A 65619-nucleotide genomic window follows, 5' to 3' on the forward strand; every position below is an offset into this window, starting at 1 on the left:
CATTTTGGTGTCCTGGACGCTTCACTTGAGCTAAAATGCTTCTGCGGGATCCTTTTTAGAAACAAAAAAACACTCAAATTTTAGTGGTTTTTATAGCAGAGCGCTGAGCGGATGCATCTATCGTGTCAAAGAAAGTGACACTCAGAGGCAGATCACTTCGCGCCGTGAAGCCTGTCCTCCGTGACAGATGGCGGTTTTTACAGGCTCATAAAAACAGCCGCTGCAGCGGGAGAGCCTTCCAGATTTTTTACCGTGGACTAACCATCACAATTCGTTGTGTGTTGTTGAGTCTATCATCTTGTGGATCGAGGCGGTTATATGTGGATTGGCTGTGCTTTTCCAAGCCGCGATATTTGCTATTTTTGTGACAGACAGTTCTGAGCTGGCTGTAATCAATATATCACGCGTCACAGCTGCCGAAAATGCTCATAAAAAGCAGCTTTTCAAGCATGAAAAAGGGGTCCAGTGCTCCCTCTGACAGCCAGACACTCTGAGCACAATTCAGACTTTTCTTTGCCATGAAGTCCTTCTTCTTCAAACTCGCCGTTTATAAGATGTGTATTATTATGATGAGAAAAGTTACAAAAGAATGCACAAAGCCACTGTCTTTTCTACTAAATGAGAAAGTGCATGTGGCTTTTCCTGTCAGGGGAAAGTAAAAAGCCCACCTTTATCTCAGCGGAAACATTCAGAGGCAGTACTATTACCATAAATCACTGAGGGAGAGAACTCTAATGCTCCAATCACAACTAATTAGGGCTGAACTCTTCAACATCTGACCACTTTACAAAAAAAATAAGTCAAATAAAACCACTTTAAAATAAGCCTTCTTCTTTAAACTAAGGGTTCGAGCTGTCCAGTGGACTAAGGTGTTACCACTATGATCTGTTAATCGCTGGTTCGAATCCTGGTCATGCAGCTTGCCATCAGCAGCCAGAGCCCTGGGAGAGCAATTGGCTTTGCTCTCTCTGGGTTGGGTACAGTAGGTGGCGCTGTTTCCCTTCATCACTCCTAGAGTGATGTTGATCAGCACAAGGTGTTTATCAATATTTTATAAAGGAATTGATATAATAATGGCTGTTAATTAGACTGTAACTACTACTTAATAAGCAGTTACAACACAATAAATGCAATAAACAAATAAGTAGGGCAACAGTGGTGATCCCACATTCATTTATATGGTCAAATCTTTCTAGATCTTTCCAGATACTTAGTGTTTTCATAACATGGTGTATACTAACATACTAAATGACTAAACTGACATTCTATATAATTTTTTTAGAGAAATGCTATTTGTTAAATGCTGTGTTTAGTTTTTACAATCTAGTTAATGACCGTCAATAAACTCCTTCATAAACTATTTATGTGAAGTCAGCCACCGCCTCTTTTTGAACTGCTGCTGATGTAGCATTGCTGAGTAGCATCACAGCGCTTGGTGTCTTTGGGTGGGTAGGTGGCACTCTTTCCTCTCATCACTCCTAAGCTAGCCAGCGTGCTCGTGAGGAAAGTGCGTTCTGAAACATTAGTTCACAGATGCAGCCTTGTGCTGATCGACATCACCCTAGGTGTGATGAGGGGAAAGAACGCCATCTACTGTAGCCACCCAGAAAGAGAGCAAGACCAATTGTGCTTTCTCTCGGGGCCCTGGGAGCTGATGGCAAGCTGCATGACTGGGATTCTAAAAACGTGTTTCTATAAAGTTCTATGAAGTTCATCAGTATGAGAACAATCTGCATACAGTTTTCTACCAAATGGTTAAAGATTTCAAAGTGTTTGCTTTGTTGTCGTTGGTCTATTTAGAAATAAAGAACTTTTGATCTTTTTTGATACCCTTTGTTTTTAAAGTATGGTGTATCTGTTTTGGAGTGTCTGATAATGAAACTGAGATATAAACTTTGATAAGGTGTTTATTTTCCCGCCGCCTCGCTCCAATAATCAATAGTCAGTTGGTCCTTTGAAAGACAATGTGGGCCACAAAGTCATGTCACATCCCCCTGAGGGTTTATCTTTTTCCAATGGCCATTATTCCAGAAACGTGTGGCCTATAAAGCAGAAATGGCTTTTCTAATGGTCCTGTTCTATTATAAATCTAAAATGGGGATGGAGGTGTACAGTATTGCGGTTGGGTTACTGTAAGCTTTCCTCACCGAGTGTATTCCCCAAGGAAGCGTTGCCTTCGATATGACAGAAATTGAATCTCCTCGCTGCACCGGTAACACAGAGTCCGTGACAGATGAAGGGCGTGAGGGTGGAATGGCCTAGTTGAAATGTTGCTGTGACTGATGGGTGCATCAATCACAGAAGTGTCGCTCTTCAGTGGACGCAAAAGATCCTCTGGAGAAGTAGGTCAAGGCTTTGTGGCTCGGCCTGCGGCGCCCAAACCCTGAGGGTCCTTTTAACTTAAAAACTTGAATTCTAGCAATAAAAGTATGCTAACAAGTTCCATGTGACAGTTCAGGTGCATCTCAAAACATATCATAGAATAGAAAATTAGAATATTGGTACATTTGTACCAATGGGCAGTGTGGCCAGTGTGCCAACTCCTGCTGGAAAATGAAATCCGCAGCTTCATAAAAGTTGTCAGTAGCAGAGGAAAGCATGAAGCGCTGTAAAACTGATTTTGTGGGAAAACAAAACTGCACTGACTTTGGACTTGATAATAAAACACAGTGGATCAACACCAGCAGATGACATGTCTCTCCAAACCATCACTGATCATCAGTAAATTTTACATTTCATTTGGAAATCAAGAGAAGTTTGTTAGTGGGAGGGGCTCATTATTTTTGGTTTTATCTCCATTCAAACCATGGATCAACTGTACCATTCCATGTGTCACTTTTCTGCCTGTAGGTTCACAAAATGTTGGGAATATGCTTTGGCCATATTGCTTGAATTCTAAAACTTGTGTACTGGCGCACCACAAAGCTGATCTTATTACAGTCCTCTTACTCCACAGTTTTATAATAGTACTTGGGAAGGGGAGGTATTGTGATAAGTTGAAGCATCACATTACAAAATGAACCAGTCACGCAACCCCACATGCAGCAATGGGAGTGGTAAAGTGCCAATACTTTGCAAAACAAAAGTTTTTGCATGCGTTTTGTACTGTATTTCCACTTGGGTCTCAAACTGCCCCTATAAATACTATGAATCAGCTGAAAGATTAAGGTCTAAGGAATCGTATGTTTCTATGAGCCATTTTGATGGTTTCCTTGTTAGAGAACTCTTCATAGAACCATCGTTACATGAAGTTATGAAGTATTAGGATACTACCTCATCCCTAACTCATCCCCACAGCTTATACCAAAAGTATGATGGAGCTCTTTCATTATGAGAGTGCTGCTGTGGTTTGATGTCAAGCTTTAAGCTTGAGTTTTAACCCTCTTGAGTTTGGCTGTCAGCATTGAGACTAACCTACTTCAACCTTCCAAGCCTGGCTGATGTGTTTCTGTGTTTCTTTAGCATTGTGGCTCCCAACCTGCCGAGCAACCTGACTGTTAGCATCATGGATAACCTGCTCATACACTGCTGAGCCTGTTTGCACATTAACTTTATGCTTTAAATATATATGTATATATATATATATATATGTAGATGACACTGACAGATACAGTACTGTGACCAAGGATGTTCAAACCATTTTTGCAAACTTCTGTAACTTTTCTTTTGTTTGAGTTCTTTCCAGACTTGGAGAAAAAAAAAGAAAGAAAAAAGACAGAGCAGGCAGACACTCAAAGCTCCTGTAAAGTATATTAATATGGGAACATCTGGGCCCCTTCAGATTGCTTCTACACCTAGCATGCTTTATCCTCGCTTTAGGCACGAACTGAAGTTTGCATCCAAGTTTTGGATGTTCATTTGTTTTATTAAAGCTTGTGTGGAGCTGGGAGAACGTCGGTATAATTATCATGTGTTTGCATCTGCAGATGAAATCAGCGAGTGCCAGAACTCGGCCCTCCATCGGTTCCCTGCTAGGCTGAGGGCCAAGCCTACAGAGCCAGGCTTCATTGTATTCACATCAGGTCTCTCTCAGGAAATAACTCAACATTATGTTTAGGAGGCTGAGGGGAACTGCAATTTCTGCCATGTTGACACAGACGAGCAGATGGCAGTAAAAATGCATAAGTCTCGTCCGTGTGCGCCGGACGAGGTTGCCAACCTTGGAGTTTGTGTGTTTTTTTTAACTGAAATGATTGTCTGAGTCGGACTGTTTTTACAGAGGCCTGTTTATTTAAAATAGTAGTGAGTAGCAAGTGCTGCAGAAAGGCATGATGAGACTCTTGAAAATGTTGCGGTGGTGAAGCCAGGAGGGCTCAATGAGGGCAGCTCTGTGGGGAGCGAGATGGTTAGATTGGTAAGTAGAACAGTAAAAGCAATCTCACGTATTCAGTCGGCCCACTCCTGTTTGTTGAGCTGGCCTATGGCAGATTTCATGTGGGTGGGCAGTTATTTGGGTGTGGGGGAGTTAGGATGTAATTTAGCATTCACACAGTGACTTGGATAAAGTCGCAGCTTCAGTTTCTGAGCCAAACTTTCAGGTTTTGTGGTGTCCAGAGGAAATTCTTCCAAAGGTAAGTTTTGTGGTATCTGGCTGGAATTGTCCTTTAGCTTTAGCTTCTCATGAAACCTACTGATTACTAAAAGCAATTTTGTTCAGGTTCACGTACAGTATCTGTTCACACAGACAGCTGATTTTGAAATGAGTTGAAAAGCAATAATATATATAACAATATATAATAATAATATATATTATAAATATATCAAATAATATATATATATATAGTTCCAGTCAAAAGTTTAAACACACCATACATTTAATGTTGTAGATTGCAAACTATAAAGATAATAGAAACATATTGAATTATGTAGTAACCAAAAATTACAAAATTATGGTGTTAAACAACCATAATATGTTTTAAATTTTAGATTCTTCAAAGTAACTCCTCTTGTTTAGATGCTAGAGCTTTGTACATCTTGGCTGCATTTTTTCAGTCAGCTTCATGAGGTAGACTCACCTAGAATTCAGGCTTATCAAGAGTTAATTACTTGAGTTTCTTGTCTTCTTGAGAAGGGCCCTCCTTTTGAACACTGGTTGAGTGAATTGACAGACACTCTATACTTTGAGGTAATTAGATTCATCATGAAAGACAAGCTGAGGGAAAATCTGGCACCAATCAAGCAACCATGTAGCAATGCTGCACTCCAGGGAATGAAGGGTAGACATGGTTACTGGGGAACAAGGGGTGGGTTAAGGGGATGATTGTTTTTCCCCTCTTTCTCTTGTCTTGTGGATGTTTAATTTGTCTGTGGCATTCTTCTTAAAGAAATATGTAAATGCCACAAAAAAAGTGCCATGTTGAATGTAAAGTTTCACAATAAACATGTTTGACAGAATTGTATGCCCTCTTAATGTGTTTGATAGCATCCGTTGTGTTGTGAAGAGATTTAGTTGAATTCAATTTCCTAAATAAAAAGCTCTATTTAATAATGTTTTAATCCATATTACGAGAAGCAAGAACTTCTCAACTAAGTAAAAAAAATGACTTTAAGGAATGAAGGTCAGTCAATCCGAAAAAAAAAATAAAAAAAAATCAAGAACTTTGAAAGTATCCTCAAGTGCAGTCACTGCAGAAAGCATCAAAAAACCTTATGATGAAACTGGCTTTCATCAGGACCGCCCCAGGAAAGGAAGAGCAAAAGTTTCATCAGAGTTACCAGCTTCAGAAAGTGCAGTTTCTGAGAGAAGTGGAGTATTTTAGTTTGTTTAACACTTTTAAGTTACAACATGATTCCTTATGTGTTTCTTCATACACTGAAAAAAATTTACTTAAATTTACTGCATTTGCTTTTTTTTAAGTAAATTTAATTTCAGATCAATTTAAGTAACTTCAACTCAAAAGTTTCAAGACTTAAATGTTACACAGAGTAAATAAGTGAACTGAACTTCAGTCAATCCTTTCTTTTAATTAGTAAATTTTACTTAATTTCTGCATACAATATTACCTAATTACAATTACTTAATTTAAACAATATTACTCAAATAATTTATGATGCATAATATATTATAATTCCTGAAAATTAAATATTTTAGTTAAAACACACATTCAAATATTTACATAATCTCAAAGATTTTTTATTTTTTTTGTAAACAGACCAAGTCTCACTGTCTCAACACATGGATGACATGTAATACATTATTTTTAGTATATTAGTATAAAGAATGTATTAGATGTCATACATATGTTGAGACAGTGTAATATGTGTGTTTTAACAAAAATATTACATTTCAGGAATCATAATATATTATATAATAATAATTATTTGAGTAATATTGTATAAATTAAGTAATTGTAATTAGGTAATATTGTATGCAGAAATTAAGTGAAGTTTACTACAAGAAATGACTGATTCAGTAAAAATAAATGAATTAAAGTTTACTAAAATAAAGGATTGACTGAAGTTCAGTTCACTTATTTACTCTGTGTAACATTTACTGTAAGTCTTGAAAGGAGTTGTTACTTTACTTTAATTTAATATAAAAATAAAATTTACTTAAAAAAAAACAATGCAGAAACTTTTTTTTTAAAGTGTAGTGAAGTGGATGACTTCAGTATTTATTTACAATGTAGAATAAATGAGAAGGTGTGTCCAAACTTTGGACTTGTACTATTACAAAATATGATGTTTTGGCTTATGTTTTTTTTTCGCCTGTTTAGCTGTGTGACGCTAACATGCTAACATGCTAACATGCATGCATTGAGTCACACACACCCTGTGCGCTCTACTGTGTGCAATATGTAAATCTGTCAGTGTGCCAGTCATGTGAAAATAACAGGCAATATGCCGCGGCGCCTCTGAGGCCTCGCGTTTCTAGACACTGTAACAGTTGGGTCTGAGCGGACGCTCTCCTTTGAGGAATCTTTGGCAGGAAGCTGAGGTCAGGCTGGGGTTTCTGGCAGGGAGCTCGGAAGGCGAGCAGATCTAGGGCCAGCTCCTGCACTCAATTAACCGCAATCCATTATTGGAAAGCGGCACAACCTGTCTGGAATGAAGGTCCGCGGAGACGCTTCCCCCTGCGCTCGATAGGGATCTGTACTGAGCGGCAGGTGTGATGCGTTCTGAGCGCCGATGAAACGGCGGCGAAGGGCGAATGGATTTAATGCAGAGAGAATATTAAAGCCGTGTACAGAGTTTTATTCGTTTATAGAAATGCGCCGCGGATAAACAAAGGCCTTCGCTTCCCGTTCGGAGGGAAGATAATGACGGGCGAGGAACGTGTCAAAGAGACAATTCAATCTAATGTTATCTGAAAGAATTTTCTCTTGCTAAGAGGCTTTCACCTCTGGGACTGTCAGATCCGGATCTACTTTACCAACACTGTCCTCATAATAGCTATTTACTAAAAGCTGTTTACTCCCCAGCAGTCGATAATGGATCTCGGGAATGTTATTATTTCAACTATTATTATTATATTTTCAGCCTCTTTTGACAGAATATCTTAAAACAAAAACAAAACCCCCCAAAAAAATCAGATTATGCATCTCTGAAGAAGCGTAGTAGTCTTTTAGACAAGGCGGCTGAATTATTGACCCTAAAGCTGCAATATTAATACGCACTTTGCATATTAAACTGCACACAAATCCTTCGCGTCTTAGTTTCTGCTTCTACCGGTCAAACCGTTATTATCGCGTTTTAATACTGAGCAATGCAGCACACTTATCAATATTAATACACCAGGATCAACCTCACTGCTTTAAGAATTTGAAGGAATTTCAAAATGCAATCTGGTCTTGTTTTAATGACTTTTTGAGAGGAGTTGTTGTAGAATCGTAGTTTTGTTAGAGCTGCTCCAAACAGTGTTTGGTAACTAAATATTCCAAATGCTCCAAACAGTGTTTGGTAAGTAAATATTCTTTAAACAAGAAAAAAAAAATCTGCGAATTAATTAGCATCAAAGAAAAATAAATAAATAAATAAAAACCTGATTGTGAATTCTTGGTGATAAGCTCAGCTACAGGGGGAACTCCTTCATAGCCCTTTGAGATTCTGACAAGGATTAAAGTGAAACTTAACGTGAAGCACTGGTTTGTTGCGCATGCATTCCATCAAATAGCAGTTTGTAAATAAATAACATCTCTATCTAATATCTATTTAACTGTTTCTTTAATAACTATCTCTGTCTATCTATCTATCTATCTATCTATCTATCTATCTATCTATCTATCTATCTATCTATCTATTTTACTGTCTGTCTCTCTATCTATTTAACTGTATGTCTGTCTATCTGTCTGTCTGTCTCTCTATTTAACTGTCTGTCTATCTATCTATCTATCTATCTATCTATCTATCTATCTATCTATCTATCTATCTATCTATCTATCTATCTATCTATTTTACTGTCTGTCTCTATCTATTGAACTGTATGTATGTCTATCTGTCTATCTGTCTATCTATCTATCTATCTATCTATCTATCTATCTATCTATCTATCTATCTATCTATCTATCTATCTATTTATCTACTATTTTACTGTCTGTCTCTATCTTTTTAACTGTCTATCTATCTATCTATCTATCTATCTATCTATCTATCTATCTATCTATTTTACTGTCTGTCTCTCTATCTATTTAACTGTATGTCTGTCTATCTGTCTGTCTGTGTCTTTCTCTCTATTTAACTGTCTATCTATCTATCTATCTATCTATCTATTTATCTATCTATCTACATAATAACTGTGTAATATCTATGTAATAACTATGTAATCTATCAGGGTGGCTAGTCCAAGAAAGGTAGCAGTAGCTGGACTTTCAGGACAGCTGGACAGTCATTATCTTACAGATTAAATTATTACTGATTGGATTACTATTGATTATTGATTGTTTCAGTGTGGGAATGAATGTTGCAGATCTGTCTATAACAGCAAAAAAAGAGGAAACAGGAAAAGAGCCAGAGGGTAACATAGACACAAAAGTACCCTGAAAAACTTGCATTCATTCACTCCACCGTCCACAACAAAACTCCACTCCACTCTTCCTCCTTCTGATGCCTCCAGAAAATTATGGAAACTCATAAGAGACCAGCACTCAGATCTAAGTAATGGCTGTGATGGCTGATAATAGGAAATGAGGTCTTGCAGGTACTCAGGACACACTGTATATCATTAGACCATATCCACAGCTCATAGGCTAAAAGGCTACTTCAGTAAAAGCTTCCAAACAGGCTCCTTTAAAGCACAACTCACACAAAAGTGCACATAGAATATACATTATATTACTTGTATGCCTGATATTACCTTCACAGTTACCTTGATTAAGCTTGAATTAGCCGGCGCAATTATACTTTGCTAGCTCGTTGCTAAAAGCACTTCAGATTTCCATTGTAGCACTAATGGAAATTTGCATTATGCCAGTGGCCATTCAGACTGTAAATAGAATAATTCAATTTTTTTTTTATTTTTCTGAGAAACGGATTGTTGGATTCTCATTGGCTGTGTGCCATAATTATCAAGAATAAAATAAATTAATACATGTTTAAAATAGAAATGCTATATAATATACAAGTTTCACATTTTTAATTGAATTTCTGACATAAAGTAACATTTCAATGATAATCTTTTTTTTTTTTTGATGGTGTGAGTAGGTGAACTTGATGAGCACTTGATAAACAGTAAACTGCCTGGGAATTTAAGGGATAAAAAAGGTAAAAATCTGAAAAAAACTGTAAAATACAAAAAAAAAAAAAATCTTTGGTTAACAACTTGAAATTTAAAGGTCATTTACTGAGTCTTTGTCTATATTAAAGAAGTTCTGGAGCAGTGTTACTGTACTCTTGACTTATGAAATATATCTTTGATAGAAATTACAGATGAAGCCAGAGAGCGATAAGTAATGTTTCCTACAGCTTTAAGAGACTCTTGGAAACTTGAGAAAAAAACTGCTACAGGAAGACGTCTGGCTGACCCACATGGAAACACTTAGGTCTTAGTTTGAGAATATTTCTGAGGTACAGTATTGAAGAGAAATTGAAAAAAAAAAGAGGTCTGGCAGGTGAAATGCAGTAATAAATCATTGCTAAGATAAGAAAATCAAAAAAAACTTAGCAGCACTGGGACTGGAATATTTAAAAAATAGGGGTTTGTAGTCTATAGTAGTTGATTTAACCGTGAATAAACATTGCGATTCCACATGGGCAAACAAAAGACAAAGCATTTAACTGCTAAATACAGCCTTGAATACCTGAATACAAAAAGAATTAATTCTTAAGTATTGTAATTATTTGATCCAGCCCAATCAATTGAATGCTGTGTGACCACACAGCTGGCTTTGCAGTCAGTTATCAAACAATTCCCCCTCTTTAACTCTTTAACCTTGGAAATTACAGACGCTGACAGATTTTATTATTGCAAACTGTTCTCTGTACTGTATTGGTTCCTCATTATATGTTCTAGTCACGTATGCCGGAAGCCGAAAGAGACAGGGATACAAGATACTCAAAATACTTGTTTTTCCAATTTCAGATGGGTTTATTTTAGAAGGAAGCATGGTTGTAAAAAAAAAAAAAGTGCGAGTGTGAAAACAGCTCATTCACACTTTCTGGCTGGAGATCAAAACTCATATCTGTGTGTCTCAGCCAGTGCCTCCTTATAAACAGCTGATAATGAAGAATCTCCCATGGTGCTTTGTGTGGTGGCGTCCTGGCGATGGTGTGAGCTGCTATTTTGTGCTGAACTCAGATCAGTGTAGCAGTTTCCTTCATTAAAAGCTTGAGACCAGCATTCGGTGGAAGTCGATTCTGGATTGGTGCAAATCGTCGCTGTCCAATGAAAAACACTTATCTCCATTTTTGTCAATTTTTAGTTTACTACATAATTTGAACCATAGACTGTGTATAGCTGGACAGAGCATCGTCTCTCTTAAGTGAAGCCACCACAGGTCGGGCGCCCCCTGCTGTTCGGTTTCAGAAAGCTGTGTAACCCCACCCACCCCCACACTGTAGGTTTCAATGACTAAAACAGACAACTTTCAAGCAATTGTTTTTATTTACTGTAAATGCAACAGCTAGTGTAATATAACCCTCTGCTTATATTGTAAATTTTTATATCCCCACAGGATTCTTTTTTTAAAACATTATTCAGCTCTATTCAAAAAGGTGTGGTTATTGGTGTGTAAATGGCTGGGTTACACCTAGCCAGGGTGGGACCAATGACTGTATGGGCGGGACCATAGACTGTGTATAGCTCTGTGGAGGCAGCCCTCAGGGGCGGGCTTATTTAAATGAGTGGGCTGTCTCTCCACCACAGTCTTTCTCCCTCCTCTGGTCTCTACTGCGCTCTACAGACTCTACAGGCTCTACAAACTTTTGGCTTTGTTTTCATTGAATGAAATGGAACTGCTACATGGCGTCCATCTTTTCTCAAATCTCTGATTTGAACAGACACACTGTCCCTTAAACTGTGCCAACATTTTTTGATGAAGGGACCAATAGAAACTCTTCAAAATGAACTGGAATAAACTCTTTTTACTTTGACTTCCGTTGAAAGTTTACAAGGTTTTTTCTCTTTCCTGTAAAGTTGCTGTTTTGGAGATAAGTGTTTTGTGTTTTTCATTGGACAGCGATGAAATACAGTACTTCAAAGTCTACCTGGACCGAAGAGCTGACCTTCAAGAGGTCTTGGTTTTTGGTCTTGGCTGAAACTTTACAGTGGCGTCAAGAAATTAACCCAGACCGTCCCCAAGCAGTCCGTAAGGTGCATGGTGCAAAAAGAGTGGGAGGAAAAAAATCCTTTCATTGAACTTAACGGGGCACAGTATGTACAAATTCAATAGGCCCAGAGCACTCACCCAATTGCTCAAATGAAAGGAAAGAAGCTTCAAAAGGAAAGACTTGACTCAGCATCTGACGGACAAAGAGAAGGGATGGAGGGGTGGACAGAAAAGCTAATAGACTACATTGTACTGATCGTCTGAAATGTGCCGGGAGTGTCCGCCCGCAAAGGTCTAACTAGAGACTCGGCCTAAATGGTTTGTCTGTGTGAACAAAGGACTCGCTAAACCATGGAAATTATCAACGGCCTACATTTTAATGGAGATTTTTCATTTTATGAAATGGCATCTACAGTACATTGGTTTCTGAGTGTTTGTGTAAAAAACAGTGAAAAGGGCAAACTCGTGTTTAAAATGTTTAAAATGCCCTAATAATAATAATAATAAACCAAACCAGGACACTGTCCATTCAGTAATGAATGCAGTATGTATGTACAGTACCCTACAAAACAAACAGTGCAGTAAATCCCTTCAATTCTGCTGTAGACTGAAAACTAAGCGCTGCCACTATGTTTGGGAGATTGCTGGATAACACTTTACTTGGATTGTCAATTTAACGGACATTTAACCCTACACCTAACCCTCACCTTAACCCTTAATCAACCCTACACTTAACCCTAATCTTAACCCTAAATCTAACCCTACAATCTAACCCTACACCTAACCCTAACCTTAACCCTTAATCAACCCTACAATCTAACTCTACACCTAACCCTAATCTTAACCCTTAATCAACCCTACAATCTAACTCTACACCTAACCCTAATCTTAACCCTTAATCAACCCTACAATCTAACCCTACACCTAACCCTAACCTTAACCCTTAATCAACCCTACAATCTAACTCTACACCTAACCCTAATCTTAACCCTTAATCAACCCTACAATCTAACTCTACACCTAACCCTAATCTTTGGAGTTTGGGTCAGAGTTGGATGTTGGGTTAAACTCAATAGAAAATCATTTACTTTCACCTTTCTGTTCAATTGTAATTTAATTTAATCAGAGGACATAACAAGTCATTGCATGCATGACTATTGTATTCAACTTACAATAAAGAACTAAAATTCAATCAATCAAAAATCAATCATATATTAAAGCATTAAAGATAATTCAGGCATTTCAAGACTACCTCTGCACTAGAAAGGTGCAAAAAGTGTCCAGGGAGTGTAGGTTTCTCAAAAGTAGCATTTGCATGCAAGCAAATTTATATCTAATCTCTTCTGAAGGGTGAAATGGTTTATGATGCCCCTGAGGCTTTTTCAAAAGCAGAGTACGGGATATTTCGCTTCTTGGACTCCGACCGGAGTAAACCGTTTATTCACGCTTCTCTTTTTTCAGGCTAGATTGGAACAATGATCTAATAGCAGTCTGGGCACAGAGATAAGCTTGCGCCAAATTACCAATAACAATGAGATAATGGCTAAAGTGGCTATTACATCCAGAGCCTTTCTTTTGTTTGGGACTGATTATGTTTAAAGATATTCATGCAATAAAGTGCCTCATCTAAATCTGCACCTGGCCTGAAGTTTCGCATCCACTCCATTTTATGTTTGTGCTTTAGTGAGACTTCTTCTTTTGTGCATTAGCGAGCGAGCGAATGATGCAGCAAATTTGAGGAATGCTTACTTGCTAAGCACAAGATGCTACAGGAATCCTTTTCCACTCCTCCATGAGATCAGCATGGAGCTGGTTAGACGTGGATGTTAGACATGTTTGTGTCCTCCTTGAGGATGCCCCACAGGTGCTCAATTGGAGTTAGTTCTGGAGAAATGCTGAGCTTGTCCATTACCTTTACCTTCAGCTTCCTCAGGTGTGTTTGGGGTCATTAATGTGTTGTAAAACTTCCATGTGGCCCAGTTTCCTTGAAAGGAATGGTTCCCACTTCTTCAACCTCTGCAGCAATGCCAGCAGCACACAATATTTATTGTTTAAAACCAACCAGATGGATTTGAAGCTGAACGCGCGGACCAGAAACGTTTAGTTGCTGTATTATTGCTGCAAAGTAAGGGAAAGGGCTTCACCAGATACTGTAAGTAAAGGTTAACATACTTTTGCCACTCACAAATATGTAATATTGGATCTTTTTTTTTCAATCAATAAATAAATAAATGACCAAGCATAATATTTTGTCTCATTTGTTTAACTGGATTCTCATTATCTACTCTCACTGTATACCCACAATTAGTTGGAAAAATTGGATATTTCCAAACATTACTCATCTTATTTTAAATTACATGAAAATCAGTGGTCACATCTACATTCAAACAGAGACCTTTGAGTTAATTCAACTAATAATAATAATAATGAGTTTAGTCTGTTTGGGACAAACAATTTGCATTTTGGGGGTGTCCTCCAGTTTCTGACACTCACCATCAGTGTGTAGTCATTCCCTCTTGTAGATCATATATTATAATTAACTGTCTTGCATTTAAATTCACCTTTTGCAGGCTTACAGTGTGCATATTTACTAAATTAATGATAGGTAAAGTTAACCCTTAAGTTTCACCATTTCTGAGCCCCAGAGACTATAACATAAAATCTGACGTGAATGGCGCCTTGTCAAATCGTGCTTCCCTAGTGTATTTTTTTTAAGGTCTCGGTGTAGCGCAGAATCAACCGGAGATCCGATTTAAACCAATAGTTACTTACGCAGGATACCTAACGCTAACTAGCTCTGTAAATAGAATTGTAAGCTCCTTTTTGGATCAAGGCCACCTGTAATTAAGTTTTCAATCTCCATTATTTAAAAAAATAGAGCAAACCAGTTGCTTTAAAATAGTAATAGAAAGTAAACTCAGCGTATCTGGTCTTACAGTATAACAAAAATAAAAAGGTCATATCAACTTTTTACAACCTTTAGTTGTAATAACTTGATGTTTTAAGTTATATTAACTTATTGATGTACAGTTCCAGAACAATCTATTTCTGTTTAGTGCAGAGGAAATCAAAAAGTATTTGATTGTATTGGACGCTCTCTACAGTAGCCTGGCCATTTATACGTGAGCCTCCATGATCAATGTTAAATGATGAGGTAGAGTAAAAGATGAGATTACAGTGAGAACTCATAGTTATTTTAACTCTCGGCCTTGATGATGATGGTTCTGCATAATAAGAACTCACCTTGTTTTCCAGCTCGCCCTTGTCTGTTCCCGAGTCTGTTAATGATGAGGCCTTCAAAGCCGAAGATATGAGACGTCTTACCTGCTTTGATGGCACCTTGGTAATTACCGGCAAAGGATTTAAATCATTTGTTTCATCTTTTCGACAGAATGACAAGGAAGAAGCGACTGAAGGTTAAGCGCTGAGTTTTGATTAGCCTAAATGAGGCACTTCAAGAGTAGCAGATCATCACTGGAGCAGTTCTGGAGGTAATTGGCAGGGGGACGTAGACTTGAAGACTCTTTTAGTCGTTGGTGCTTTTGATAGATTTCGTCTCAACCACTAGAAAATGGATGTTTAGCACTGATGAATCCTGTCTGAGTAGTAAACAGTGTCAATGTATTATCACATCTTTACAACAGAGAACAAATGTACAGAGTTTAAAGGTTCTTGGTGAAGGTGGTGAACGTGACAAGACATGACAGACTATGGTCAGTAGGTTGTGCTTCTTTAAGCTACTCATGGTGGTGTTGCCAAGTGGTCTAATGCACTGGATTAAAGCTCCAGTTTGTCTTGGGGAGGGGGGGGGGGGTTGAGTCCCACCACTGTTAGTTTGGATTTTTAGATCAATAATTAGTGATTCAGTGGTTAGAGTGTATATCAATAACAATGTTGTGGGTTTGATACTCTGGTCTACTAATCTGCAACTGGTGGACAATGGGCAACCTATTCTGTTCCAGGGTTGGTGACCTTGTTTGGTCTAGAACTCAAACTTTCACAAGTGATAAAGATTCAGTGAAACATGGTCTGGATCAGCTCAACCACAGGTTGTATAGTCAATGAGAAACCTGTGTGAATTACAAATGGTGAATACTATAATACTGTACATTGGGCCTCATTGTTCAGCACAACGAGGGGTTGAATACGAAGGCCACATTCCATTTGGGTGAATATGTCTGTCTATCTTGTCTTTCTGAATAGGCTTGAAAATCACTTTCTTGCACTTTTTGTGGTCACACCAGATGAGTGATTTAAGCCTGAATCAACCCAAAGCTGTACTTTCATTTTCCATTTTTTTTTGGTTACCTTTTACCTTCTACAGCTCGGTGTACAAAGATGTACTATGGAACTTCTGCAAACTATATTTTTTTCTTTGGTTTTCTGCATCCCTTATACAAATATAGTGTTTTTACCTTAAGCTCTTGCTATTTCTGTTCTGTTTCTTCTGTTTGCCCAAGATTGATGCAGTGGACCTCATAGTGCTTGTTGGCGCTTGGATCCCATACGATTGCCACTTGCTCCTGTACAGATTTCATTTTTCACCTTACCTCTTGAGCGCTGGTATGCCAAGAATATATATATATATATATATATATATATATATATATATATATATATATATATATATATATATATATATATATATATATATATACTTCTGACTGCTGTTTCCTTTCCAAAACAGTGAATTCAGATTCCACTTTTCAAACAAGTGCAGTGAGACATTTCACACTAGAAGGCACAAATGAATTTTTATACAGTCTCTGGACAGCGTATTACTATTCAGTAGTGGAGAAATGATGAAGTACTGGAGCAATTCCAGCTTGAGCTGTTAGGAATGCCTGCCAGTTTAATGACTCCGGCTTTGCTTTCTCCATATCTCATGCATGAATCTCCTGACTGCCTTATCCTCCCAGTTTCCTCCCTCCGGCTCTGTCTCAGCCCAGCGGCGGACAGTGGTTACGCTCGCCTTGATCTACATGCGTCAAAATCAACTGTCCTCGGGACAGAATCCACCGCTACAACTGGAAACCAGCCGCCTAATGACTGCAGTCCACCAAAGCCCTCCTGGTGAGAGGAAATCTTTGAGCTTCCATATAAACCTGCTGGATCTTCTAATGATAGCAGGCTGGGTTTCATGTGTTCTTACTGCCTCTGCTCCCTACCATGGGGGGTGGTTTATTATTCAGTCAGGCATGAAGCACTGATTTGGAGCTTGTGAAGAGCCAACTGCAGAAACTTCAAACTCTAAATCACACAGGAATTAATTGGTACATATTTGGTTTTGCAAACACTATGTCACTTAGACAGCCATTAAAACTTGCATTTGCATATCTGTAGCGCAGTTAACTTGGCTCAGAGAAGAAAGTGATATGTAATAAAGTGTTCTTGGTTCTGATATGCTTTGCAGTCAAGTCCAACATGTAGAAAATGTAAACTGATTAAGCAGATATTCACCAGATCGTCTGAATCTGGCTGTATTTGTTCCAGAAGTGTTATGCAGTCTTGGTTCTTCTCATTGTCTCTTATTCATGATTCTTGGTTCCTGTCAGCAGCTTTTCTTTGTAACCTTAAGGAATGTCTTTGAACCATTTTGAGTCTTGGTTCTCATCATTAGTTCTGCTTCATGCTCTTAAGAAATTTCCTCTTTTAAGTATTGGTTCTTTATATTAGCTCCTCATTATGTTCTTAGAATGTTCCTTCTTTTCAGTCTTGGTTCCTCTAAATGGTTCTCCTTCATGCTTTTAAAAGTTCTCATTTTAAGTCTTGGTTTTTGATTCTTTCTTAAAGGATTTCTCCTGTTGAGTATTGTTATTTTCTCAGCAGTTTTTTTCCTAAGCTATTAGGAGGTTTCTCATTTTGAGTCTTGGTTCTTGCCAGTAGTTATTTCTTATGTTTAATTTTGGTTCTTCTCAGTAGTTTCTATTCATGTTCTCAGAAGGTTTTTAGTGTTTCTTCCTTTGTTCTGTTGAGACATGGTTCTTATACGCCTATGTTATATGCTTGTCGATTTCATATTTTAAGTTTAAAGAAGAGTCCTGGTTTCTCTTACTGACTCTTCTTTAAACTTCTTCTTTTGACTCTCGGTTTATCTTAGTGGTCAATCCTCATGCTCCTAGGAATTCCTTTTTTTGAGTCTGTGTTCTTCTCTGTGGTTCGGTTGCATGCTCTTTGGACTTTTTGGAGTCTTGGTTTCTCTTATCTATCCTTCTCTAAGCTCTAAAGGAATTTCTCATTTGAAGGCTTGGTTAGTTTTATTCATGCTCTAAAGAAGTTTCGCCCTTTTGAGTCTTGGTCCTACTTATGGTTTCACATGTATTATAATCTGTTATAATACATTTATAGAAAGGGCAACAATATAGATGGCTGTGAGTTCACTATTTGGCAAACAACAGATCGTTATTGCCCTTTCTACATCTGTGTTATAACTGATTATTAATGATTTTTAAGGCTTTTACAACCTAATTAGTAACCATTAATAAACTAATTGTAAACCATTTATAAACCCTTTATAAAGGTAGTCTTATTATAAAGTGGTACGGATTTTTTTGTATATTTTAGAGTGTATGATTACTACAATCGAATTATCATTTGCTTATCATTACAGGGCACTTCTGCTTAGCATAACTTAGCAGCTTAACAGCCTGTGGAGAACCGGTTGCTTTCTGGAGCTGTGCCACGCTCCTCCGGGTCTGTGTCTCAGGAGCAGCTGCTGCTTCCTCGCTGTATGACTGACATCACCCGCAATTCAAAGGCAGTTCCTTTTTTCGTGCTCCGGCACGTAGAGAATGAGCTCTTCTCCTTCATCTCATGGAAACCTTGCTTCTGAGGTCATTTTGCTCTTGGCATCCCAATGACGGAGCTCTTGCAAGGCCAACGGTGCTGTGAGGAATGTGAAATAACTACATAGTCATCTACCATGATGAAATACGCTGATGGTATATAGGGCAGCGAAAAGGCCAGCATTCCTTTCACAAAAGGACATTTCAGTAGGGCTGATTAGAGTCAGTGTAGGACTTATGTTAATGCCAGCGAGTGCTATAAAGCCTGGGAATGAACTAGCTTGATTTCTGCTGTTGACTGTAACCCTGTATGATCTTATATACCACTCCACCACTCCACCACTTCACAATCAGACAGGAGACATTTCTCCATATGCTCAAGCATCATTCTCCTGAAAGGGCGCTGCATCTGCAATCCTTTGATTTATTTATCATTTTTATAATAGTATAAAAATGTATCTCGCAGCCTCCCCAGGGGCTCATCTGATGGTAGATTCCCAAGGATTCTAGGATTTCTCATTACTAATGCATTTTTAATGATAAGCTGCTTAAAGTGGGAAAGTTGGGGGGGTGGTATTAAGCATAATAGCCTGCAGGCCTGAAACCTCTCAAGCCCCTAGTATTGCAGCCCCACTATGTATCATCAAGGTTAACCCTTAGAACACTATGGACGGATTTTGCGTCCAAAATCGCACCTTGTGTTCTCAGCTTAATTACTCAGAAATATCTTCACACATAAACATAATCCATATATGGTTAAAAAAGGGCGGAACTTATTATTTCTAAAAATAGCGATGACGTCCCAGTGCGGTAAAGCTAAATCTACAAGAAACCCATTGAGAAAAACACCTAAAAAAGTGCGATCTCCTTCCCCAACCAATATTATTTATCTTTAGTGCTTCAAATATATTTATATGATGTTTCAAACCAAACAATATCAGTAAATATCACACTGAAAAGTGTCCACAGACAGAAAAAGTGTGAAACTACCTGCTTTACTCAAACTAAAGCTAGGTATGGTGTGCGCACTACTTTGTATAGTTTTTATTCTACTTTCACATTTTTACTAAGTACTTATTTTGCAATAAACATTTTTATTTTAAAGACAAAAAAAAAAAGTTGACATTTTTGTATATAGTTTTCTTTGTGACATAGGCTGCTCTGAGTGTCAGGTGGTTTTTAGTATCTACATGTATCCTAGAGGTGTGATTATTGATTATCAAGAAAAATGAATCCGCCTGATGCTGTTTCTCCATGTATTTTGTCAAAGTAATAATTAATAAGTCATGTAATTGTCAGGTGCGGGTGCAGGGAGGACGCGGAGGCGGACGCAAATGCAAACAAAAAGGGATTTATTAACGAAAACAGGACTGAGGAAACTTGGGAAAACATGGAGCACTGACAGACGATAAACGTACAAGGATCGACACCGGGGAAATGGAACACGGACCTTAAATAGAGGTGCACACACACAGGGAACAGGAAACACCTGGGACGAAGGGGCAGAGCTACAAATGAACACAGGTGAGTGGAAAAACACTGGGAATGAAACACAGACCTGAGAATAACACAGACATGAGAAGCAGACAGACAAAAGACCTGGCAGTAATGAACTATTATCATCAATATTCTTATGCTTTTAACTCATAAACACTCTAGTCTAACTATTTTTGAAAAGATATCTTAGGTGTGAATATATTTAAAGTCTGTACATAAAAAAATCAGGTAATTGGTAAAATTTAGACCAATACATGATCAGTTCCAGAAAAAATATAACAATTCTGTAAATGCTTCCTTTTACATTTTAAATGATTATATTTTTGAGCAGCCGTATGTCTTCTGGAGTAAAAGAGCTCTTGTCATGCAGCTCTCTGATATAATTACAGGTCTTATAAATGTTATAAGACCTGAAAGAGGAACTGACAACAACAAAGAAAAAACACACCAAACACACCAAAACAGCCTCTGCTTCAAAGGGTTAACTAAAAGAAGCCGGTACGCCCATACAGAAAACGAGTGCTGACCATTTCAACATACAGCTACTGCCTATTTGTCTTCTGCTCACTTGGGTTCCACCTCAACCAGCTCTCATCAAAAGACAGCCATCCTCTACCTAAAAATATTCAATTTGCTTTTCCATTCCACTATATTTGTATCCTGCTGCTCACAGCAGACAGTGTCACAGGGCAGCTCTGCAGAAACGCAGGGTGCAGGCTGGCTCATTGGCAGGAAAAAAACACAGAAAGACGATGAAGAATGAAGAAAAATACTGAGAGGAGCGAAGACTCAAAATTAGAAAGACTAAAATAAACTAAGGCTCAAAAGACGAGAAAGTTTTCAAAAGAGCTTTAGAGGAAGTAAAACTGAGTAAAAAAAGGAAAATGCAGTGGAAGGAACCAATGAGAAAACCCAACACTCAAAAGGAAAAACTTCCTAAGACTTCCTAAGAGCATGAGGAAAAACCACTAAGAGGAACCAGGACTTCCTTAGCCTAATAGCTGCTTTTGCACGATTGCCCTGACAAAAGTGCTCTAACAGCATATTAAAGACATGAAAAGGCAATGGTTCTGTAAGTTAAAAAAAGTCTTAAATGTGTTACACAAGCAATTAATTTTTTTTCTGTTATTTGGATTTCATTTTATATAGAGTTTATTATAAAATATTGCAGTCCTGTTTTGTGTACATCACAGACAAGACACAGCATTCTTATATTCTGATATTTTCCCATCACTGGAACATAAATCAGGTCTGAAAGGGTTAACAAGCTACCTAGGCTATGTTGACAAAGTCATATAGATCAGATTTTTTTTCTTTTCAAATCACAATAAAGCTATTTTCCATGTGATCCAAGATTAGAAACACACATGTGATGGTCCAATGTGACGCTCAGATGAAATCTGATTTGTCTTTTATCCTGTACCCTACAAGTATATTCATACGTCAGCGAGTGACTGGTCTCCTCATTTATCATTGATCATGTCTCTGTGGAGGTGAATGAATGAATTAATGTATGAATGTGAGCATGTGCGCCATCTCAGGGACAGATTAATTCACGTTACAGACAGATGCAGGTCACTTACTGTACGTTGATGAATGTGAAGCGTCTGGATAGCCCAAGCCAAAGCCAATCTGAGCAAAATCTGAACTGATTACTGAGGCGTGTAATTTAAATGTAGGCCTGGTCTTTTTCTCCTTTTTCTGGTCTTCAATCTATCTGCAGATTAGTCTGTTCCATCCTCCTCCAGTCTTATTTTTTATCTTTCATAATATTACTTTATTAATTAATTAGTTTCTTCATCCATTCACTCACTTAATTGTCTAACTGTGACTGTTTCACCATCTTTAAGATGCCTTTTCATGTTGTGGTCCTTGACTGTTTTTGACCTTGGCCTTCTGATTAAAGGCTTTGCAGCACTTGAACCCTCTCTCTCACACTTGTTCTCTCTTTATCTCTTTTTCTCAGTCTCTCTCTCTCTCACTTGTTCTATCTCTGTCACTTGTTCTATCTCTGTCTCTGTCATTCTGTCATTTGTCTCTCTCTCTCTTGTTCTTGTTTTCTCTCTCTCTTTCTCTCGTGTTCTCTCTGTCTCTCTCATTCTCTCTATTGTTCTTTTTTTCTCTATTTTGTTTTATCTCTTTATTTCTCTCTCTCTCTTTTGTTCTCTCTCTATGTCCTGCTCTCTCTCTCTCTCTCCTGTTTTCTCTCTCTCACTTGTTCTCTCACATGATCTCTTTCTGTCTCTCTTGTTCTCTATTGTTACTTCTTTCTCTATTGTGTTTTATCTCTGTTTTATGTCTCTCTCTCTCTTTTTCTCTCTCTCTTATATTTTCTCTCTGTCTCTCTTATTGTCTCTATTGTTCTCTCTTTCTTTATTTTGTTTTCTCTTGTACTCTCTCTGTCTCTCTTATTGTCTCTATTGTTCTCTCTTTCTTTATTTTGTTTTCTCTTGTACTCTCTCTGTCTCTCTTATTGTCTCTATTGTTCTCTCTTTCTTTATTTTGTTTTCTCTTGTACTCTCTGTCTCTCTTATTGTCTCTATTGTTCTCTCTTTCTTTATTTTGTTTTCTCTTGTACTCTCTCTGTCTCTCTAATTGTCTCTGTTGTTCTCTCTTTCTTTATGTTGTTTTCTCCTGTACTATCTCTGTCTCTCTTATTTTGTTTTATCTATTTCTCTCTCTCTCTCTCTCTCTCTCTCTTTATCTTGCCCTATCTCTCTCTCTCTCTCTCTCTCTCTCTCTCTCTTACTCTTTCTCTCTCTCTCTGATCTTGTAACAGTTGTTAAGGTCTGGGCTTTGGGGGACTCAGTGTATTGTTCTGAGAGCAGCAGCAGCTTCAGCAGTTTGATTTGTTCATTAGATTAGTTTTTATCTATTAAAGCTTCTTGTGCAGCTTTTGGATACAATAGAAATATGGTAAAAATCTGATTTAGGGTGACAGTGAGCATCTTAGCCAAAGAGAGGAAACAAAGGGGAACTGACTATACGTCTCCAAATGGCACGGTTTGGCTGAGGTACTGAACACTTTGAGGAGCTCACCCTGGCAAATGGTAGTGAGAGAGGAAAATACTGAAAAAGGATGGAAAACACAAACAATTGCCCGCTTGTATATGGTGTCCAAACAGGGGTGCTGGATAAACTAGTGTTTGAATCAGCACCATGGACAGCTCAGGTTCCTCACGAAGGGACTGGTACTGTGTCTTCAGCAGTTAGCAGATTTTTCTACTACACTATACTTGCATTAACCGTTCTAGCCAGACATTACTGATTACAATCATCTACAGAGAATGCACTCAACCAGGTACTGATACTGTATCATCGCTGTCCAGTTGAAAGACAAGTATCTCTATTTTTGTCGATTTTTAAAACATACAAACTGTATCTTACACTGTGTCAAAATTTCTTAATGAACGGACCAACAGAAATACTTCAAAATGACCTGAAATAAACTCTTCTTCCATTGACTTCCATTGAAAGTTTTTTTCTCTCTACTGTAAAGTTTTGCTGCAGTTTTGTAGCTACTTTATTTTCAATGGATATACACAATTGTGTGTTTGGTCATTTGTAGGGGTACCTTACATCAATACAATGAGAAAATAAGCAAACCTCTGGGTCACTTAAATCAAAAGTGGTGGTAAAAGTAAAGTAAAGTCTTGTTTTACTGGATAGACACTGAAATCTTTCAACCAAATGTAAACTTTTTCCTCCCCCCTCTACTAAAAACATGCATGTGCATGTACTCTATTTTTCTGTCAATGCTTCACTCAGATGCCTGTGCACTAGTGAGCAAAAGAGCCATAAGCATAACCATAACCATAAGCATAAGCATAAGGAGGAATAAAGTAGTTCTGCATCACTGCTTACATACAGCAGCACAAATCTTATCAATCTGGCTGGAAATGAAATGGCGGTGTTTACCGTGGCGTTCGCCTTCCGCTGTCTGAGCTCTGCATGAGGTAGATCAGTGGCTTTTACAGGTCATCATATCTGAAAACCTCTTGTAGCTGCTATTGCAAAAAAATAAATAAATAAATAAATAAATAACTGCTGTGTGCTTGTGCCTGACTGCATGCGGTGCAGAAGTTGATGGAATATTTTCTCCCGTTGCATACATTTTCACATATTAACTTCATTTTACGAGCCAGGCTGAGACACGTTTGTAGCAGGGGAAGGTTTTTACCAGAGGCCAAATCTGGCTGGCCTGCAATCACAAACGCTTCCAATGGGGTGCGATTTACATATTATACAGATCGCGGGCCACGTGAGAAAACACAGCGCTGATCTCTGCAGGCGACGGCAGCAAGTCCTGCGGTAATTACAGGAAAACGCTCTCTGGAGGGGAGCGGGTGGAGGGGAGGTGGAGGGGAGGTGGAGGGAGCGTTGTGCTGCATTTCACACTGACTCATTTAACTGAAAAGTCCCCGTGGCTGTTTTTATAATCACCGGAGTGGACAGTGTCTCCTCCAGGCCTCCCGCTCAAAGTTCTCACCCTGTTTCTCCTGCAGGTCTCACACTTTCTCGTTTCACACATTCAGGTTGGTGAACGCACCGAACCAGATAACTGTACCACAGCCTTTAACACCACTGTAGACTTTGAGAGTAAAGTCGCCATATTTTGAGGTTGAAGTTTAGAGGAGTTTGAGAGGAAGAATCGTAAGGTATGGCATTTTGTGAATTAAGTCATAATATTTTAAGAATAAACTTATATTCTTAATATATTGAGGAAAAAAGTAATACAGTATGGCCTTTTGTGAATACATTTGTAATATTTTAAGAATAAAGTTCTAATATTTTGGAAGAAAAGTCTTATAATATGGTATTTTAAGAATAAAGTCCTAATATTTTGAGAATACAGTTGTAATATTTAGAAAAACAGTTTTACATTATGGCATTTTGTAAATAAAGTCGTAATATTGAGAGAAAAAAGTTTTACAGTATGGCATTTTTTGAAAAAAAAAATGTAATATTTTTGTAAGGAAAGTCGTACAGTATGGCATTTTGAGACTAAAGTTGTAATATTTTGAGAATAATGTTGTAATATTTTAAGAAGTGGTCCAGTATGGTGTTTCTGTGAATATATTTGTAATATTTTAAGAACAAAGTTGTAAAATTTTGAGAAGAAAAGTCTTACAGTATGGCCTTTTTTGAATAAATCTGTAATATTTTAAGAAGAAAAGTTGTAATATTTAGAAAATAAAGTTGTAACATTTTGAAAATAAAGTTTTCATATTTTAAGAATAAAAAAGTTGTAATATTTTGAGAAGAAAAGTTTTAATATTTTGAGAATAAAGTTTTAATATTTTGAGAAGAAAATGTATAATATTTAGAGAATAAAGTTGTAATATTTTGAAAATAAAGTTGTAATATTTTAGGAATAAGGTCGTAATATTTTGAGAAGAAAAGTCGTACAGTTTGGCATTTTGAGAATAAATTTGCTATGTTATGAGAATAAAGTCGTATAATATGGTAATATCTAATATGATAATTTTATCTCATAATACTGTGGATTTAACGTATAGCAGTGCCACTTTAACATCATATATTTATCACCTTTTTCTTAAAATCTAATAACTTTATTATCAATGTGAGCTGCCTTTATCTTTTAACCAGTAGATCTAAAAACTCACCAGCTCTATTCCTCTCAGTTTTAGTCTCTTTCAGAATGAGCCCTATAAAGGAGAGCTCCACATGTTCGTGTGTGGTAATCTCACCTAATGATACATGCTGCACAGGATATGCTTCCAGATGGTCCACAAGATAATACCACTTAATGATAACCAAATGGCAATCTGTATAAGTCTTAAATCTTCAAAATACTCAGACTATCACCATGTGTAAAAAGCCAGAATTTATTTTTTTATACATAAATGGCTGTTGTTTTTCTAGAGCCTGTTGGTTCATTTTGTTGGGATATTTCCTCAGAGTAGATTGGTTCATGCTGGGTTTAATGTGTAATGTTGTTGTTTTTTTCCCTCAGTGTAGAGTAGTTGGTGTAACACTGTAAAACTGTATGTTAGCAAATGGATAATCGGACCTGAAAGGAAGAACAGTTGGCTAGCCTAGTTAACATAGAACTGCACACATGCGTTTTGTGTGATCACAGAGGAGTTAAGAGGAAAAAGAGCTGAACAAGCAGCATGCAGAGTTATACTGTATTTTAAAAGCATACTTAATTATTCAAAAATAGCCACAGGAGATCTGTAGGTTTTACGTCAAATGAATAAAGGAGGTTGTCTCTGTAGAGGAAAGAGCTATTAGAGCTAAACTCTACAGTGTTTAACTGCTGTCTTCTATATTTTATTTATCATTTTTAATGTTTAACACATTTGTTTTTTTTAGAGGTATATATTTTCATTTTTATTAACTAAATTAACATCAGGTAAACTGCTGTACATCTACCTAATGTCAGCTACAGTAAACATCTACCTCATGCCAGTTAAAGTAAACATATGAGAGTAAAGCAAGAGTAAATATCTACCTAATGTCAACTAAAGCACATATCTACCTAATGTCAGCCTGACTAACATTCACCTCAAGTTAGCTAAACGTTAAACATCTGCTTAATGTCAGCAAGAGTAAACAGCTTCCTAATGTCTGCTAGAGTAACATTTACCTTATGTCAGCTAGAGTAAACACCTACCGAATGTCAGTTAGAGTAACATTTACCTCAAGTTAGTTTAACATCTGCTTAATGTCAGCAATAGTAAATATCTATCTAATGTCTGCTACGGTAAACTTGTTCTTAACTTCATCTACAGTAAACATCTACCTAATGTCAGCTACTGTAAAAACATCTTTCTAATGTCAGATTGAGTATCATTTTTCACCTCATGTCAGCCAGAGTAAACATCTACCTAATATCAGCTATAGTAAACATCTTTCTAATGTCAGCTAGAGTAAACATCTACTGAATGTTAGCTAGAGTAACATTCAGCTCATGTCAGCTCGAGTAAACACCTACCGAATGTCAGTGAGAGAAACATTCACCTCAAGTTAGTCTGCTTAATGTCAGCAATAGTAAACATCTACCTAATGTCTGCTACGGTAAACTGGTTCTTAATGTCATCTGCAGTAATCATCTACCTAATGTCAGCTAGAATATGTGCATGACTATCAGCTAGAATAAACATCTAATTAACATCTGCTAAAGTAAACGTTAAAGTAGCATCAGTTAGAGTAAATAACTGCATAATTTCAACTAGAATAAAAATCTTAACTAATGTCTTGAAGAGTAAACATCTAACATCAGCTAGAGTAAACATCTACCTAACATCAGCTAGAGTAAACATCTACCTAACATCAGCTAGAGTAAACATCTATATAACATCAGCTAGAGTAAACATCTACCTAATGTCAACTAGGATAACATTCACCTCAAGTTAGTTTAACATCTGCTTAATGTCAGCAATAGTAAACATCTACCTAATGTCTGCTACGCTAAACATGTCATCTACAGTAAACATCTTTCTAACATCTGCTAGAATAAACATTAAAGTACCATTAAAGTAACAAGAGCTAGAGTAAATATCCGCATCATTTAAAGTAGAAAAAAAATCGTAACTAATGCCAGATAGAGTAAACATCTACCAAAAGTAAAGAGTATTATATCTTTAATATGCTTATGATATGATAACATTTATCATGATATGATAAAATATCATCATATTGCGCAGCTCTAGGCTAATGTTAATATGTTTTTAATCTAATGCATGTTCATCGCTGGTTAATAGCGTCAGTACTTGCTGTAGTTGTGTCTTGCTTCTCGTGCATTAGGCTTAGCGTTTAATTGTAGGCTGATCTGAAACGGTATCATTAGTGTGCGTGAGTAACTCTCGCAGTGGTGACGCGTGATTAAACACCGGAGCTGAACGCTGCACTCGGGCAGACCTCGCTCTCTCACTCTCTCCTCAGTGTTTTTCTGTAAACACTGTGTAACACAAGCGCTTTGTGCCCTTTAACCCCACGGTGTCACAACGTGCTGCAGCAACGAGCCACGCTACATGAAATCACCTGACCTTGTCATGAAGACTAGGACACAAACACTGTTAATTTGGCTGCTTTTGGTTTTATGTAGAGCTACAGAATGAGGGAAACTGTACTGCAGATGTTCACAGCAACTGATTGGATCAATATCAATATAACATTGCTTTTGTTTTTGCAGCATTTTTATTTAAATTTCATTCAAATATTGCATAACAGTACTTTTTTTAAATATTTTCTTTGAAAATATCATTAGAAATATAGAGAAATCTTAGTCTTCAATTTTAAGCATGTTTTCTTTAATATGGGGTGAGTTTTTTGCCATATCCACAGTTAAAATAATGCTTTTAATAATATTTTCTTAAAAAAAAAAAAAAATATATATATATATATATATATATATATATATATATATATATATATATATATATAATGTGGGCATTTAAAAAATCATTTTAAACTGGCGGGTGTGATGCGGTCTCTATGGAAGTAAAACGGTGTCACCAGACTTTGAATTTTAAAAGCACTTGAATTTTTAGCACTGAATTATTTTACATTGAATTATTGCATATGATTTTTTTTGCCTCTGAATTAAACACTTTAATTTTTCAGTATATCATTTTCACTTATTTTATTTTAATGTAAAAAAATTCAAAAGCAAAAATTCAAGTTTAAAAAATTCAATTAAAATAAATTTAGGTTGCTCAAATTCGACCTGTCAAATGCGAATGCTAAAATACAACGCTCAAAATTCGCTGTCAACATCCGGGACACACAGGATGAGCAATCGATTCAGTCTTCAATCGAGCCAACAACCAGCCAATCACATCACGCTCCGAAGATCACGTGACAGGTACTGCCTCACGGCCAGCAGTAAGGCAGAGAGCCACTCAACGCAAGTCACAGCCCCCTCCGCTGCTGCTCTCGAGTAGGTGAGTGTAAAACAGCTGAAAACAGGGCATTTACCTCATCACTGTGGCCATGTAATATCACTTAAACAGTGTAGAAATGATCACTTTAACCACGGTTTGCTCTGTGGTTTGTAAACATATTAAATTAAGATAGATATCCAGATATACCTTCTTAAAATAACTAACTAAATAAATAAAGCTCCTCTGTTCATTTCAGAAAGAGCTTCAAACACGAACACTAGATCAATTATTTATAAATACAGCCAGACTGTGTGGAAGATAATTACTACTGTAGAATCTGAGATAGTAACTTAGTTTGCTAAATTATAGCTACCTATCTTGCTAGTTAGCTGTGGGACTGTGCGATTATAGACAAGATACTACCTAGTTAGCGGTTTGTTTAGCAATAACTTATTTACACTTTGCTGCAAAGTATGTTGCTTAGTGTAATGGCCACTGTCTAAATAAATATATTGAGCTATATTACACTTACTGTACCCCTCTCAGGCTGGTCCTCTCATTAAATAAAGGAGATTTATAAATAATTGATCTAGTGTTCGTGTTTGATCTCTTTCTGAAATGAACAGAGGAGCTTTATTTATTTAGTTAGTTATTTTAACAAGGTATATCTGGATATCTATCTTAATTTGATATGTTTACAAACCACAGAGCAAACCGTGGTTAAAGTGAGGATTTCTACACCGTTTAAGTGATATTACATGGCCACAGTGGTGAGGTAAATGCCCTGTTTTCAGCTGTTTTACACTCACCTACAGCAGCAGCGGAGGGGGCTGTGACTCGCGTTGAGCGGCTCTGAGCCGTGAGGCGCTACCTGTCACGTGATCTTCGGAGCGTGATGTGATTGGCTGGTTGTTGGCTCGATTGAAGACTGAATCGATTGCTCATCCTGTGTGTCCCGGATGTTGACAGCGAATTTTGAGCGTTGTATTTTAGCAGTCGAATTTGACAGGTCGAATTTGAGCAACCTGAATTTATTTTAATTGAATTTTTAAAACTTGAATTTTTGCTTTTGAATTTTTTTACATTAAAATAAAATAAGTGAAAATGATATACTGAAAAATTAAAGTGTTTAATTCAGAGGCAAAAAAAATCACATGCAATAATTCAATGTAAAATAATTCAGTGCTAAAAATTCAAGTGCTTTTAAAATTCAAAATCTGGTGACACTGTTTTACTTCCATAGGTCTCCTTTCAGAGCGGATGAGTCCGAGTCCAGGTTATGTTCAGTCAGAGAGAGAAAGAGAACGAGAGAGAGAGAGTGAGAGAGCGCTCAGTCAGAAACTTCACTCCTTTGTTTCTTTGGTTTTACTATGGGTGATTGAGCTACTGAGTTCTGAGTTTCCTCTTCTGAAGTCTCCATTGCTCCGCCAGCCGCTCGCGTTCAGTAAAACTGAGCCGGATCTTCTTTTAGGGGCTGTACGTGTGACGTAAGTACGTAAAGGTGCGTGACGTAGCCAGAAGAAGAACTCCTGCGAAAAGCGACCCGACACCCCAGTTTTTAGAATGAATATATTAAGCTACCATTAAACACATTATTTTATCCCTTCTCCACTCAGAAATGTCGCATTAATTATTAATTTAGCATTTGTCATGAAAATATCAAGCTATTTAAAGGGGACATATTATACAAAAATCACTTTTGCTTTTATATATTTTCACTTGGGTCTTGACCCAATTTAAACTCTCAACTTAAACAATTTAAACATAAGCTCAAAAAAAAATCCATCTGTTTTCTGTGGATCATTTGAAAGAGCTTGGTGTCAGAAATCATATGCTTCTTTGAACTGTTTAGATGGATCCCTAATTAAGATGTCACAATAAGGAAACCTCCATAGAACCACCCTGGCACCACCCTTCACCCGTTAACCCCCACCAGAGCACCACCCACTAGATTAGTTGAAGATTCACCAATTCAGCCAGAATACATTAGGGGATGTGCTGTAGATTTTCTGGTCTCAGCAGCAAGATGAGTCGTTTGTGTTTTATTGCAGGTGTTGTTTACCGGCTGAGCTATAAATCGTGTGAATTCGTTCATTTCCGATGCGCTGCTGCTCTCGTTCATCTCATCTTTTTCCTCCAGGTGCGTCTAGTGCATTTATTTTGGCCCCAAAAGCTGAAGTCCAAGCGGGTCAATCGATAGTGGGGGCCTAATTAGAGACATTAGCGCCAGCTGTACAGGGTAAAGCCTCAGCATGCCTTTACTCATTCCACACTGTTCCTTCTGTACACAACATTCCTGAGCTCATTAAACCTGAAACACATTTAAACTGATACGTTCGTGTCTTTAAAGCTTGTTTTAAACCCGTAAACATTATACGATTTCCTTCATACAGAGACTTTCGCTCACGGCCATGAATAGAATGTGTTTCTGGCCGCTCTTTTTGTGTGTTGACCACTGTAGAACATTCTGGGTCAATTCAACTCCTCTTCAGATGTGATACTAGACGGAAAGGCCATGCACCAAAGCACTGTAAAAATAGTAACGGGAGCAACATGGTCAGTGGCTTGACAAAGTCGTGGCTCTTTCCCACTCCATAACCTCAGCAAGTGGAGCTACAGTACAATACAAAGGCTACAAAGAGAAAGACTGGCTGCTCAGATTTATGTGCACTGCTTGTTTGTACATTTAATAATGAAGTTAATTAAAGATACAGCCAAAAAAAGCGACAAAGATCCAACAAACACAATGTTTAAAGGTCTCATTTGATTGGTTTTTCATTCATTTTAAAATGTCTAGCTGTGGTCTCTAGTATGAATGAATGCCATGCAAGCTGTTTTTTGTGAAAAAAGTGCTCCGGTGATCCGGTATTACGCTGCTTTAGTCCTGTGGAGGAGTATAAATGTATTTTTATACACGCAAACATAGATAACACTAATAACAGTCTTTGCAATGTCATATGTTACCCTGCTAAATACAATTCATCCACTGACCTAGTCTTAGAGTCTCTGTAAAACGCCAAATCCACTGGAGAGCCTATGTAAATCTATGTTTTAATAGCTCCCGCAGACAATGGAGTTTGTGGAAGAGTTTAATGTGCAGCATGCATATACAACTCAACAATAGAAAGATCTATTGTATTTCACACAAAAAAAAAAAACAAGAAAAAGTGTATTTTAGAGGAAGAACACCTTTCCCTACCACCAATAGCATAATAACAACCAGGAATCTCCATCAACCACTATCATCCAAAAACACATACAGTATCCACAGCCATCAACACACATCCCACTTCTCCCATTACTTATGGGATTTTCACCCATGATGATACTGGCTCCCTCACACCAGTTTAGTTCAAAAGAGGGACTATAAAAGACCCTTATCTCTGCCTTATTGCCTTATTGGTGGGAAAATGACTGTACGACACGCTAAGGTACGTTTACAGATAACATTTTTCCAACAACCACCACCAGCAACGATAACCTTTAACAGGAATAAAATATTAAACTACAGCAAAATAAGAAAATGCTGTACATTTTTTGCAGTCTTGTGCAATAGAGTCAGAGGCTGAGCTAAATACTGGGAGTTATTGTGCAAAATAAGCGAAATACACAATATTTTTTTCCAGCCAATCAGCAGGACGCCATTCAGCTTGCCTCTAATAGGCCATACTTTGAACATCAATTCAATACAAGCCTCAAAGGCGTAACCATCAACTCTGCATGAATCTGCTTTAGAAAGACAAAAGAGACAAGGGCCGGCTCAGTTTCTAACAGCTCAGAAATCTGCAGACGATTCACACAATCATATACTGTATCTTTTGGTTGGGTACAACCAACTTTAGAAAAGAAAATACTCAGTTAAATAGAACTGTAGAACTGTACGCATGCTGTGATACAATCAGGAATGGTTAGAGTAAGAAAATTGGGGTAGGGAAAAGGAAGCGTTTCCTTTAGAAATAGTTCCTGCTCTCCCCTCAGAGGAGACGGCAGTTTCTGAGGTGGCGGAGGTTCTTTCACCTTCTGATTGAAATTCAAAAACGATATTTTTGGCATCGGTTAGGCATCTGAAATGCAGTTCATTTAAAGTCTTTGCCCTAGAGAGCAGTGCAGTAATATCAGGGTGGCATGCGAGGCACAGGCCATCATCATCTCTGAAAAGCACCGGGAACCTGGAAAGATGCTGCATTATGTGCCGTTCCTGTGCTCAGACGTGAAACACAGCAGTATCAGGAGGAAATGTCAGGTCTTGTTAAGAAGCAGTCGCTGCATGTTAGAGCTTTTAACTAGATTCTATTCTTTAATATTATGTGGGTGGTATTATTATAGATATTTTATTACAGCAATCAGCATTATAAAGGTATGTTATTAGGGCATATGTGGCTCAGTGGGGTTTTGCCTGATCTATTCAGCCAGGTTTCTTAGAAGCTCAGAAATTCTGTGAAAAACACACTATGATTACATTTGAATCTAATAAAAGAACACAATTAAAGAAGAAAAAAATCTAAGGTCAAAAGATTCATATACTGTACTGTAGATTTCATATACTGTAACTCCACTGATTGACAGAGCAGCTAATGAAAATTGAGGTAACTACTGTGCTGAAAAAAATCCAGTATAGCATTTGACCAGTATAGAGTATGTTTTTTCTATGTGTTTAATGCTAGCAGCCAATATGATCATGCATGACAACACTGGTCAACCTGAATAAGCAGCATCACCAAGCTGGTTGACCAGCATGACCATCCAAAATGTAGCCCCACCTTCTTATGATGTAACAAAGAATTATCACAAAGCCAGTTGATCAGCAAAACTTGGTAAGGAAATGTTTTCATGAGTTGGATGGATTAGCTGGCCTATAAGAATAACCAACTTGGCAAAGTTGGTCATTTTGCTTGGTTATGTTGGTAATGCTGGCTGGCCAACCTGTTCACCATGTTTAAGGGCCCAACAATGGCAGCTTGCTTGAGTCAGGGTTTCAAGCCTTATTATCAATTCCCAGTGGACCAACATAAACTTTTGCATATATATTTGACATATATATTTGACAGACTAGCTGGTCTACCAGCACAACTAGCGTGATGTACTGTAGGTAAACCAGCTTGGTGACGCATTGTGTTTAAGATGGATGTCCAGGACAATATGTTTAAATTGAGTTTAATTGATTAGTTGGTGTTCCGGCACAACAAACCTGACCAAGCTGGTCATGCTGGTAAACCAGTTCGGCCTGTCGTTAAGGTTAAGTTTGAGCCCAACTTGGAGTAGGGTTTAATTTGAGTGCGATGGATTAGATGGTTGAATTTTTTTTGGTCATGCTGGTTATGATGGTGAACTAGCTTGAGCTGGCCAGTGGCCAGATGAAAATTATTCACTCTGATTTAAAATGATCTAGACTTGTAAAATAGGGATTATATCAATGGGCAGAACGTACCTCATTTCCTTTTCTTGGAACAAAATCTTTTAATGACCAGCGGGCCATGCTATTCTTTTTAAGTGGGCTCTTAGAGTATTATAAAGGAAATTTTGATTGGCTCAAAATGCATCAGGTTATGCACAATCAGATAACACTACTGTAGATAACAGGTATTGACTCACACAGGCTCTTGCCTACAGCCTTTCCATTCGTGATGTTTTGGATATGACCTCCACAGTGCTTTTGTATGCACTTGTTATGTTACTCCACTGACTCTGAGCAAAGCCCACTCTCTGGCTCTGAGGTCCACACACCTACGGCATACGTTTCCCTGCTCTCGTCTCGGTCACACAGGAGTGTCAAGCAGAATCTACGTCAAGCTTCTCCTCTGAAATGGACTGCCTGACTCTCTGTGGTTGACAGTCTTTACCCAGTCCTGCATTTCATGTTAAAGGAGGAGAAGAAAGCATCAGTGGGCAACAAAGAGGAGGGTAGAGAGTTGCACAGAGGGACCGTAATGAATCCAGAGAGCAGGAACGAGCGAAAAAGAGGGAAAGCCCCGGTAACTAAGTGTGGAGGTTTAGGAACATTTCAATTACTGTGTACACAGACAACAAAGGCCCACAACACTAGAGAGTATAACAGGCTTTAGCCTCAGGGAACTGCTTTGACTTCTCTCTCTCTCACTCTCTTTCGCTCTCTCCCTCGTTCACACACTCTCGGTCTCTCTTTCTCTCTCTCAGTTGCGCTCTGTTTTCTGCCCTCCACCTCTTTTCTCTTGCCCTTCATAGAAAAATCATGGTAAATACACGGAAAGCAAATATTTGTTGTGCTGCTTCCAGTGGCCGGCTTTCTGTGCTGCTGGAAACGCAAATATATAGACATTCCGAAAGTGAGCGACTCCATTACACAAAGGACAGGCAGGTCCCCGTGTTTTAATAGAGAACATGCCCATGACTGATTTGTGTGACTGCACTTCTATAGATGCCGTTTAGTGCTGAGTTCCCCTCAGTTGATTGAGTGTCAGTGCTCTGCACATTGAACAAAATCTGCTTAGAGACAAGGCAGATTTTCTCATTTTTTTTTAAGTAAGTCACTGGAGGAAAAAGGGTATAGTCTATTGAAGACACTGTACAAACCATGGAGCATCAATTCTATTCCATTCAAATCTATTTTGCCCCACAGTTCCATTTCCTTTTATTCTTTAAAACTATAATTCCCAAAAACAGATCTGCCATAATGTCTAATTTGCAATCAGAGCAGAACAGTAGAGACCAGAGGCAAAGCAAGACTCATTCCTGTATCCCATACAAATGTCGCATGCTGCCTTCATTAAGTTTACAGAGCAACCTAAGAAGAAGAAGCCGGAAGCAAATACGCTTTTCCTTAGTTTGCTCACTAAGTGTAATGTTTTAACAGTTTTACCATTCAATTTCTTGTATTTCATTACCAAATAATTTGCATTTCTGTCAAATAACAATACCGGAGCTCACTCAGATCAGTTTTCTCTCTTTACCACTGAGATGAACTAAAGCTACTACAATCCAGTTTAACCACTAAGATGCTGCAATAGATTTAGACTACCAAGAACTACCATACTATCAGATCCCAACACTGGATTAACATTAATATATTGTTTGTATTAAATATTTTAAATTTTTTTAGATGATGGAAAAACAACCTTTATTAAACATTGCCTAACATTGCCTACATTGGTTAGTATTGAGATTCTGACATTGAATCAACATTCCTCCTACGATTGTGAGATTTAAATAACTGTACGCACTCATTCACTTTACCAGCCTTCAAATCTATATTTGCACTACTGTTATATGGGTTCTGTTATTACATGTACTATCATTCCCTTTTTAATCCCCACCCATCACTATTGCACCATTGTCTTTTGTCTCACATATGTCTATATATGTGACCTTGTTGTACTGTACATTTAGTGTCTCTTATTCTTTTTTTATTCATATTCTTATTTTGCTGTTTTTGTTGTAACTTTTGGAAAGGAAAGTAACATACCTACATTTTATTCTCTGTTTGTCCTGTACATATGCAGTATTGACAATAAAACTTCTTTACTTGACTTGACTTGACATTTATCCATTACTATACAATAAAATAAACAAAAAAGGGAATGAGAAGGACTGTCCAACATTTAGACTGGTACTTATGCTTAAGAAAATATCATATTTAACCTAATTTAATATGTATTGTAGCCTAGTTACTGGGCCCTTGCGTTGCCGTTTTAATTCTGCATTATATATTATACAAATACAAACCGGGTGTTTTTTTTCCCCACCTGTATTGAGATAAACCCCGCCCTCTTTTTTTAATGATTGGGCGATTCGGCTGTCTGCCAGCCAAGTGTGAAGGACTAGCCAATGCGAGAACGTGGGCGGGACAAATCCGACCAATCGTAGCTCACGAGGGCGTGGCTTCACCTCAGTCAGTTGCCCGCGAACAGCTCGCTGACAGAAAGTCGCGCGCTTCGCTTTAAATCAGAAACCTGAAGTGCCTCCTGACAGAAAACGGAAAGAATCACAAAAAATAGCTTTTATGTGATTTTTAAAGGTTTTAAGTGGCTTAAATCTTCACCTATGTCGATTTAAGCGCTCCCTTGCGTCGTCTGGAGTCCACTGGAGTGCTTTTGGTCCGTTTTTTGAGTCCGGGGAAGTTATTTTGTGGTATTTTGGAGGAGCTAACAGGCTAACTAATTGTCACTTTTCCAACGTGGGGAGGTTTAACTGAGGTATTTAGCTAATAGCTATCGTTAGTTAAGCTAACGTTAGTTAAACTGGCTAAATTCGACAAATAGTAGGTGTTTGACTACGGTGACACGTTATTTAAACCCTAATTAATCAGAATATATTCATATTTATGGATTTAACGTGCGCGAACTCGAAGTAACGTTAAATGTTTGTTTCTCCTCTGTGACCCAAGTGACTACATGAATTTGTAGCCACTGCATTTCTTCAGGATGGACGCGCACATTTTTTAAGGATTTTTTTGGGGTCTGGAATTGGGTGTTCCTCCTCTCGGTAAAATCAACGAACCTGCCACGTTCAGTCCAGCAGGAGAGAATGGGGGCTGCATGGCTGAATTATGCCGGAGCGGAGCACCGCTGGTCCTAGACAGCCTGGCCCCATGTCCCTATGGCGGGGCGCCGCCGTGCTCTCCCTCCTGGTGCTGTCCGCCGTGGTCGCGGCGGAGCCCCGCGGCTGGCTGTTAGCCGACAAGGGTCCCTTCCATCGCGCCCGGGACTTTACGGAGTTCGCCGAGCGCCACCAGCACGGCTTCTCCACCAGATACAAGATTTACAGGTGAGATAGCTAACCTTGCAAACTAAGTTCCAACTTAATTCGTGTTTTGTTTATTAAAATATGTCAAGTGTTGCATTTCTAGCTAGTTAGTTAACCTCACACAGCACATGATATGACTTTTTAAAGCCCTTTATATAAATGTTTTCATCACCAGAAATAACGTTAGGTTAGTTAGTTAGTTAATGCTCACCTTTCCCTCTGTCACTTTCTCCTCCGCAGCCGGTTTTGTTTTACACATCTTCTCTCTGTCACGTATCGTTTGCGCTCACTCGTGGATAAATGATAGCTAGATCCATGCACATGGGGAAATATTTTTTTTAACACATTTAATCATATGGTACATTTCATGTGTTGTTTCTTTGTTTGAACTGTATGGACTATAGGAGCAAACATCAGAAACACATGAACATGACTGAAGAAGAAGTGTCTTTTACAGGTGTAGCTAATTAATGGAAACGTAAGTTAATTATTTTCTGAGGAACCAGTAACAAACACGACACGCCCACATTTATTACTGCTAAATTGTCTAAAATGGAAAATCAGGTGCAGCACATTAGAATATGGTTAGAGAAGATACTGGAATAGCCTGTCTGATTTAAAGCTCAGCACTCTGAGTCCTTCAGAATAAAGGTTGTAGATGCAGATATGTATCTGAGAACTTAAAAAATGCCTAATACCTAATATTTCTAACTACAATTAAAAATGAGAAGCGAAATAACTTTTCAGCCAATAACAGTCATCGTGTCTGTATTAATTATGCAGCCCCTATATTAAGATAAGATGTGCTGCAAAGAAACTATTATGTTTATTAAAGAAACATAATATAAAGAGATATATTAAAGAAAACTATCATGTATTTAGTTCATACCTTATACCTTTATTACTATTTTACATTGTGTTTAATATCTTAAAATCCAGTCTGATTTCCGAGCTCCCTTTTACTTTATTAAGTCATGTTGTTTGTGTGTGTGTGTGTGTGTTTGTGTATTTATGTCTGTAGTTGTACACCCTCTGGACTGATATCTGTTGTTTGTTCACTACTGATGAAATAGTACTGCTTTAGAGTGAGATAAATGTGCTATTATATTGATTTCTGTAGCATGTGTTTAAGCATTGATTTTAAACTGGCTAGAAAGGCATATGATTCTCCTACCTGGAAAACAGGTCATTTCTGTGATAAATTTGTTTTTTTATAGTTTTAGATTTTTATTTTTGGACTGTACACTGCCCATCCAAAAAAGGTCACACCTTTGGACCCCCTTAGCATTGATCATGGCATAATTTCCACAAGCTTCTTCAATGTCACAACAGTATTTTTTTACTTTTCCCACAATATCTTGTATGGATGGTGGGAGATTCTGACCACTGCAGCTGGACTTATTCAAAATATGAGCCTGATGAATTCTGGCATTGTCACCTTGGAATATGCTTGTGCCGTCAGGGAATTAAAAAAAGCCATTGATGGTATAAATATATCCAGGTAGCTGACCACATTTTTTGGGCACATAACATTGCTAAACGTAGACCTGACCAACTGCAGCAACCCCAGATCATAGCACTGCCTCCACAGGCATGTACAGTAGGTACTATGCCTTATGGGCATTATGAGGGCATCACTTCAGCCACCTTTCTTCTTATCCTGAGCTCCATCACTGCAACAGGGTAAATCTGGACTCATCAGACTCCATGACCTATAAGCTCCCTAGCAGACTAAAACTTTTTTTGTTGGTTAGCCTTACTGGTTTTCCAAAGGCAACACAGCTTTGTCTTTGCTTGATGCATGCCAACAGTCTGACCCTTCTCAAACAGGTTAGCATAAGCAGTGCTTAACATTAACATCTTTTACACAACCACAGGATGTGTCTTTTGACATGGTTGTTTAACAAATGAGAAGCTACTCACTGCATCAGTTAGGGTTAAATAACTTGTTGCTGGCTGAAACATAAGTACCCATGCAGCAGTTAACTAATATGAGACCGTGGTCTGATCCAGTGGACAGCCCTAGTAATAAAGTCTCCAACAATCATACATAATGTCATAAGACCTACAGCTCCTGCCACAGTTATGAAATGGCTTAAATTAATTTCTCACTTTTTGTTATATTAAGAGTTTTTTTCTTTCTTATGTAAAGAACCCTATTTGGAAATGGAGGATTTTGTCTAACAGTAACAATGTGCTCACAATGTTCTCCTGTTCAGTAATTATGCCCCTAAAATTGAGTAATTCTCTATAATGTTCAGTATCACTTTGGGCCATGTATTTATGATGATAAAAGCAGTGTCAGTGACGTTCTGTTTACAACATGGAAAACGTTTAATGGCCAAAACAAGACCCTTGTTCCACCCATGCACCATCTAGCTTCATGGTAGTGTCCTCTGATTAGAACATTGGCTTCAGTTTCCACTTGACCTCATCTTCATTTGCTCTGTGCTCCTGATTACACAGTGGCTTTTGATTATACTGTGCCTTCACGACTGCACGGGAGGCTCTCGGGCAGTTCTTGAGCTGAGCACCGTTTTACCCCTCTGGCCTCTATGTGCTGATCGCGGGTTAGATCACTGCTGTAGTGCTCATCAGACCTCTCCACGCCCACTTAGAGCCTCTCTTGTTGGGGTGATTGGCGGTAATGACACCCTCCATCGATGATTGCTCCCTGCCAGGATTTGATTTCTTCATGCGAGTGATTCTGCTGGCTCTCCTCAGCCCAGAGGTTTGTGTAGGGCTCTATGAAATCCATTTTATTTTTTGGCAAATTCTGTTTTATTTTGTCCTCTCTCTGTCACACTTCGATTTTTTAGGGCTTTGTTTTTTATGAAAATGAATAGAATTAATCAAAAATTAAGCAAATGGCACTTAATGGCATGTGCATTCTTAAACCACTGCAAATACATTTAGAAATAGTAGCAATTACCCAAATAGGGCTGTTCAATGTATACCAATTCTACCTCTTCACAACTTTACAACTGATGCTATCAAACACATTAAGAGGGCTAGAAATTCAAGTAATTAACTCTTGACAAGGCACAGCTGTGAACTGAAAGCCAATACAGATGCATACCTCATAGAACTGACTGAAAAAAATGCCTAGATGTGCAAAGCTGTCATCTAAGCAAGAGGTGCTACTTTGAAGAATCTAAAATATAAAACATATGCCCATTTGTTTTCTAATTAATTAAAGTAAATAATGGTTCTTCCATAATTTGGAAGAATCTACTATTAATCTACAATTAAACATTGTGTATTACTATACATTTACTAACAGACCTCTGGTAAAATATGGTGAACATTCCTGTATTTTGTAACACAAAAATATATATATAGCATAAGAACCATTTACAACAATGTCTTGTTGTTTTATCCAACATTTTGCAGTCCTAATGATAGCTGTTTTTTTTTTCAACTAACTTCATCAAGGATGTGTTGTGAATGTGGAATTTAAAGTGTGGGATTGGTATGCAGGTCCTACATCGGCAATGAGAGGAATGAGATATTTATGTATGACATATTTTCCCTTAGTGTTTTCCGTGAACTTGTGATGGAATGCTTTGTATTGGGTTTGTTTGATTTTTGGCCCCAGAGCAGGAAGCAAACAATGTCAGTCTTACTTCAGACGCAGCAACAGACGACTATAGCTGTGCTTTCTGTCTTCTGTTTGTCTGTTGGGCGTTGTGTGTGAAAGCCTTTTATGCAAATATGGAAAAATGATTGTCAGACTAAAATAGAGAGTTTTAGGGTAATATAGAACTATCTACATTAATATTCTGGCAGTATGCGAGTGTGTGACAGGTAGACAGGCTTTGTCAGTTAGGTTCATACCGATGTCAAAAGGCAATTATCTGTGTTCTCCACACTATCTGTAGATGGGATTGTTTTTTAACACCTTTTCAGACCACAAAGAGCCGAGATACTGAACAGAGAACAAAGAGGATATGAGCGGATTACATCTTGAGTGCTTCGAAATACTATGGTGTGCTTAGATGGATTCAGCACTAGGTTTCCCGCTGAGGCTCTTGAAGTCCCAGCACAATCAAATACCTCCTACTGTCCATGTCTGTTTTGGCCAAGTGCAGAGGAGAAGTTTGGAACAGAACCAGAGCCACCATAGAGAGGGGTAGGGGGTGCTGGAGGAAAGCCAGGCTTTCGCTGACACAGTGGAGTCTGTGAAACATGTGACCAAGAGTGGGAAGACCAGGTGGGATGTGTTGATTGCTTTTGCGGCCTGCTTTTGTACCACACTGCCCTTCGCTTTTAAAAGGTTATTTACCCTACAGGGAGTTTGGCCGATGGAAGGTGAACAACCTGGCCTTGGAGAGGCATGAGGACAGCGGTGTCACAGTGCCCTTTGACCCAGACTTCATCCACAACATCCGGCAGCTGGGAAGACGGCCGAGTCTGCAGAGGATAACGGACAGCATCATAAAGAAATACGGGACACACTTCCTAGTGTCTGCCACCCTGGGAGGTAAGAGTACATATGATTTGTGGAAGTGTCATCACACAATTCATGTGATTTTGTTCTTCTCCTTAATTCTAGAGATATGATTACACCAGCATTGTCTGAAAATGACTGATGGAAGAGTGTGTCTTTGTTAGTGGTGGTGGAATCAACCATATGTTGATTTTGTTTCTTGAAACAGCTGCTTTGAGCTTATAGTGCCAGTCAAGATGTACCTGGTTATAAACACTGAAACTACAGTATATTTAAAAAAAGCTTACAAATAGAAATAGATATGAAAAAGAAAAGGAATGTATATCATCACATGACCCCACAGTTGTTGTTTTCTTTTTCATATTAAGTAGGAGCAGCATATAGAACAATGCAAGTTAATAGGCAGAAATATGCAGTTTAACTAGGGCAAGAAATAAATAATTTGAAAATAAATTATACCATAAAACAATATATGCTATGAATAATGCATTGCATTAAATCAGCATAATTAAAAAACAGCATAATCTTCAGAAAAAAACACCCTTGACAACTAAGGCATGTGCTGGGCTATTACTCATTATTGTGTTCCTATTTGCTCTAGGTATTTTGTTCTGAGCTAAAGGGATGATTCACCACTATTTTGTGCTGTACAGTTCCAATGTTTGTGCTATCTGAAAACAAATCCTACAACAATGGCTTAAATTTCCCTACCACAACCTAACAAATCATGCATTTCTTCCCCCTGAAGTCTGCATGAACATTATCTGTAAAGCCAAAAAGGAGGAAGCTACAAAGGCAGCACCAGTCACTGGAAGTGTTTTGCTCTCCCTCAGTTGGTTAGCACTGCTATTGCTGCGAGGTCCAGTGCCTCTGTTGAAGTTTAGTATGCTGTATTTACACTTGAACATTAGATCTGTATGACCCCTGAAATAGGGTTGTAGGAAAATATTGATATATTGAAGTATATTGATTGTCTTATCTCCTGTTAATGATGAGTCTTCATAACCTTCCACTGTCCCATCTCCTCCCTTTAACCTTTGTTATATATCTTCCGTACTCCACTAATCAGACAGGGCAGACTGGCTTTTTATGACAAGTAGAAGCTTCCAGAACTCCAGCCTAAAAAGATTTGTCCTATCACTTAGTTTCCTCAGAATAATTACAAACTGATGAAACTAGCAAAACAATCAAAATATTTTACATTGCTTACATTACTGCAAAATATTGTAGTATATTTTAAATTATTATGTATTAGTATACATTACAATTTTAGCAGAGAAAAGAATTTCAGGATTCACAGGCTTCAGAAGAAAAGTGCCAGAAATGGCAGCACAAACATAGATTTTGATGTGCAAAATTGTCATTGCAGTACTTTTGAAATTCTTAGGCATTTGAGGTCCACACTCACATGATAAACAAAAGGATAATTGTTTACATTAGCTGCCCCACCAGCCAAGCTGTTGTCATAGTGAGATGGTAGCTTTGTTGCAGGTATAGTGCTCTAATTGTAGAAGGGTTGAAGAAGTCTGTGCACAACAGTGGATTTCTTTAGAGAGTAATTATGATCCTCACCAAGATGATTTCACGATCAATACCTCAGTCACTAAGTGCACCCTCTCTGCCCTTATTCCAGCTGGGCCGGGAGATCATTTAGAGCTCTACCTAATTCACCATTGAACACCCCCTGACTGGACCCATTTTTCTCTGAAATGCATTTTCCCCAAATAAACGCTCCAGCAGAGTCAATTGGCTTTGGTTCTCCCTTGCCCATTTAAAGATGAATGATATTCTCCCATCTGTATCATCCGTAAAATGAAAGATGATCCCACTGAGGTCCAGAGAGTGCCGCAGGGTTTCGTGGATTCCTGCTGGGCAAGAATATATAGAGCTCTGGCTGCAAGTGATTAGGAGGTGATTGGTTAGCTCTGCGTGGGCTAATGGTTCTTGTCTCGTCTCTCTCCTGGCAGGGGAGGAGTCCTTGACCATTTTCGTGGACAAGAGGAAGCTGAGCAGGGGCCAGCCGAGCGGGGGAGCCTCCAACGGCTCAGCCTCAGCCCTGACCCTGGAGGCCCTCCATCAACTTGCTGCCTCCTACTTCATTGACAGGGATAGCACACTGCGGAAGCTCCACCACCTCCAGATCGCCTCCGCAGCCATTAAGGTACAGCAGAAATGGAGAGACTGGCAAGGTGCAGTAACTTCAGTTGGATGTGTGCCTACAGGTGTGATTTATTCTGCACAGTCGGAGGCAAGCGCGTTCTGTTGTGCATACAATGAAGAATAGTTTAAGGAAATTGCATATGCATAATTAGGAACACTAACACTTGGAAGGCTGTGGAAGGGATGCTCTGCATTAGAAGATTAAACTTTTTGCTGCAGCCCAGGAGGCTTGTGTTGGTGCACTTTACATAATATGCTATATTTTGAGATTAAATTTCACTATGTTTTCTCAAATGACTATTTTAGAGAATCAGTTTTAAATAAAGAAATCTAGGCTGTGTTTGAGAAGTTCAGATATATGTGCTGTTGTTGATTAATGAATGCGTCTAGCGGAACTGCCGGTTGCAGTAGACAATCTATCATCCTCCATATTCAGCATCAGTAGTCATGTGAAACTTGAAAACTTGGTTGAATTTTGAAAGATTTGTGATGAGAAATAAATGGAATGTGTGGATGAAATATACTATGTGCGGAAATAAGGTTGCCTAAATAACAAATACGGCCTCTGAAAGCTTATCATTTGTAAGCCTGCCTGAGCTTGATATCAAGGGGGAGTACACTGGGTTTATAACATTTGTCTAACTGCATTTACTTTTACTTAAGATGCATATTTACAAGGTGTTTATTCAAAAGCAAATGTTGTAATGCTGCTATCCAGGCAAATTCTCTAGTTAGACGTTTACTTGACTAATTTACAGGCAAGGGATGCTTGGCTCAAGTAAAAGGCTGTGGTATTTTCTTATTCCACTACCGCTGAGATGATTTTAAACTAAGCTGCTGTTAATGAGGACAAAGCGGCTGTAGCAGCTTCTGCTGAGGCATCTATCATAATGATGGATGAGCCTGGCTCATCTATTCATATTCCTCTCCTCAGCAAATAATTCCTCTCATTATTAGCCGTATCTCTGGTGAGCAAAGTGTAGGCCCCTGAAAAACAAGAACGATACACGAGGCGGTTTTAAGGAATGCTAAATGTGGCTTCAGACAGGCGATTCTTCAGTGTTACAATTATGGATGAGCAGGTAACTGAGGAATGGGTGAGCAGTCCATGGTAGAAATGAGGGTTTTAATTATAATGCAGGAGCCCCCGGGTTGCGGGCCTCATTCATTTAGCTAGGTCATGATTAGAGCCGCAGATGTTACTGGTAAGAATTAGCTGATCAGGGTGTTTTTTGGAAAGTTGGACCACATGATTTAGTATGAATGGTTTTGGGTGTTATAAATGTACCAAACTTTAGTCATTACATTTGAGGAGAAAAATTGCCCTTATATGCTTTATGTCATATGGTTAATGATCTGATCATTTTTGTCTTAGGTTCTGACCTTCAGAAGATATTGAAATATATTAGAATGTAGATTATAATTTAGGAATGTAGAGTGAAATCATCTTTATCATATTGTTGGTTAGATTCCTGGTATACGTGAACAGAAATCTAAGAGAGCATGACTGGCCTCTCTTTCTCTCTCTCTCTCTCTAAGTGGGTAAAATGGCCCTCCCTCTCCCCATTACTCACCATTTAGATTCAAACTAAAAATGCCTAACAAACTGGATCAGATTAATTATAAAAAGAACAGGCAGATCCTGGAGTGTTCCTGCAGTAGTCAGTACCTACAAAAAATATATATATTTATCTCACAATGTATACATGTGTGGCCTTATAAGATAGTATCATATATGCTGTTCAGATTGCTTTAATTGTTTTTGAATTGTTTCAGTCTTTTTAATTAGTCGAGCTGAGCAAGAGTAATGTTAAAGCAAATAGATTTTTTAGACATTTGTTCAGTCAGTGTCCAAAGTAAAGTTAGGGATAATAAAGAGTCTTGAGACTTTTATTTGACTTTATAATTGTGAAAGTGCTCAGAAACATCAGAATACCCCTAGCCAAAGGAAGGTAAATTAAATTTATAGTCACAGAGTGTTCCTTGTCCCATCTGGCCCAGTTAGTCAGGTTGTGCAGCCTGTGATTAAATGGCTCAAGTGGTTTAGAAGTTAGAATAGAGCAGAGACTAAAGGCTAAAGAAAGTGTCTGCGTCCTCTTGAACAAAACTCTGCTTATTGTGTATGAAATAAAAAGCAGTTCACACGAGGTTACCTAGAGGTTTCAAGTTTAATCAGCCATAACATGACTATTAACATATATATTCTTCAGAGTAGGTTCTGTGGAATAAAGTATTTTAAAACTGTGATTCATTATTCTTTGTAGAGTTTTTAGTATGTATTCACATGCCGAGTGAAACAAAAGGGTCTCTTTGATGGGCTTCAAGGACTTTGGCCTCTGTAATGACTGTTGCTGTGTGAGGGCAAGTCAGCCTGAACCCTACTGAAAAGTTTGTGGCTTTAATGAATCTCCTTCTAGCTGCATTAACGGGAACATGAGAGCCTTCTGTGGGTGTAATGAAATTGTGTTTCTCTCTTCCACCAGTTTCTGCTGCTTCTTGCCCTTGACTTTAAAATGTATGTTTATAAATGATGATAAACTTCGCATATTTCTGCTGTTTGCTCTGCCCTTGTGGATTCTTCTGCATTATGCAGGAGCTGGGAATGGATCTGTGCAGCAATGCAAGGATTTTTTAATTAAAGAAGTGGCAATAGACTTAATTAGTTTGATCATAACAGTGTCCCCTCCATGTTTCAGCTGTGAATAGCTGGCTAATCTCTTAAATGTTCTCTACAACACTAACTATTTTGTATTCTTTTGCTCAAAGAATTACTGTAGACCATCAGTGGAAGGGTTCCATTCAATTACACCACCCAAACTGTAATCAATAATGTAGTCTGAAGGATCTTTTTACAATCCCAGTAATGTACTTTCATTCCATTCCATTGCTTTTGAATTAGGCTCCATTTAAAAGCCATATACAAAAGAACAGGCGTGCTATAGTTATCTAAAAGCTTTGAAATGCATACCTACAAAGCACTAAAATGTCCATTACATGATTACTCTCTTTTTTTTATCTATCTCTAAGAGTTTTGAAGCATCGTTTTATTGTTGCAAAGCCTAGCGCTCCCCATTGAAGATTACTGTGCAGCCCTTAGGAGAGCAAATGTTTTTTTTTGTGTGTGTTTAAATGGTACACTTTTGATAAATACATTTCTTTTTAAGTAGAGATGCTTTCAAAGTAAGTAATTTAAAAAGCTTGTACATGCTTTTTAACATATCAGTTGAGCCACAATACGTATTTTATATTCTTTCTACAGGTAACTGAGACCAGAACGGGCCCTCTAGGCTGCAGTAACTATGATAACCTTGACTCTGTGAGCTCTGTGTTGGTTCACAGCCCTGAGAACAAGGTTCAGCTACAAGGTAAAGCACATTTGAATTTCTGACACTTCTAGACACTCTGAGAGCTTCAACATATCAGAACTGTGGATAATGAATGTCAAGGCCATGCATCACGAGAAAGAAACAGAATGATCAAAGCATCAATGCCTCAAGTGGCTAATTAACCAGCAAATAAATAGTGAGATCTGTCATTATTAGACAGTAGAGATGTCACAGTATCAAAATTCTATGATTCACAATACTAATTTTGATACCACAGCAAAAAACAAACAAACTACAAACTAATTAAACAAATGCAATAAATAAATGAACTTTAACTTCAATAAAATTTGGCATATATTCTTCCAGCATATAAAACAAGCATTACTGTTTAAATAACTTACTCACTTTGATGGGCCACAGCATTTGAGCAAAGTTCCCCATTCTGGACATTAAAAACCAAGAAGTAAACTTTTGATCAAAACAAGAAAACCACTGACCTTGTTAACATCAAGTCCAGGATTGACACCATAAAGCATCATTACATCAGTGTCAGCTTTCTTGCATGAAGATGCACTTTTAGTGTTAAAAAAACAACAGAGATAGACATTCTGCAGACACAGCATGGTTTGATTTTCTTTCTGTAGTGTTGCTTACTAATATTGGTAGTATTTTAGGTTCTGGATATTTTGAGAAAACTCACTTTCTAGATCTGGATGCCTGTCTGTATATATCATTTTTATTGCTAGTTAAACAGTACAGTGCAAAAGTAATACACAAAGTAAAATGTATTTAATTTCCTGTGAAAACAGGACCGCACAGATATATAACACTTTAAGCTTTAAACGTTTTAGAGATAGAAGAATATCATGCTAGTACATTATATTTATAGAGTATTGATATATATATATATATATATATATATATATATATATATATATTTTTTTTTTTTTTTTTTTTTTTTTTTCAGGACTCCAAGCTGTTTTGCCTCACTATCTGAGGAGCAGATTTGTCCAGGCTGCCCTGGGCTATATCGGGTGCAACGCTGAGGGTCAGTTTGTATGCCGGGACAACGACTGCTGGTGCCTGTGCAGCAAGCAGTATGTGCAGTGCAACTGCCCCCAAGCCGACATCCGTGCCCAGGAGAGCTACCTTGAGCACACCAGGGAGGCCTGGAGGCAGGCCAACCAGGAGTTTGAGGAATCAGGTACCATGGGTGTTATTTTTTGGGGAGGTTGAGGGGATTTACTTGTAGTTTCAATTCATATAACTATATCTCTGTTATTTTATTTGTTTGTTTTTCAAATTATGAACAATGTGGGCTGCTACTAAGCTTTGTATATGGGATTGTACCAGTTGTAATACACCTTATATACCAATAAAGTCTAGTGGTCAGTGCAGATGATATGTTTGTCACATGTCAGAGTGAGCAGGCAACCTATTAAGCCATGTTAATCTGTTTGTCCAGATGACATTCACAAATTAGCATCCCAAGAAAACACGAAACTAAATGAATTACTATCCCATTTGGCTAGTTCACATTTGTCTCATGCATTACATTAGCTGTAATTGGATTTTGAGTCTAGCACGTTCATGTTAATTAGTCCATTTGTCCCTCTGTGCAGATGAGTTCCAGGCCTTTGTGGGCAAACTGCCGACACACTTTGCCCTAAATGCCTCTGCCATCCAGCACATGTGGAGAGCTGATGCGGCTCTGCTACAGCGTTATAGGCAGCTAGAGAGCCGCACCAGTCTTCTCTTCAGCAAGGCCCGGCGAAGTGCCAACAGGCTCTTCAGTCTCAGCAGGAGATGTCGCACACAGCCCAAGATAATCATACAGAAGGAGAGGTAACCACTATTTATGTTCTTTTTTTCTTGGCCTCCACTTTCAGATTGTACACATGTGTTGTTGTGCTGGTTTGCTGAGTAATTGTGTGTGAAATTAGATTAGCAAAAGTTGTGCAAACTAAAAGCTAATTAGACAAATGTTGGAATAGAAGAGGTTACAATTAGATAATCGTGTGGTAAAAAAAAGTAAAAGTACATTATGGCTCAAAAATGCAATGGTTCAGACAAGCCTCTTTCTGCTCTGCACATATTGTACCTCAATGACTAATGTGTTATTCCACCACTCAGTATAACACATTGGAAGCTATTAGTGGGCATTAGTGGGATCTTTTCCTGACATTTATGCTTTTAAAGTCCAGTTTCAGCACAATATAATGGTTGAAAGCCATTATCACTATTGAAAAATGCAAATAGGTTATTTTCTATATATTGTTATATCACCAGTCATTTATTTTAGTGTCTCTGTTGCATTTTTTTTACTAAAACATAGACCACATAATTATGTGATGCTGCTGCTTTGCTGTTTTGTTGATTGTTTAATATACCCCTTCCAGGTCCTTCGGCTACTGGCTACAGCACGTACTTTCCATCCTGTACTGTGGAGAGAGCAAGCAGCTGGGCTTTTACTCGGAGGATACAAAGAGCTGCCTTTGCCCACATGAACACCCTTTGTGCCAGGGCGCAATTCCTTGTGTGGTGGGTGACGGGCCCTGCTGCACGTCTTGTTCGCCAGAGAATCGGACACGCTGCTCCAGCTGCAACCCTGGCTTCACGCTGAGCCATGGCATGTGCAGGCACGCCGTACCCGACCCCACGGACCATTACCTGGGCTTTGAGACGGACCTGCAAGACCTGGAGCTGCGCTACTTGCTGCAGCGGCGCGATGGACGAGTAGTCACACGTGCCACATTCGTCAGCAGTGACGTGCGCCTCAACACCTGGTTCGACCCCTCTTGGAGAAAGAGGATGCTCCTGACTCTAAAGAGCAACAAATTTAAGTCCAGTCGCGTGCACATGCTGCTGGGGGTCTCGCTGCAAATCTGCATGACCAAGAACTCCACTCTGGAGCCAGCACTGTCTGTCTACGTCAACCCTTTCGGCGGGAGCCATTCAGAGAGCTGGACCATGCCAATCAACCAAAACAGCTACCCTGACTGGGAGAAGACCAAGCTGGACATTCCTCTGGACTGCTATAATTGGACTTTGACTTTGGGAAACCGCTGGAAGAGTTTCTTTGAGACGGTTCACTTCTACCTGAGGAGCCGGATTCGGACCGACCTCACTCAGGGGAATGAAACGGTCTATTTCGAGCCTATGGATGTTGCTGATTCTTCACAGAACTTCGGTTACATGAAAATCAACAGCATACAGCTCTTTGGCTACAGCATGCACTTTGACCCAGAAGCCATTCAGGACTTGATCCTGCAGCTGGACTATCCATACACTCAGGGATCTCAGGACTCTGCCCTGTTGCAGCTTATGGAGATCCGATACAGAGTCAACAGGCTCTCTCCTCCTGGACCACTGCCACTGGACCTGTTCTCTTGCTTACTCCGTCACCGACTCAAACTCTCCAGCTCTGAGGTATTAAGAATTCTCGCTGCACTGCAGGCTTTTGGTGCCAGACAGCCGTACTATATGGAGTATGAAGCGACAAAACTTTGTAGTTAATAAGCGATGGTGGAATCCAATTTATTTTTGCCATTGATGTCTAATTTTATTGAGGGGGAAAAATTCAATTTCACCCCGAGTCTGAAGTATGTTTTTATGGCGGAGCTCATTGTTGTTGGTGTTTGATATAAACTGCTTTACTGTTCACAGACACAATATATATTTGATGTCTTTGAAATCACATGGTAGTTCAGATGGAAAAAGAAAGTTTAAGCAGTTTCATCAACCTTGCCAAGTTTGAATTTAATAAAATGGGCAAAAGCCTATTAAAATCAAACAGATATGTCTCAGAATGTTTTCCAGGCTGCATATTGAGTTTGGCAGGCTCCAAATTGAGCATTTATAATCTGTCAAAGTCAGGACTGTTACACGGCTAATGCTTAGTACTTTATTTAATTATTATATTTTAGAGGTGTATAATTTTTAAATAGAGCCTGCAGTAATCTGATATGAATCTTAAATCAGTCGAAGAGCCTTCGACGTCCGTTTTTCCTTTTCCAGCACACTTTTAAATCAACAGTGAGTATAGTAGCCCTAGGGATGGATGAGCAATGGTTTTGCAACAATGTTTTCAACAAAGAACTATATTCCATTAACTAAATTGCTGCTGCTGCTGCTGATGTTTAAAGCTAAGCATTATTGTACGCTTTACATATTTATTTTCATCGAGCAAATACAGTAGCCTAATTTTGTGCAAACGAAATTTGTGAATTCTTAGTGTGAATCAAGAGGATTCAACACGTTCTGCAGTGTGATATTGCACTTTAACAAAAACATCTGCTTCAGAAGCCAAATACGGTTCTTTTTCCTCTCTTCCTCTGTGCAGGCTACCAGGCTGAGCTATAGTACATACAATCAGAGCTAGACTGACCTCCTTCAGTATTCTTCTCCCTCCATCATTCTCTCCCTGCATGATGGATGAGTGCGGGAGCTGCAGACACAGTGCAGCATCAAAGCCAGGCGCCCTATCCGAGTCCATTATCTGAGGCACTTCCCCCCTGGTGCACTAGTCAGTTTAAAGATTATGCACTCTATGCTTTGGCTGCTCTGGCAGAGCTCGAGAGATCCACAGCTAATGGAATGTTTTGGTGCACCTGCAGTTATTTGATGTGCCTGTTAGAAAGCCTCTTACCTGTTTGCTTAATCATTGTGATGGAAAGGGTAAAACACAGATCAGGAAATGAATGGCCGGTTCATTGTCAGATTGATGTATTGCTATTTAAGCCCTTGTAAAGCCAGACGAGCATACGTATACCAGCCTAAACTCTTAAAAGAGAGGCAATTCCGCCAACCTCAGTGGTCGGAGGCATCTGCAGATAAAGCGAGAAACCTACTGAGTGATTAAGTGGACCTCTAAACTGACAGATCTAAGAAACAAGTTCGGCAAACACAACTTCTTAATAAACTTCTTAATAAAAGAGAGATTGCCGCAGAATAAAAATTGAGTGGCAGACACTCAGTATTCTGCAGAGAACCACTCAGTAGAAAAAATAATGGCGACGATTTTTAAGAAAAACTATAGAATAATTACAAGCTAACCTATTTATGATCATTAAGGCTTAAAGATTAAAGGAAAACCTGAAAACACGTCTTGCCATATGCTGATGAGTAGATCACATCTCAATTATGCATGCACGCTAATGATCTGGTAGCTTAATTCAGTCAATATTTGGGAACAGACTTCAATGATAATATAACCTAGATAACATTGCGTAAGCTCTAAACATCTTTAATGTTGGTGACTTTGTGCCAGTATCTTTTTATCTTTTATTTTTTAATCCTGTGGGAAAATGAATATGACTTTCAGATCAGTTTATTAGCCAGACTGATCAAATGCAGAGTAAACATTTTGCTTCTGGTGTGAAGGAGAAATATGTTTGTGCTTGAGATCAAAATCAGAATCAAGCTTAACTGGGCAAGCATATTTGCACATGCAAGGACTTTGTTTTTGGTTACACAGCAGCAGGCGATGCACTGGAACTCTGGCCGCTCATTTGATGGTGATGCTGACGTGTTTTAGTACTATACAATATTACACCATTTATTTGTTGTTAATATTACAGTTTATGAAAAGCTCTTAATTATTTTAATATAATATAGGATTTTATTGTCATGATACTTAATATAAAACACAAAAACATCTATTTGATTTACTTGCAATATAACCTTTTGATATGTTTTTGACATCTTTACAACATCAGCATAATATTTAAATAATTTCAAAATTGAATACAGTATATACAAAATGTAAACAGCTCTGGAAAAAATTAACATAACTCTTCAGTTTCTGAATTAGTTTCTCTGCTTTTGCTATTTATAGGTATATGTTTGAGTTATATTAAGATAGTTTTTTATTCTATAAACTACTTAAAATTTACTCACAAATTTCTAATAAAAATATGTAATTTAGAGCATGTATTTGCAAATAAATAATGGCAGAAATAGCAAAAAATGATGCAGAATAACCCTGGTTTTAATCACAGTTTTCATGCATCTTGGCATGTTCTCCTCCACAAGTCTTACACACTGCTTTTGGATAAGTTTATACTTTACACTGCTGGTGCAAAAAAAATCAAGCAGTTCAGTTTGGTTTGATGGCTTGTGATCATCCATCTTCCTCTTGATTATATTCCAGAGGTTTTCAATTTGGTCAAATCAAAGAAACTCATCACTTTTAAGTGGTCTTTTATTTTTTCCAGAGCTTTATAAATAATTAAATATATAATAACACAAGAAAATAATTACGTAAGTAAAATTTAAAAAGGTTAAACTTATTTCTGTGCTGTATGGTTTAGATTGTGCTGTGAGCTATGCATTCCAGATGTATCAAATATAAATGTTTGACACAATATGAAGAAATAGCAGATTTCAACGAAGTCAAAGGTAAAAGGTATTGCCTGGTGTTTTCTTGACAGATATTTTTGGTCTTAGACTTCAGTAACAGACTATTCTTTAATGCTGTTTTATTTTATTTTGTCACATGGTGTTATTTTCTGCCATCACAAAACAATCAGTAAGTCTCCAACACATCTGATATTAATAACTGTATCCTCTGAACAATAGATCATTTTCTCTGTCTGTGTGATGCCAGCTCTCGAGCTGAGCTCTCCAAGACACACAGTCTTTTCATCACTGTTTCTTCTGGTTGCAGCAGGTTTAGCTGGAGCCTGGGGCGCTGTAGGTTTAGGCTTTTGTTAATGAAAAGTTGAGAAGCAGGGCTCTAAAAGACTGAACGATCAATGAGAATGCGATGTGAACCCGCGGAGGCTGGAGAGGAAAAAACACAGCACATTTCCGTAGTTTTTTTTTCCGCCGTGGGTGCCTGACTGAGGCTGTTTGTCGCTCAGCAGCGCTTGACTGCTTCGCGAAGTTTACTATTTACAGACGTCTCGATGATGTCCTGCCAGCATCACAGCAGACGTGAGCAAGGTGTGTAAAAATACCCACGCCTGCACAGCGGGGACGCTGCGCTACCTGTGGTGTCTTATGAGCTCCCTTGCCTCAGCGTTAGAGCGTGTTAATCAGCTGCACGGGAGAACTTCAGAGGGGTGCATAAACACACAAGCTCACTCACTCACACACACACACACACACATTTTCACACACCGGCAATGCTGAAGGACCAGGAGTCCTTGAAATGAAATCAGCGCAGAATGAAGTGTGCATTGCTGCCTTCAAAAGAATTGTCGGAAGCATTCTTCAGGCACCATAGGCAAATCAAGACGATGCCTTTTATGTTCGCTCTTTCGCCTTTAGACGGAGGCAGGGCTCTTTGAAACAGATACGCAACTTCACTGGCCTTGTTTTAAAGCACAAAACGTTCCCCAGTAGAAAAGATTCTTGTGGTTCTCTATTGTGATCATGTTTGCTACAAATGTACAGGGTTTGGACAATGAAGCTGAAACACCTGTCATTTTAGTGTGGGAGGTTTCATGGCTAAATTGGAGCAGCCTGGTGGCCAATCTTCATTATTTGCACATTGCACCAGTGTGAAGGTTCAATTAGCAGGGTAAGAGCACAGTTCTGCTCAAAATATTGCAATACACACAACATTATGAGTGACATACCAGAGTTCAAAAGAGGACAAATTGTTGGTGCACGTCTTGCTGGCGCATCTGTGACCAAGACAGCAAGTCTTTGTGATGCATCAAGAGCCACGGTATCCAGGGTAATGTCAGCAAACCACCAAGAAGGACCAACCACATCCAACAGGATTAACTGTGGACGCTGTAAGAGGAAGCTGTCTGAAAGGGATGTTCGGGTGCTAACCCGGATTGTATCCAAATAACATAAAACCACGGCTGCTCAAATCACGGTAGAATTCAATGTGCACCTCAACTCTCCTGTTTCCACCAGAACTGTTCGTCTAGACAATACATTATTGTGGTCTAAAACCAGGTGTTTCAGTTTTATTGTCCAACCCAATAGATGTAATCTAGATAATCTCACATATATAAATGCATGTGTGGCTATATTAAGCATGTGTATTATTGTATGTCAGTACTCTTTGAATGTAGTGAAAGCAGTAAAATGGTGTGTGTGTGTATGTGTTTGTGAGAGAGTGTGCGCGTGTTGGAGCTGATCACACTTTTTTCGACAGATGGAGTTCTTGTGTTAGTGTTCATTCGCAGGTTTGATGGCCTGTGCATAAAAGCTGTTCCTGAGTCTAGTGCTTCCTTATTTCACACTCCTGTACCGTCTGCCTGAGTGTGAATAGGCCGTGATGGGGATGGGTCTTGTCCTTAATGATGCTGTGTGCAGCTCTGATGGCCCTGGTGTGGTAAATGTCCTGAAGTGATAATGGAAGAGCTGCACCTGTAATGGTCCTGGCAGTCTCCACCAGCCTCTGGAGAGTCTTCCAGCCCCCGTGCAGAACAGCTCCCAGTTGTAGGTCAGTGCTTATCAAATATAATCATATATGAAACCTTCACAGAGCTGCTATTATTAATATTATTTGGGGTGGTGGGTCATTTATTCTCAGCACTGCAGTGATTAGCAGTGATTCGCACATGGTGGTGGTGTATGAGGTGTTAGTGTGTGTTGTTCTGGTTGTACGAGTGGATCAGATACAGCAGCAGTGCTGCTGGAGTTTTTAAACACTGCGCTACTTACAGCTGCTGCCACCTTGTAGATAAAGTAGATCGAATCTAGATTTAGATGCAGAAACTCTGAATGGTCATCCTCTAGTGCTTCATCAGTGCTCACAGGAAGCTGTTGGCTCGATGTTTCTGGGTGTTTAAAACTCCAGCAGCACTGCTGCATCTGATCCACTCTTACAAACAGCACAACACACAATGTAATTACCCACAACCCAAATAATAATAGCTGCTCTGTGGTGCTTTTCTGTCCTGTGGGGTCCTAAGCATTATAGAACAGGGTATATTTAATATGTATGTAGAGAAACAAATATAGGACGACATATATGATCAGTGGAGCTGAACTAATTACCTCCTTGTAAAAAAGAAGGAGATATTGTTAATGTGTAAGTGTAAATGTTATTTGTACACAATACTCAGTACTCTGACACCTTTTAACCTTGCTGTTGTGTTGAGTTTTACAACTTAAAACTAAAATTTTTAGCTTTTACACTTAAATATTAAGTTGTGTTTCACATCGGATTGCCTCAAGGCGTTATATCCTCCACACTATACACTTGAAAATATAAAAGTGATGATCACGTCTTTTATTGAATTTTAAGTGTTTTAATCAATTTTGTTACACCTGTCAACAGATTTTCCATCTCTCCATTAAAGCACTACTTAACTAGCGCTTTCGAAATCACTCTAACACACCAAAACCAACAACCAACACCAACGACGAGACATCTGTTCATAAATAAATATATGTTTTAAGCTAAAGAAGCTCGTCACAAACACTCCAGTCCAGATCTCCAGCAGTTTCAACAGAAATGTCATCTCGTCCTAAAACAACCCTCAGGACTTGCCCCTTGTTAAGGACCCAGAATAGAATGCAGCCCCCGATCCAGCTGCAGCCCTGAGGGATCTGAGTTTATGAAAAACCCATTAAAAGAATAACAAGCCCCACCAACAACATAAATCAACCATTGACAAACTTGTGCCTAAAGGGGACGACTGGGTACGGCTGTGCAATTAAGCCGTATGCAAAACCTCGCGGAAGAGGCGTCCACATCAGCAGTTTTCCCCCGTCCTCCGAGACGCTGGAAGAGCAGTCGCTCTCAAAACCAAATGATGCATAATCTCTCCGCTCACATTTTACCCATTCATTGTCTACAAATAAGCAGTTATGAGTGCGGCTACATGGAGGAGATGCTTGTCTTTAGATGAGAATATATCTGGATACGCTTCTCCTGTGATTTACTGCAGCTCATCTTTCAAACCAGTGCAGCTGGAACTTTAGAAAGTTTTACTTCTTGCTCAGACAACGTGCTCCTGTGGGGCTCACATAAGGGAAAATGTGGGCTAGAAGGAACATGGGCATGAGCTCTGAATAGTTTTTGTGTTTTTCCATGTATTGCTATTTTTGTTATAAAGTTATCCAAAAGCAGTGTGTAAGACTGGTGGAGGAGAACATGCTAAGATGCATGAAACGTTGATTAAAAACCAGGAATAATCCACCAAATATTTATTTCTAAACTCTTAAAACTTTATGATTATGAACTTGTTTTCTTTGCATTATTTGAGGTCTGAAAATACATCTTTTTTTTTTGTTATTTCAGCCATTTCTCATTTTCTAAGTAACAATATTTTTAAAATGTAAAATTTGGGAGAAATGTTGTCCGTAGTTTATAGAATAAAACAAAAATGTTAATTTCACTAACAAAAATTACATATATTTTTCCAGAGCTGTATATTGGACATATACATTCACTATCCAATAATAATGAACATCATTACTACAATTAAAAATTCAAATAAATTTGGAACGCGCTTAAAATTGTAGTACAGTATATTAAAATATATTTTTACACCCAACGAAGTATAGTAGAAGTGTGCTTTTTACAAAAGACAGTAACAAGAATCATGTTTGTACTCTAATGTAAACAGATCACATATATTTATCATCAATTCTTAGTACATTCCTAATATACCAGTGTATAATAAATAGTGACACAGTTGTAATACTCATTATTACATGTATTAAAATTTTACTGTAAGAATAAATATAAAATAGTTCCATTTTACTGCAGTTTAGTACACTTAGCACAGTTTTAGTAAGACTTTTGGACTGTTTTTATACTATAATTAAGCATAATAAGTACAAAAGAAGTTGTTCCATTTCAGCACTCTTTAAATATACTGATATATAATAATGTGGCTACAGGAAAACGTTAGTGCACTATAGCATAAGTATACTTGAATGTACTTTTTTCACTAGGGAAGGTCTGAGTGTTTGAACTGTAATACTGTTTTTATTTGCTGCTTGTTATATTCAGTCACACAGGGACTTTGCAGAGACTGTAGGGATAACGAGTGGGTCAAAAGCCATGCAGGCAGGTAGCGTAACACAAGCCAGCGTGCTGAAAATCAGATTTTCCTGCTGCGCTTCCCGTCGGAACAGCCCTCTGCTTATAGAGGCTGCTGCATGTTCACTGCCCCCATCGGTGCTGTGTTTGTTCAAATTGCAGACTACAGACACAGCAGAGCAGCAAAGCAGAAACATGCCCCCCTTCCCTTCATCACAAGGGCAGCAAAAGCATGTCTGAATTCTGCTGAGATTTCTACAGAACACCGAGGCTGAAAATCATAGTGCACTGCATGCTACAATGCCCAGCTAATTATGGTGCAATGGGATCAAGTGATTCAGTTCTGTGCCACAAATCAAAGTCAGCTTCTTTAGTGTACAGTGTCCTGATAGTGTAGTATTAAAGGCCTTAGTGATTATACGCAGTTTGCAGACTTCAGTCCTTGTGTTGCTCAGCGTACTTCGTTATTATCCTTCTTTCACCCTGTTTTCCATCCTCAAGACCCTACAGGAGAGAAAACCACAAAAAAGCTATTATTAATACTATTATTATTTTGGTGGTGGGTCATTATTCTCAGCACTGCAGTGATTAGCATTGATTAGCATGGTTGTGGTGATGTATGAGGTGTTAGTAAAGTGTGTTGTGATGGTACGATGGCTGGATCAGATGCAGCAGCGCTGCTGGAGTTTTTAAACACCTCAGAAGTTCCTCACAGCTGGACTGAGAATATCATATTTTTCGCACTATAAGGCGAATCGTATTATAAGGAGCATTTTAAGAGACATTATAAGGAACTTCATTCATAACTAAGTTACTAATTAGCATAAGTAAAGCTAAGCTACTTAAACTACGTAAAAAAATATTCAAAATGGCACTGCTTTTTTTGCAGACAAAACGAGCTCTAGATGTTAATCTTTACAGATTTATTTGGGTGAGTTAAGCACTTCTGTTCATCTGCATTAAGCTTAGATTCCCAAATTGCTCCAGCACTCACCTCTTCATGGGGAAACAGCGGTTAGCAGCTAATGCTAATGTTACTTCAGCCCCGTTTTTGGAGAAACCTCCATAAAATCCACTGCTGCTTACTATCTTACTGCTACAATTCATACATAAATTCTTATTATAAGGCGCACTGTCGATTTTTGGAAAAATAAAGGATTTTAAGTACGCATTATAGTGTGAAAAAAAATTAAATAGCATCAGAGTTTAGAAATAAATCTACACTGATGGGTGTGGTTTCTGAAATTAAAGTGCTTTCAGCCGTGTTTCTATTTTGGCGACAGAAAACAAAGGTGCGCCACTGACTCATCAAAACCCTGACAACAGTCAACAGTCAGAGTTCATTCCTATATATTTCCACTCATTAAACATACACACACAGATGCACTGCAGAGCGCAAACCCGGTTTTTAACTCAACAATAAACAGAATAAAGAATAAAATAACATTATTGTTCCTGTAAATGAGCTGCTGGTGGATCTTCACGTTGTGAACACACATCTCAGTATCTGTCTCTGCTGAGACGCACAAAGTGCTGCGCTGTTAAGATACGAACGTGCCAAAGTCAGAGCTCACCTGGTTCTTAAAGGGAATAAAGGCAACTGGCACACTGATTGGTTTATTTCATGTTACGTCCAAAACACACCCATAATTAATTAAATTAATAATATAGAGAGAATCTTGCGTCCTCGTGATACCAAAGAAAGATCGCTAAACAGAGGCCACAGAGTGTTTATTAAGTTTTTAAATTACAGGCACTTCCACTGAGATAAAATAGTCCTCCTAACCAAGCCTTCAGCCAAGTGCCCTTGGCCAGCCTAATGGCAGCATCCATCCATGTCGCCCTGCCAAGCCGTCACTGTTAATTCATTTATATATGCGGGCACATGAGCTATGGTGCCAGCCAACAGACACGTAACCTTCAGCGCCCCATAAATTTGTGCTTCATTTCGCTACAGCAGCCCTGCTTGATTTGTGACATGAAAAGCGCGTAGAGGGACGGAGGGGCGGGGGTTTGGGATTAAAATCGAGGCATGTCCGTAAGACATGAAAAGTGTTCCCCTTTCTTCTCTGGCGGAGAACCTGTAAGCATCGGCAGTTCACGATGATGATGATGAAAGCGCGCTTGTGTCGCTGCCGAAGATGAAAGAGGCGTCGCGGCGCTATTCCGCTCTCATTATTCCCAATTCAGGTGTGCTCCACAAACCTCCCCCTCCATTACTCCACGTCTTTATACCACTCTTCTCCTCTCCTCGCCGAGGAATCACTATCGAGGGCGGACCTCTAATACGATTGTGAGGAGCCTCCAGAGGCTTTGATGGAGAAATTGAGATACATTTGCTCCGGCTCCGAAGCCACTTCAGTCTCCGTTCATTAATCCTGTAATGGTCTTTTGCCCCCTTTGATAATCTTCTTCACACTACTTGGAAAAGATTTCTTTACAGAGGAAATGAAACACTCTGGCCTGCATGCTGATGATGATCCGGTGTTTCAGACCTGTGGTTTTGCTAAAGGATACGACTATTCTTAGAAAATCGCTACAATACCTTTTTACGTAGTGTTACTTTCAATCTGAACACAGAACACAAAATTAGGATGGTTATTTTTGATGCAAAACAAGATTCAACACAACTAATCAAATCTGATAACAAAAAAATACACTATACACTGATCAAGCACAACCTGTTGTAGTTCTATAATAACTGCAAACTGTAGTTCTTTATCTGTTTCTCTGTATACTTAATTATTATCCTCCTTTTCTACCCTGTTCTTCAAAGATTAGGACCACCACAGAGCATATATTATTATTATTATTATTATTATTATTATTTGGGTGGTGGGTCATTATTATTCTCAGCACTGCTATGATTAGCACTGATTAGCATGGTAGTGGTGGTGTATGAGGTGTTAGTAGTGTGTGTTGTGTGTGCTGGCGGTACAGTGAATGGATCAGATACTGCAGCAGTGCTGCTTGAGTTTTTAAACCCTGTATTCTTTTCTTATTGTCCTCCACTCTATTAGAAGCTCCTACCTGCAGAAACTCATTGTCTAATGCTACACAGATTGTGTTGGTAATACTCTAGTATTTCATTATTGTTCACATTGGACACAGGATGCTGCCCACAGGACACTTCCCACAGGATGCTCTAACTAAATAGTGTGTGATTTGTGGTGCAACAGGACAGGACTGCAGTTTGTAATTACAGAACTACGAAGTGCTTCTATATAATCTGTGGAGTTGATAAATGCAGACTTGCAGACTTCCCAAGTCTCCCGGAAGTTGCGGGAGTCGAACGCATCTCAATAACGGCTCCCTGATTCCTGCAATTCAGATAAAATCTCCTGAAATCTAACAAAACAGAGAGAGTTCTGATTGGTTCTGATCAGTTTTTAGTGTGGGCTGCCAGTTTTTTTTCCTCTCCTGGATGGGATGCATTCAGGAGCATCATGGCTCCCATCAAAACTCATTTCAACTCAGACTACTCTAAAGTATAACCATGTCTGGTGAAAGTAAAAAACAATGAAAGTCTAGTTTTTAATCCCCTTCTGGATGGGATGCATTCAGGAGCATCATGGCTCCCAACAAAACTCATTTCACCTCAACTCATTTCACCTCATACTCTAAAGTATATCCATGTCTGGTGAAAGTAAAAAACAATGAAAGTCTAGTTTTTAATCCCCTTCTGGATGGGATGCATTCAGGAGCATCATGGCTCCCATCAAAACTCATTTCACCTCAGACTACTTTAAAGTATATCCATGTCTGGTAAAAGTAAAAAACAATGAAAGTCTTGCCCGCTGTACAGTTTGTAATAGTGATTTATCATTGCCCACGGGGGACTAATTTATTGCAAAAGGCATGTTGAGGTGAGTTAATGTAAAATTAGTTTGTGCAACTTAGGATGTATGTAAATGAATAATAGGTATAGAACCAAAGGGGTGGACATGAACTGGTATCATGTTCCAAGACCTTTTCCCTTTGTTATGTACATGTATAAGGCAGAATCCCTTTCAAAATCAAGAGTCTACTCTCCTCTTCTATCTCTCCTCTTCAGGGAAGGCTTACCACTCCATATTAGAAGTTTGAGTGGGTTGAGAATCTGATTGCACTCAGCAATCTCGAGAGCACCAGTGAGGACCTGTACTAATGTTGGATGATTAGTTCTGGTGCTCCAACTCATCATCCCAGAGATATTGGATTGAGCTCTATCGCTCCAGAGCCCACAGTTTCACTCCAGTGCAATTGTGCTCTCTATGAATGATAGAGCTACATACAATACCTTTGGGATGAATAAACCCCTTTAGATGATGCTTCACGTTGGGCATGGTGACCTTAGGTACATGTCCAGATCATCCAGAGTATGGTGTTTAAAAAAAAATATATATATATTTTGAATGTCATTAAATTGCTGTTACAACACTTTTCACAGGGCGTTCACCCTATTCTATCACTGCTGGAGTAGCATAAGCATTAGCCGCTAACTGTGCTAAGCGTTCCTTAATCCACAAGTGTGGAGTCCAGTGTGTAGCAGAAATACACCATAGAAGGCATTACCATCCATTGGATATTAAATTGTAAATCGAACATTGGACAAATAAATGCTAAGACTAAATAAGCTCTGCTGATATTATCTTTCAGCTGGACATCTCCCAGTTTGTGAAGAGATGGTAAACTGATATCACCGGTTGTGTGTGTAACGAGCTGGTGCATCTTTGTGCAGCTGAATTTGCTGCTAAGAAGGATTGTCTGCAAAAAAAAAGCAGTGTGTAAGACTGGTGGAGGAGAACACGCAAAAATGCATGAAAACTGTGATTAAAAAAAACAGGGTTATTGCAGCAAATATTGATTTTTGAACTCTTAAAACTTGAATATGAATATGAACTTGTTTTCTTTGCATTATTTGAGGTTTGATAGCTCCTGCATCTGTTTTGTTATTTAGACAACTGTTATTCAGAAAATTATGTGGTCTTTTAATTTTCCAGAGCTGTATGTAAAACAGCCAGGCTTAGATATCATATCGTCTTATTAATAATACAGTAGTTAAGTAGTTACTACACTGAGAACCTCCACAGCCATGGAACAATGCAAATCCAGCCTTGCACTGTTTTTACATAAGATTTCTATTTATTTTTTGTCCACTTGAAGGAAAAGACGCTTTTAATAAAATTCATTGTTCGGCTTGCCTTGCAGAAACAGGTCACGGTCCGGTTCACCTGAAGGAAGAGGAGCAGGACTTCAGTCCGGATCATGTCATGTAGGCGTGTGCGTGTTGTGGCAGACGGCCATACCTCCAGAGGCACCGGCCAGGTGCGATACTCAGCTTTCCCTCGACTGTCGGGAAGCAGAGCAAACACAAGCCTCACACATCAGCCTCCCTCAGCTCCCCGGACAAATTTAGGCTGCTTTTAACAGCCTGACACTGATAGGCTCTCAGACACCCTTATTTGTCCTCGTCTACAGCCGAATCTCCACGGAGCTGCCTTTATAGACTCGACTTTACTTTGTTTTTAAACCTCCAAGAGATGCATGACTTTGACATATATGATAAGTAGTTCAAAATCTGATATACTGTATGTGGGACACCTTTAGGCTACTTTCACATTACAGGGCTTATTAATTGATTCAGATTTTTGCTCAGAATGGATTTGGCTTGATCATTCACATTTATAATTGTTTGAAAAAAATGAGAGATCACTTTAAAAAAATGATGAGTTTCTTTGATTTTACCCAATTGAAAACCTCTGGAATATAATAATTCAAGAGGAAGATGGATGATCACAAGCCATCAAACCACCAAGCTGAACTGCTTGAATTTTTGCAGTTATCCAAAAGCAGTGTGTAAGACTGGTGGAGGAGAACATGATGCTAAGATGCATGAAAACTGTGATTAAAAAACAGGGTTACTTACAGTAAGTACTATATAAAATGGGTGCAATATGATTATTTTAATGGCATTAAGAAAACTTAGTGGTCTGTTTAAATATAAATTTTAGTACCACATTAAAATAAGACTGCCCTTATAAAGGGTTTATACATGATTTACAATTAGTTTATTAATGCTTAATAATTTGGTTGTAAATGCCTTAAAAATCATGAATAATCAGTTATAACACAGACAAAGAAAGGGCAACAATGACCTGTTGTTTGCCAAATAGTGAACCCACAGCCATCTATATTGTTGCCCTTTCTACGTATGTGTTATAACTGATTATTAATGATTTTTAAGACATTTACAACCTAAATAGTAACCATTAATAAACTGATTATAAACCCTTTATAAAGGTAGTCTTATTTTTAGGTGGTACCGAAATTTCCAGTGGTCCTCTTAGTTCTAAACATGAGCACTGACTCTGTAATCGAGCCTCAGATCCTGTCAGCAAAAAATCAGGACTAGATGATAAGTTATAAGAAATTACAGTTAAGCATGGTGACACATTTGAGATTTGATGGAATTTGATTGACACAGAACATTTCTTATCAACCACAGGCTTTCAGCTGATAGAAATGGATGCTGCTTTATCAAAGTGCCAATTATCATATTATCTCCACTTGAGGCTTCAAGAATTTCCCTTCAAACGAAACAGACTGAAGAAGTATTAATATCAACAACTATGTGGTAAAGAGTCATGTTGAAACGGTCCCTTGGTCCCTCAGAGCAGCATTATATGATAATTACTTAGGAAGCTTTTTGATTGCATCAGCCTGGCTCTGATTGGAATTTAGACCAAATTTACACCGAATTTAGACCGGCCAAATTCCATCTACCCAGCTGCTAAGTTATGCTATGTTATGTTATTGGAGTCATCCCAAGCTGCTGGTGCCAACACCTCGGTTGCTGAATATAATAATACACTCAGCCCGAGCAGTATATTCGGGAATGACACAAGCACCTTGTGACCACATCCTGGTTGCTGAGTATAATATGGGAATTGGCCCGAGCCATTTCCCGAGTCGCTTCTACCAACACTGCAGTTGCCAAGTATGATATGGAAAACAACCCAAGCTGCTTATGGCAACACTTTGGTTGTCAAATATAAAATGTGAATCAGCCCAAGCTGCTTGCACCAGTACCACGGTTGCAGAGTATAATATCAGAATTGGCATAAACCTTTTCGCCAATGTCCAGGTTGGCAAGTATGATACCGTGATTGATGAGTTTAACATAGGAA

General features: G+C 38.5%; 1 protein-coding gene across 1 annotated transcript; it reads left to right on the forward strand.

Annotated features, from left to right (window-relative positions):
* Positions 1–36718: 36718 nt before the first annotated feature.
* On the forward strand, positions 36719–51285 carry brinp3b (bone morphogenetic protein/retinoic acid inducible neural-specific 3b). Its single transcript, XM_007250696.4, has 8 exons — positions 36719–37004; positions 37196–37575; positions 41847–42037; positions 43972–44165; positions 47424–47529; positions 48458–48694; positions 49113–49335; positions 49890–51285. Exons 2-8 carry the CDS (start codon positions 37358–37360, stop codon positions 51004–51006), a joined length of 2286 nt encoding a protein of 761 aa, XP_007250758.4. The 5' UTR covers positions 36719–37004; positions 37196–37357; the 3' UTR covers positions 51007–51285.
* Positions 51286–65619: the final 14334 nt, after the last annotated feature.

The sequence above is a fragment of the Astyanax mexicanus genome, chromosome 8, assembly GCF_023375975.1.
Source record: "Astyanax mexicanus isolate ESR-SI-001 chromosome 8, AstMex3_surface, whole genome shotgun sequence".
Taxonomy (NCBI): domain Eukaryota; kingdom Metazoa; phylum Chordata; class Actinopteri; order Characiformes; family Acestrorhamphidae; genus Astyanax; species Astyanax mexicanus.

What these genes read in the sequence shown, in the direction of transcription:
- brinp3b (XM_007250696.4), top strand. Translation starts at nt 37,358, where the DNA reads ATGCCGGAGCGGAGCACCGCTGGTCCTAGACAGCCTGGCCCCATGTCC. An exon ending in TCGCCTCCGCAGCCATTAAG is followed by an intron (nt 44,166 to 47,423) that starts GTACAGCAGAAA and finishes TTCTTTCTACAG; the next exon opens with GTAACTGAGACCAGAACGGG. An exon ending in GAACAAGGTTCAGCTACAAG is followed by an intron (nt 47,530 to 48,457) that starts GTAAAGCACATT and finishes TTTTTTTTTCAG; the next exon opens with GACTCCAAGCTGTTTTGCCT.